Raw genomic sequence first — 72,089 nt, forward strand, 5'->3', positions numbered from 1 at the left:
TTACTTTAGCCTTTTCGGGGGCCTGGGGGTTGTGGGGTCTTAGAGCAACGTTGGATATGGATACTTTTGATTGCAAGTGGTTTGGAGAAAATCCATGGTGGCAAAGGGGAGTTAGGGCCTAGCTGCAGAGCGCGCATGGAGTGATGTGGGAAATATGCAGAAATTTGTCTAAGTGACCATTTTTCAGTTTTTGCTTTTTGGCTGTTTGGGGGGGTTAAACTTGTTTCCGCCTGGGTTGACGGGTCTGGGGGCATTGCTGGGAAGGTCTAATACAGGATAAAAGTGGTTTGAAGCAAATCCATGGTGGCAAAGGGGAGTTAGGGCCTAGCTGCAGAGCTCGCATGGATTGATTTTGGAATGAGGCCAAAATAATTCTAAGTCCCCATTTTTGTATTTTTGCTTTTTGGCTGTTTGGGGGTCTTCTACTTGTTTTCACCTGGGTTGACGGGTCTGGGGCATTGCTGGGAAGGTCTAATAACGAATAAAAGTGTTTTGGAGAAAATCAGAGGTGAAAAAGTTTTTGCGTTTTTGCTCACTTGCTTGTCTTTGGGGTGCTATTTGGGGGGGTCCTGGTGTTTGGGGTGGGTTTTGGGGTCTTGGAGCACTGCTGGCAGTCTAATTTTGATTGCATTTGTTTTTCAGGAAATCCATGGTGGAAAAGTGGAGTTATGACCTAGCTGCACAGCGTGTTTGGACAGAATTGAAAGAAGGCCGAAAATATTCTATTTATGAGATTTTCCATGTTTGCTTTTTGCCTCTTTGGGGGTGTTCTGCTTTTTTGCGGGTGGGTTGGCGGGTCTTGGGGCATTGCTGCGAAGGTCTAATAACGCATAAAAGTGGTTTGGAGAAAATCCATGCTGAAAAGCATTTTGGCACTTTTTTAACTCGGTAGGGTTAGCAGCAGTATTGCCTGTGTTTGGGGGTATTCTAGATTTTTGCAACTGGGTTCTGGGGTCTGGGATCAGAGAGAACCTCCACAGTACCCAGTAGCCGGTAGCCGGGTCGGAATTAGAAGCGGCTGAGAGCACATAGCCATTGTGGCAATAGCTTTGGAACCGCTGCCCGCGGGAGCCCTGATGAAGTCGTGGGCTACTAGCCCTGACAAAACACGTATTGGCTGGGCGTGGTGGATAAAATCTGAGTTGAAGACAAACTTCCATCAAGACTACTTCCACATTGTTTGTCTATTGGTTGTGTTGTTTGATTACCTACAGCATTTACTCTGTAAAAGGCGATGTGTGCACAGATACCTGTTGTAACAGTATGACATTTTGGCATATATCTTTCTGCCGTCTTTGTAAGCCTGTGGGAGTTTCAGGAATTCCACTAGCAGCACTATGGGTGGACTCACTACTACATACATAGTCAGAGAGTACTAAAAAAAGGCCTTTTTAACTTTTTTTCTCTTGTGTTGCAAAAGAAATTACTGGTACGTCAATTTGTGGTAGCCGCCATATTGGCAGCTTACTCAGCTTTCACTAAAGAAATACAGACACAGGCCATGATGATGCAGACTCGCAGTACTTTAAGCAGTACATGCAAGTGGGGATCTGAATGTCTTACTTTTCTATAGGGGTGGCACTGCCACTGGCCATACTTCATCCACTCAGCGTCTGCTCTACTACATCATACACCTCTGCTATCGACGAGGAGGATAAAGAAGATAACATTCAGGCTTCCAAAGTACGTCTATGATTCTTCTTAATGTCTCAAATGTACCAAAATTTCTTTTTGTCAAAAACCAACTAACACCCTTTTCATTATATTTTGGAAACCGCCGTCTTCTTATGTTAAATTGCATTCAACAAAACCATTCTTTACAGTCATAAATATTAAAACTCGCTCGCCCTTTGTTTCACCCTTCTTTAACTTTTCATTCTTCACGTCCCTAAACTACATCTGATATGACTTGGCTTCACAATAAAAATTTGCCAGCTGAGTTGAAGTGAAATAGAGGGGGCCATTGGTTACCAGAGAAGTACCGCCGCTAATGCCGTTAAAAGTCAAGGTTGACTGTCTTCTCCGTGATAGCCCAAAAAGTAGTTCTAAATTAGTAAATGTTCTTGACAGTACAGTGTACTTATACTAGTGTACTGTGTACTACTGTACAGTACATCATACACTCCTTTGCGAGCCTACTCAAAAAAATTTCAATAAGTAAGGAGTATATTAACTTACCACCGTCCGCCGCCGCTGAGTCTTCCCCCCCATCTCCTCCTGTTGGCGCCGCCGCATCCAGAGTGGACCCCTCCGCACTGCTGGCCCCGGCACTGGTGGTCATCTGTGCCGCATCAGATGTTGTGACGTCTAGGAAAAACATGTCATATTTTCAGATACCATACACAACCCCCTATTTTGTCTTGTAATGGAAGAAAATGTTACATAACACATTTTTTATTACTGGGATTGAAAAAAAGTAACAGTTTTGGGGAGGGTGTTAACCTTTTATATGCTTACTCTATTAAATGCTACACTTCTTCTTATGACAACTGATAAATTCTTGCTTAACGTGCACAATTTTTCTCATTACAGAAAGAAGATTCCATTGCCCTTCTGCCTGACGATTCACCAACTACTACTAAGTACTTTAAAGAAGGTGGGGGCTCCCGCACAGTTATTCTAATAATTTCATGTGTCTGTTAACTATTATTAAGTTTGAGCCATACTAATTTCATTCATGGGAATGTTGTTTAAACTTTAACGTCATCTTCATCCATCAGAATACTACGCTATTAAAAATAAAGAAATAAAGTTTTCATTTCTTAATTGAAAATAAAACTTTAAAACTAACAAACACTGTGTGGTTTTTGTTTACGAGTGAGTGAGCGGAATGGTTTGAACTACTGCACTTGGCAGTCATGTTTCAGTGACTCAGATAGGCCGAGACTCGGAGGTAGTCTTCTTCTGTTCTTCTGGGTCGTAAAGTCATTGGTCAGACATTCTAGATAGTCGGTCAGGGGATTGGGGGTTCAACTTCTGTTCGGACTGAGGTATGTCGAAAGTTGAACTGCACCCATCATCAACAATGTCCTATTTATCTTGTCCATACTTCTTTGTGTGCAGGATAGTCCCTGAAACACAAGCGGTATGGGATGTGCTCCTCTCAAATCAAAAAGGCAACTGCTACATTTTACTTTGTGTAAACAATGACATTTTGTTGTTGGAAATTGTCTAAGCATGGATGATTGTTTTTTTGGAAATATTTGATTTCTTTGTACTCAATCTAAAATTATGTCGGAGAAACAAATTAACTTCAATTGCATCTGATCTGGTCAACAAGGAGGATAGTAGTACAGTATTGCAGGATTCGCAGACCGTCTAATCGGAAAGGTATGTAATTCACTAACTACCTCCACAAGAAAAAGGTTCTACTACGACTGCCATCACTCAGCAGCACGAGACGTCGCGTGACAGACACAGTTCGTCATTATGATTGCAGACCACTAACAAATGCCCTATAACTAGTAATAAATAATATACTCAACGTATCAATCCACCACTATCTCTTCAAAGTGGCAGCAGCAGGAGTACCAAAAAGGACTAGACTTGAGTCTACTGTCTCTAGCATTACGCAGTAATGCTCTCAAATGACTAAAAAGTTGCAAACAAGTAAGCATAGTAGAAACGCCAATAACCAGGCGAACACCTGCAATGACAGAAGCTATTTAAACATTAATTTACCTGGAATGCAATCGAATCAGCAGCATTCGTACTCTTCAGGAAAAAAATAGATTAGCAATATAACAGAGCAGAAGGAAAAAAAGTAGTTATTAAATAGCTACTTACCAAGGCCAGGGATCTCCAATCCTAGCAGGTCGAGCATGTCATGCTCCTGGTCAAGGATGTCACTCCACCGGTGCGTTACTTGCTGGTAGGTGCGCCGGACTCCAGACTCCTTATACATGCGCCGGCACACCTTCTCCCACAGCTGGCGACGCTCCCGAAGGCCGTAACCGGAAGCAATCCGCCCACCAGCTGCCACGGTCTTAGGGAGGTGGACTTGGACAAAAACCATCAAGGCGGCCACCTCCACCGCAGAGAAGATCTCCCTGGCCTGGACTTCCTCCCCCCTCAAACGCCCGCAAGGGAGCCGGGTACGGGGTGCTGGGCCCTTTCCCTTGCCCTTGTCGCCTCCCTTAGCCATGGTCCTGGGCACAAGAAGAAGGAAATAAGAGAGAGTGAAAGAAATAAAGTAGGTAATAAAGTAACACAAAAAGTAAAAAAAAAACACAAAATATAGATGTAGGAAATTGAAAAGAGAGATAATAAACAAAAAAAACAAAAAAAAAGTTCAGAAAAACATGGGATTACAAAGATGTAAAATGGATAGAAAGGTAGCATGCCCAGAACCATAGCTAGTGAATGAAAAACAAGAAGGCCGCGCCCATAGAGGACCGCGTGAGGAACTTCGCCCAATATTTCCCCAGAGAGCACGCAAAAACGCCCACGAACACGTAATCGCGTGCCGCATACGACATGAGCATGCAACTAGCGCCCGGAAACCGAAACACGTCACGCAAACAAGATGGCCGCGCCCATACATGACTGCATAAGCAACCTCGAGGTCGGTGCGCTGCAAGCGGTCCGCGAATAAGCAAAAAACGCGCTAACACGCAAAAAAAAAGAAATCCGCAAATTGGCACGAATTTGCGGATTGCAAGTTTGATTTCGCACGAATTCACGCCCTGCGAATCTCGAGAAATGGCAGAAAAACGAATTTTGGAAAACTGAAAGCACTTAGCAGGTGCAAAAATTCAAGCTACTTTGTAACCATTTCCTGTAGTGCTTCCTGAGGGGCCCCTCCAGAGTTCAGTTGCCTACTTGCAACTATTCGCTGACCCTGCTCTGACCCTCAAAGCAGGGTCAGAGAATAGTTACAAGTATAGCACAATGCTCCTGTAAAAAAATTAAACTGCAACAGGAAGCACTTACAGCTAAGGAAGCAGGTGCCAGACTTGAAGCTCAAATTCAGTGAATTCATCTCAGTTGAGGCTGAGAAGGTTTGCTTTGCTTTCCCCCCATAATCAACAGTGGTGAACAAGAGGGTTTTAGTGGTGAACCAGAGGGTGCTGTGATAAACCAGAGGGGGGCAGTAATGATCCAGAGGGTGGATGTGGTAAACCAGAGGGTGGCAGTGATGATCCAGAGGGTGGCAGTGGCAATCCAGAGGGTGGCAGTGATGAACCAGAGGGTGGAAGTGATAATCCAGAGGGTGGCACTGGTGAACCAGAGGGGGGCAGTGATGAACCAGAGGGTGGCAGGGATGAACCAGTGGATGGTAGCGATCGACCAGAGGGTGGCAGTGATCAACCAGAGGGTGGCACTGGTGAACCAGAGGGTGGCAGTGATGAAACAGAGGGTGGCAGGGATGAACCAGAGGATGGCAGTGATCAACCCGAGGGTGGCAGTGATGAACCAGAGCACTGGTGAACCAGAGGGTGGCAGTCATGATCCAGAGGGTGGCAGTGGCAAACCAGAGGGTGGCAGTGATGAACCAGAGGGTGGCAGTGATGATCCAGAGGGTGGCAGTGGCGACCCAGAGGATGGAGGTAATGAACCAGAGGGTGGAAGTGATGAACCAGAGGGTGGCAGTGGTGAACCACAAGATGATGAACCAGAGAATAGCAATGAGGAACCAGAGGATGGCAGTGGGGAACAAGAGGGTGGCAGTGATGATCCAGAGGGTGGCAGTGGCAAACCAGAGGGTGGCATTGGTGAACCAGAGGGTGGCAGTGATGATCCAGAGGGTGGCAGTGGTGAACCAGAGGGTGGCAGTGATGATCCAGAGGGTGGCAGTGGTGAACCAGAGGGTGACAGTAATGAACCAGAGGGTGGCAGTGATGAACCAGAGGGTGGCAGTGATAATCCAGAGGGTGACACTGGTGAAACAGAGGGTGGCAGTGATGAACCAGAGGGTGGCAGGGATGAACCAGAGGATGGCAGTGATCAACAAGAGGGTGGCAGTGATCAACCAGAGGGTGGCACTGGTGAACCAGAGGATGGCAGTGAAGATCCAGGGGGTGGCAGTGGCAAACCAGAGGGTGGCAGTGATGAACCAGAGGGTGTTAGTGATCAACCAGAGGGTGGCAGTCATGAACCAGAGGGTGCTGTGATGAACCAGAGGGTGGCAGTGATGAACCAAAGGGTGGCAGTGATGATCCAGAGGGTGGCATTGGTGAGCCAGAGGGTGGCAGTGATGATCCAGAGGGTGGCAGTGGCGAACCAGAGGGTGGCAGTAATGAACCAGAGGGTGGCAGTGATGAACCAGAGGGTGGCAGTGATAATCCAGAGGGTTGCACTGGTGAACCAGAGGGTGGCAGTGATGAACCAGAGGGTGGCAGGGATGAACCAGAGGATGGCAGTGATCAACGAGAGAGTGGCAGTCGTGAACCAGAGGGTGCTGTGATGAACCAGAGGGTGGCATTGATGAACCAGAGAGTGGCAGTGATGATCCAGAGGGTGGCAGTGGCAAACCAGAGGGTGGCAGTGATGAACCAGAGGGTGGCAGTGATGAACCAGAGGGTGGCAGTGGTGAACCACAAGGTGATGAACCAAAGGATAGCAGTGATGAACCAGAGGGTGGCAGTGGTGAACCAGAGGGTGGCAGTGATGATCCAGAGAGTGGCAGTGGCAAACCAGAGGGTGGCATTGGTGAACCAGAGGGTGGCAGTGATGAACCGGAGGGTGGCTGCGATGAACCACAGGGTCACAAACAGGCTGGACACGTAGAAAGAACATGGTCAGGACCGTTGCGACCACAAAAGTAAGTTTGCGTTCCCAAACTTGTAAAAAACCCTCGCGAACTGGCAAAAACAGCAAATTCGCAAATTTGCACGAATTCGCGAATTTTACGAATTGTGAGTTCGCTTTCACACGAATTCGCGGATCGCGAATTCGCAAATTTCGCCCACGCTTAAATATAACTTGGTAGTACATTAGATTCATATTGCATGTGGCATGCGGTAAATCTTTAATAATCATCATGTGTAAGCATAGCTCAGTTTTGCATCTTATATGAAATATACATGTAACATTAGTGCACACATTACATAAGTGAATTATCACTTTTAGAGTAAACACATTCTTTATATGTGGGGATGATTTCTATTCAATCACCGAAACAATAAATATTGTTTAATGAGTCAAGGCACACAGGTATGATTTCTCAAATTCTACAGTAAATGCTCTTCAATAATGATGTCAAGTGCAACATTTTACATTGATGTCGTTAGACCACATAGGAAACATGTGTCGAGTGCAGGTTTAGGGTATGTATTTCTGACGTGTAATGGTGGGATCACAATTACGCTGTACAAACACCATGTATGTGTTAAACCTCAAGGAATTGGGAATTCTGTGTATTTTATAACTGAAAAAACCTGTTCTACTTGGTAATTCTACATCCATAAGGTTTAAATGAAATTGCTAGACTGGGAAAGGTGTACTGTATGCTAACAATCAAACGCGCATGCAAATTTAACGTCCCTGCGTACCGACCAGCTCATTATCAAGGCCTTGGTGTTTAATACAAGTGAGCATTCTTCATTGAGTCGCAGCCAGGGAGGGCGGGGGTCATGGATCGGGGTTGGCGGGGTGGGGGAGGAGGAAGGGGGATACTAAAAAAACAAAATGTAACCCCTTACCTTATCACTGCATCCCGCTTCTCCGCTTTGTCTCTCCTCCATGGGATTCAGCAGAACAGAAACCATAAAACACACCCAGGCTCAGGGTTGTGATTGGTGAGCACCCAGGCTCCCCTGATCAATCTCAATGCTGCCATGCGCCATTGTGATTGGTCTGAGCACTGTGATTTGACGCTCAGACGGAGACTGGGGGCCTGAGCATGTTCTACATGTAGTCTGCACGGAGCACATGCAAAGTGTAAACGACTGTTTGGCCGGCCCCAAAGGGCCGGCCTAGCATTCATGTGCACTTGAAATGGTAAAACCACTCCTCCCCTACTCGAAGAGCAGAGCAGCCCCGCCGGTCACCAAAAAGCTGGAAATAATAAAATGATAATAACAACAAATAATTATCATTTTATTTTTCCTTTGTCACACAGCTTAAAAGCAGTCGGGCGCACTTTGCACTGAATTTCTAACAGGATCCTGCTGTCTTCACACCTTTCCGGTCAGCAGTGATCCTAACTAGGTGGCTCAAATTACAGACTGTGTAATAGCAGTTATTTCAAATCCCACTTTGATATCATATTAAAAAGATTTTCTGTTTGTCTAGGATTAGTGATTAGTTCATTTATGATTTTTTTGCTGCATCACATATATTGAGCACTGGGAGAGCTAGATGAAGACTCAGCCTCTGACACATATTTGTGTTAGCTTGTGTTTTGAGTAGGCAAAGAGCTGGAACAGTGCTATTTTACCATACTGGAGAGTGGTTTATAGTTGCTTGTCACAGAAACATTCAAGGAATGTGCTGCTTTTGGCTGGAAAAATGGCAGCATATGTTGACATATAAGCAACATGACATAACACAGTAACATGCAAAGCAATCTAACATACCACATCAGAACAAAACAATCAAAACCAGAGCAACTGCAGTTTAACACAGCAGCGTGACATTGCAAAAATGCAGCAGGAACACACAATAGCCCAAACAACAGAATATACCTCCACCATAACAAAATGCAATACATCACATAAGCACAAACATTGAATGGCTTTTCCTCATTGTCAGTGCCTTCTTTTATTGTTTTGCCTGAGGTGCCATGGGGCAGTACCAATGACTGACAGCCTGACCACACCACACTAGAGGAGTGAAACTGTTCTTGTTGGACTTCACACTGAATCAAAGGCAATATCTGCATCTATGGGTATAGTCAGGTCCTGGCAGAGATTTCTGTAGACAACAATCTTTTCTACATATTTTATATAGACTAATATTCAAGGTTGAATGTGCATCTTAAGCAGTGCCTCTACAATATGAAAACAAAAAGTGGGGCCACTAAAATAGACCCAAAGTAGCTTAAGCACTGCACTATATAAACACTATGCCCCATTATACATTCCACTATTTATGATTTCCATTTCTATTCTGGCGGTGTATTAAGGGGGATAAACATACAGGGGCATTATCACAAGGAGCTATCGCGGAATTAACAGCACTTTATCGCAGCCAAAGTCATGATAAATTTACCCCACCATACACAAGCAGGTGCTAACAGCCCACTGCACCACTTTTCTCGCGATAGCAGCTGCAAAAAACATCGCCACGGAGGACCCCCGCAACTATCGCTAATGAGATGCAGAGTAGGCATTCCCGTGACAAAAGCTGAGTCAACATCACACCTCAACATTCACAACGACCAGACAGATCGGCGATAAGAACACAAAACACACAATAAGGCACGTTAGCTGCAGGAATTTTACACCTGCTCTGACCTGGGGTAAAGTCAGACGACAGCCTGCACCACAAAAGGGATTACAGCCCAGGGTGTCATCGGAAGGGCAACAGATGCCATGGAGCAAGTGGGAAGTCTGGAACGCCAGGATGGGCCATCATCGCAGGCTGCACACCCGCTCAGCAGCTCAAGGTGCTGATGACTCAGTGCACCCTAAGTCACCGTCCCGTGGCGGGGTGCCTGTGCTGGCTGCAATGCAGCGTCTGCCACAAACCATGTCCAACCCCAGTCAACGCCATGTGGTTCTAGGCCGGTGCCGGCCTCAAGGCCTCAGTGCCACAAACCCTGTCCAACCCCAGCCAGCGGCACGTAATGCTAGGGCCATGCTGGCCTCGGGTCATCTAGTCCCCTGCGGCAGAGGGGTATGTGACATCATCGGCCCCTTATATTTGCATGGTCACATGGCCTGTGACGCCTGTGCCTGGTGGGTGTGGTGTGCATGCAAACCTGCCCTCAGTGAGTGGCTGTCACATGCTGACAACTAGACCAGTGACCTGCACACCACCAGCAAGTACGCCTGCGATGGACAGCAATGAGGCCCCCACCCGGGAGCATGAGCAGAGTGGTCTGGCCTGCCGTACGCTGGAACAGGGCAGGGCTTGCAAAATGGACTAATGGGCAATGGGTGTGTATCAGTCCATGTCTGGACAAAAAAGTGGCTGGTGCGTGTGTTCCTGTTGTGGTGTCCACCGGACCCGTGACATAATTTGACATGTAGAACCCTCTGACTGGCATCCCTCAGGGAGATCATCATTGACGCAAGGGAAATCACTGTCCCTACATTCATCCCCACATACACCCATGAATAATGAAAGACACTGGACGTTTATTCCATATCCAGTGCTGTTCCTCAGCTGGAGCGGTACAGGGCATTGCTGAAAACACCACACTATATGAGCCTGTGGAGGGTCAGTCAGAGTCCATCTGTGTAAGACAAGTACTGTGCAAGAGCAGGGGTGCAGTCTGCAGTCTTGTAGCCGTGTCATTGGTCATCAAATAGGATATGGCGGTCCATTTGCTGTCCAAGGTGAGTGCATCTGAGTGAATCTGGGGTCAGTGGAAGGTCATGAGGCCATGTGTCGGACACACCAGGAACAGGCCAGGTGGCGGAAATTAATGCTACCGATCCCTCTGATAACAGGCCCATCCATGTCCTCGTCAATGAATATGTGCCCTGCCCCACCTGAGGGTATTGCTGTACCAGCTACGGCACTGTGTGGCACAGTCACCTCAGGTGCCGGAGGTGGTCTATCTGCCACACTGTGTGGCACTGTTGTAGTGTAGTTCCTATTTTCCCTATAGGCCCTGCGCATTGGAATAACATAAACAGCAGTGTAGACGTAGGAGTGCGGTCTTCTAGGTCTCTACTGACTATGTTAAACTTAATTTAGGTTTGCGCCAGCTAGCTCAGAGGTCACTGGAAACTTTCTTGACTGAATAGGAAGTGATCAGCTTCCCTGGCTCAGGCAAGAAGGGATTCAGCTTCCAACAACCGCTTAAACATGACAACTTTGCTCCTCAGAATAAGAGTCAATCTCTAGAGTCGTGTGAAACAATAGACAGATATTTCACTCAGTCAGTTGTGCAGATTTACTTTCACCAGGATGCAGAGAATAGAGAGACGGGCGTTTTTCAATAAAATACATTATTTATTGAGCGGTCTTCCTTCTCATGCAAGAGAAATGAATTGCCACAATTGCAAGACTTGTTATTATAAAAAGTGCGTACAGTAAAATGAGTATTACAAAATAATACAGTAAAAGCATTGATATGGTTTCTTAGCCATAAGCTAGTTAAAATGAATAAAATATGTATACATTCATATATACATTGGCTAACGACCTCAACTGGTGCTTCTAACTATGCCTACCCCAGTGTACCTGACCTAAGCCTAATACAAGGGAGGGAGTAAGTAGTAATTTAAGTTAAGTTGGTTTTGCCAAGAGTTTGCTTCAAGAATTCTCTCTAAGGGTTTAGTCAGCACCGTACCTCTGGCATAGAATGCAGGAGGTCTGGTATCTCCTCTCAGGACCCGATATCCCAGTTACCCGCAATGGTAGGCTGGAAACGCCGGAGCTGGATTTTCTCGGCAGGAGAAAAGACAGCGTCTTTCTCAGCGCGTCAAGGAGGAGGGGCAGCGTCCGTTGGCTTCTCGCATCTGCTGGGCTCTCTGCAAGGTACAGCTGTTCTGCTTCAGTATTCACCACCACCGTGTGCTTGCTTAAGGCAACGTTGGTATATTTATACCTGAAAGGTGCCAAGTTTGACGTACGATTTTGGACATAAGACGTCAATAAAGATGTCACTAAGAACTGGTCGTTCTTACAGTGCTCGCAGGAGTTCTATTACTAATCAAAACAAAGCAAGTGAGGCTTTCCCAGGTTGCTGGGGGGTTTGAGATGTCGAAACAACTCGGTGTGTTATCTAGGAATCTAAGCAAGTGGCTTCTGCTGTGTCATGGACTGTCATGAGCTGCAGAGCCGAGTTACTGAAATATGGCTCTGATCGTTATGGCATTATAGGGATATGTATTGATTCTAGCCGTATAGGGGCATGAGGTCACAATATTGATCGGGGTCCTAGATAAAACACAGCACCGACTCCACGAATTTATGTCCATCAAATTACTAAAAACTAAAGCAATAAGAAGCACGTGTATTCATACCCACCCCAAAATACATTTTGCATTTGAAATGGTGTACTTGAAATACATGTAAATGAATTGGTACTGTACGTTATCAAGCATAGTAATAATTCAAAAATATTGCATATGTAATTATTTGAACGATTCTGCAAAGATTTACACATGAAAAAGTCTCTAAATACAGAAAAGAAAGGCGAGAATATTTCATCACATATAAATACAATTTGCTGTAAAATGTGCTAGAGACTAAGGTAAAATTTTGTCTCTAGATCTACTAAAAATAGAAGCTCTGTTCTTTATGAATAGTTCTACTTTAAGCAAAGGATGAGTGCCAGAAAAAAGGTAAATATTTTGGAAAAATTAATTTCATGGTGAGTGGGGAAAAATAGTTTAAAACGCTTTTCAGTAGCTCTTTGTTTATCAAAAGCTGAAGGCCGAATTCAGAGTTCATGGGAACGCTGTGTGCCGGAATGTTTTTCCAAAACGTTATTGTTTCTGTTCAGGGGAGAACATCATGTCAGACAGGCTCGCAAAGACTTGGTCTATATATATTCAGGTGACAGTTCGACCATGTTCGATAATGCTGAAACTTGGCAGTTGTGAGAATGATTGCTATCATCGATTTTAGGATCAGCAATGCTCACAGAAGGTCATACCTGGGTGATGTTGTTTTCACTTTCTGCTTCACTGCCACCACCTAGTCGTAGTGCAGGAGTCTCAACGAATGCCGTCATCAGGATTGGTAACCGCTGGGGACAACACGATGCGTGAGCCGTTACTGGCAAAGTATCGACGTCCATTGGTATTGCTGATGGTAGTGCAAGACAGGTGTCTAATACGCATTCCTCTCCGCATAGCATACATCGAAGCACAGGTAAGATGCAGGTCTGCCATATAGGTCTGAATGAAAGAAACCAGGTCATATTCAGATCTCGTATCCGGGCTTTCCCAAGGACTTTAGTTATGCGGTCCCGGTAGCGTATTGCTAGGATCGTTTCTTCCATCCGTGCCGGAGTCATGTCTGCGTTTTAGTTTGCCATATCGGAGCAGGAGAGTCAAAAATAAAATACCTGCTACGAGTCCCAAAAGTAGTGGTACAGCGCCAAAAATCGAATGTACAAAATTTGGAAAGATACCCAGGACTGCTTCAAATGGTGTTAACAGTCCCGAAAAAACTGTCTTAAATACATTCAAGATGCCACTGGCATTCGACATATTTAGTATTTGGCTGAGCATTTCTTTGAAATGCACCAGGAAATTTGTTGATAAAAGTGCATGTATCTCTGCCGCCGTCCTTGCATCTTAGAGATCATATGTATCTTTTGATGACGAGATGGGCACTGTTGTCTGCAAAAGTACAGACTTCATTCTGCTTAAAGTATCAATTCGTATAGAAGAGATATTCAAATTAGGCCAAATCAGAGCCACTGAGTCTCCAGGGCCGTTTGGATACAATGCTTGCATACAGCAAGTGACCATGGAACTCACGCTTAAGAGATATGCTTTCCCTGGCACCAAGCCACAACAGCTGTGATCCGTTATTAGAACGTAACTCCCGTTAGAAAGTTGCCTAAAGAATGGCTCTATTTGTGCTGCAGGTGTTTCATGCTGGTGGCATGAAAGGTTGTTTGAAGTACCCTCACAGGGCCCATGTAAGTTAATACCTTAGCACAAAAGTATACCGCTTAGGGAATGTTTACACTCATTACCACTAAGAAATACATTTTTGTTGTTGTTACTATAACATGTGTATGTATAAGGTAATTTCCATGATGACCTAATGTATCCTTTACCCAACTTTTCATACTGGCCTGCCGGTATATACTCAAGGCAATTTTTAAATTGGAAAGTTGTTATCGGAATTGTGATAATGCCGTGTATTATCCATTCAATGACAGCTCTTTCTGACATTGTCAATGGTAATCTCTCAAGTTTTTCGATGCTCAGGATTGTATAGTCTGCTCCTTTCTGTGCCAAACTGATTTGTTTATCAGTAAGGTTAAAGATGGAAAACAATGAGGTTGTGTTGATTAAAAGCCATGGCACATAGCCTAAACGAAGATTTTGCAACGTCCAGCCTAGCTGTACAATAAAACGTAATTGGGACTGACCATGTTGTAACATTAGCAAGTCCTGTTCTATTATATCAAAAGCAGATGATACAATACTGTCCAGTGAATATATTCTGGAGGACAGAGTCATTAACCCATTGTCCACAACAGAAAGTGATTTTTCCAAATTAATACGATAAATTTCTCATATTTTCTCGGCTGTTTCAATTTCAGTTTCTTTCCAAGCCTCGTTGTATGCCGCATACATGATGGCCGCTATGAAACGTTTTTGACCCTGTTTGCGTGGTCCCATAATGAAATCGCGCAAGTCAGCACCATCTTTAAGTAAAGACAAGTGTTGCTTAATTTGTGCCAGTGTGGATGTTTGTAGCCCTTCAAGGCAGAGTTTCCTTACACTGTATGTTGTTACTATCCCTGGATGTTGTCTCTGGGAGTATCTAAGGTCTGGTCTGGACATTTATAACCCCTGTATTTTGTTCAGGAATCTATCTTGACAGATATTTGTGTCTGTAGGCCAGATTAACCACTTTTTCCAATCAGGATGTGTTCTGTTTTCATTTAAAATTTGGGATACGTCTATTTCAATATCTGTGGCTGCATTATCAGGTATTGGCTTTGGAATAGACGGTTTGTTAAGGTCCTTAATCTTAGCTAGGCCAAGACAGGTTGTTTGTTGAATTGTGTCATTCAAGAACATTATTTGCTCTGGGATCATGCAGGCTCTAAATAAAGCTTCTAGGCCTTGTACCTGCCAATATTTTGTACCCCAGATGGTTTTTGTTTCAATGTTATTTTTCCAGAAATCAAAACCAAATGTAATCATTTTTTCATAAAATGCTTCTGAATATATTAATTTAGTATTTGTCAGCATGGTTTTCGTCCCTGTTCTTTCCAACAGTTTATAATAAAATGTTTCTGCATTACTCGTGTTAAACCCTGAGAAGTATTGAAATTTCTCATAGAATGTTTTCGAACTGCCTTTAAGTGAAGTAGCACAATGTTCCCATTGGTTATATTTAAAAACATTTCTAGGTTGGGCAGATTTATGTAAATAGTGGTCTGCGTAATGTGAAAAACAGTACATCTGTTCATAATTAGATGAACCTTGTAAATAGTCATGTTCTGTAAATTTTGCTGACAACACCAAATCTGACATCATATCATTTATACTTTTAAAGTCCCAATCATCAGAGAATGTACTTGGTTTTACAAAGTCACTTAAAGAAACGTTAAACTGGTGAGGATATTTCAAGATCTCGACCGGGCCAAATATTTCATAGTCTGTCTTGTCCCAAACTACCCCACCGGGTATTGGAATGGCTGTGACATTCACTGATGATAGTTCTCTTTTCTTGACGTGATATGATCTGTTAGGTTTCAGAACTAAGTTGATGTTCTGACTTGCTGTGTCCATTGAACTGTATTTTCCCTCAATGAATTTTCCCAAACAAAGTACCATGATGAGCCAAAGCAGGAGGAAAAATACACCTAACCCAATCCAAAATTCTAACCATGGAGAAATAAGATAGGTTTCTTTGAGTTGATGAAAGAGTTCTGTTGCTTTTTCTTTAAAAGTCTTTGTTGTTGGCATTACTTCAAGTCGTTTTGATCTTCAGAAAAGTTGTCGAAGTTGATGAAGTAGCCTGATGCAGTTCTGTCGATTGTTGGAATAGCTTTTCCCATTTGGCTTTCAATAGCACATTCTGATGCTACATCATTGTAGACTGGTATTTCATGACGAACTGTTTCAATTTGTGTTTCAAGAGGCACAAGTTCCATGGCATTTCTGCATAGTCCTTTTTATTCACTGCAGGTTTATCAAATGTGATTAGTCTTTCAGTTTGAACCTCTTGGATACTTGCAAATTTGGGTATTCTGTTACTTCTTGGGAGTCCACTGGGCCTGCTATTGATTATAGGCCACATGATTGTGATTTTACCAGGTCGATTGATACAACTCTGTTCTCCTTTTTACCAGCAAGGGGCGGTAGTACTACTGATCTTGTTCCGTTGATTGCTAAGACAGGTACTGCTTTTCTGTAAGAAGGCCCGAATTCCTTCTTCACCGCTATTTTCTCTCTGACCAGATCCCCAATCATTGGAATCCAGACAGGTCTTGCTGGGACAGGTGGTGTGTCTTCAGTGGTGGTTGGCTGTTGTTTTAACTTTATGTTGCTCACAGCTTTTCTTGTTTCATTTAAGTCCTGTAAAACAGCCAAACGATCTTTGATGTCAAAGTCTTTATTCTTATCTTCTACCACTGAAGCAAGACTATCTAAGTCCTGAACATGCATTCTAGTTCCGAACAATAGTTCGTACGGGCTGAAACCTTTTAGAGAATTTCTTGGCAGATTGTTAAGACTACGTTGGACACTTATTAAATGTTTGACCCACCCATCACCCGAACCTAATACCTTTGCTGTTATAGATTGCTTTATGTCTCGGTTTTTTCTTTCCACTACGCTATTTCCCTCAGGATGAAATGGACAAGAGAATCGCAACCCAATGCCCATGCTGGTCATGGCCTGCTTATAAGCTCGACAGCTAAAAGCAGGACCCTGGTCAGAATGAAGCATGGCAATTGCGTATGTGCCGATAAAGACTCACAAATCTTTTATAACAGTTTTGGCGTCAGCCGAACGCTGGGGCCACATTTTTAAAGTGAATGTAGTCTTAAACAATTAATAGGATGCTGGATTGCATGTGTAGATAGCTCTATGCTACCTGCATACATGGCTATGGCATTACTCCGCTTGACTCGTTACTGCGGTCTCTGTCGCAGTCTGGACAGCTCTTTACAAATTTATAATGGTGCAGGCTCATCCCCGGCCACCAGTATACTGATTGTAATTTGGTCAGAGATTTCTACATCTGTTTGTGCCTTGGACCTTCACCCATGTGTGCGTCTGCTATTAATAACTTTCTCCAATTCGTGTTTGGAATTACCCTATCCCCCACTCCAGGGATTCGAGCAAAAGGAACGGAGTTTGCATCAATTACATATGTATTATTGAGTGGATAGTTCACAGGTAGTGCTGCACAGTTGCCTTTTGAAGACGTTTTTACTGCCAGCATGGTTTCCGCGTCTATGTATTTTTCTGAACGCTTTTTTGTGGCTACGGAAGCCGGTTTAGTTGCTTCTGCTATGGCTGTATTAGCCAATGAATTCCCTGCAACGTGAACGCCATCACGTCGATGACTCAGAGTGTGTATCACGTGGGTCTTTTGTAGTTCTTTGTGTAAAAGAACTACTTGTTTCCAAAGCATCTTATGCTTGATAGTGGCACATGTGTCATCTTTGTAATCATTTTGAACCCAGTTCTGCAAATCATTATTTTAAGAATTGACGCAAAAATGCGAATCGCACACGATTAGTTATGGGAATTCACGTTCGGCATTTTCAAGCGCCATCTTTAAAGATCTGATTTCAGCTCGCTGAGCCGAACATTTTCTCAGTGATTCAGTTTTTGTTATCTTCGGTCTGAATTTACCGCAGAGCCAGTGACCTTTAACAATCGCGCAGGCTGCATTGTAGAATTTATCATCTACATTGTAATGCTGTACAAATCTGTCTGTATAGATTATACAGGAGTACTGTTCTAGAGGGAGAATTTCGATTGGCAGAGGATATTCTTTTTCGTATTTTAAATCATTCAGTTTTTTCATGTGCGGGGCGAAATAGTATTTCACGTCTTCTGCAGCAAGAGAATTTTCCCATTGTATCCATTTCGAATCCAGTGACACTGTAGGCAGGTTTACTGGGCTAAATAGTGCCTCGAAGGCGGATTCTGCTGTGAGAACAGTGATCCTTTTGCCTTGTGCTAGTTCTCGTTCTTATGCTATAGCAGTTTGCACTGCCTTTACAGTATTTTCCATGAGACTGAATGTTTTTTCTGCTTGTGTGTACAAATGGGATTTGTAAGCTATTGGTACCGTTTCTCCATCATTAGAGGTCAGGTACGTGAATCCGCATCTTCCTGGGATGACTCGGATTACAAGGTTGCATGTATTGTCACGTGTTTCTAATTTTGTTTTTGCTAACATGTCTGTTTGCAGTGATATCAAACTTTCCGTGTGTTTTTGAGTCCAGTTGATTGGTTTAAAATCAGGTTTAATTATTTCGTAAAGAGGTTTAATCCTCTCTGCATAGTTTATGATGTAAGTTCTTCCGAAATTCAGGAAGCCTAGAATCGATTGTAAGTTCTTCAGCGTTTTCGGTGCTTGGAGTACAGCGCACTTTTCTAAGACGTTGTCCGCTAGGCTTTTCCCTTCACTTGATAATTCGTATCCTAAAAATAGGACAGTTAGATGGGCAATTCGTGACTTTTTAAAGTTGAATTTGTAACCCTCTGCTGCGAACCCAAGTATTATGGTGTTCACCCTTTTCAAGTGAGTATCCAAGTCGTCGTCTGTGAGATAGATGTCATCGACATAAGATAATGCCTCATCATCATATATTTGTAGTAACTCTGTTACTCTGGCTGAGAATAGTCCTGGGCTGTTCTTGAATCCCTGTGGGAGCCTACAGAAATTTTTCTGTGACCCTATTATTGAGAAAGCGGTTAAGTACCTACTTTCTGGTGCAATATTTTGGCAAAAGAAACCATTAGATATGTATAATGTTGTTTTGTATTTTTTGCGAACTATGTTATTCATTAGTGCAGCACTATGCGAATTCTGTACTGCAAATGTTTTGCAACATGAGTTAAGGTGTCTGTAGTCCAAGACTAGACGATACGAATCGTCCTGTTTGGAGACAGGAAACAAAGGATTGTTCATTTGAGAGGTGCATGTTTCAATTACCCCTTGGTATTCAAGTTGATCTAAAATCTCATTGACCTGTTTTTTAGCTTCTTGCTTAATTGGATACTGCCTTTGTGCAGTCGGTTGACTTTTTAACTGGATTTTGTGAGGAGGAGAGTCCTCATCCCATCCTACATGATTTTTATATAATGCTGGTGCCTGGGCTACTGCCCATTTCCTTGCATATATATATTTAGTGTGAATCGGAATGTGATCTGAGAAGGCAGGCATAATCATTTCTTTGCTATGAGGGCACTCCCTGACAAACTCTGGGGGCCAATCTTTCTCCCCTAACAGGATGTCATAGCCTTTTGAGAGGTTATCCCAAAATAGACCCCATATTCTTCTAGTCTTATCTCCCTCTATACGCAGTGTTATTTCGTATATCTTATGAGGTTCGCTAACTCTGGTGTCTGCAGTTTCTACCTGAATGTATTCATTTGTGTCCACTGTCTCCAGATGACTCATCAGGATCTTGCGAGCTATGCTGATTTCTGCTGCACTGTCTAGCATTGTCTGTGCCCACTCTCCGTTTTTCAGCTGTGTCCTCAGTATTCTCGGCATGTTCAATTACTCTAATACTGGCTACCTTCTTCCTGGGGAATTGTAATTTTTTACTTTGAGCAGGTTCCTTGTCTTTGGGTGTGCTCTTCCCTTGGGTCTGACCATCCTCTTCTTTCAGATTTCTGTGAAAAAGATCGAGAGGGACGTGTATCAATACTTTGATATCTATCAGGCTTTTTCAAGTTATCCCTATTTCTAAGGTTATATCTTTTCTCAGAGTGCTCCCTCTGGGGAGACTGGTATTCTCAATTCGGAGTTCTTTCCCTCCGCCGAAGAGACCTTCCTCTGGACTGGAAAACTTTTTCTTTGGGAGTGGATTGTTTATTTCCATCCCAGCTCTTTTTAGGAGTGTTTAGATTATTTTTAATAAATAATTTGTCAGGATTTTCGAGTAGTTGGGGTTTTACAGGTTTCCCTCCCAAACTATCTCTACCTAATTCTTCATAGCATTTTTCTATAATTCTGGCAAGCTCAATTGGTTGATCTTTTATATCTGTTTCTTTCAATTTCTGGCGGATCGCCACAGATGCTGCTTCTCCTTTTATGTTGGCTAGTAATATAACCGAGATCTGCTTGAAGTCTTTCAGTAATTTCATACCAAGAGTTAAAGCAGGTTCTGGACCGTATTCATTTTGTATTTGTTTTAGCACATCCGGTATTACCGCCATGGACGGAACACCATGTGTTTTTGTGTAAATGGAAGCAAAGACTGTACCCCAAGTGTCACAGTCCTCCATATGTGGTGCGACCCCCAGTGGAAGGCAGATAGTCAGAATTCTGTGTTTCTCAATAGGGGTAGTATTCGGGAATACTGCCTCTATTTGTGTAATTTTCTGTGCTAACCCGAACGGAATTTGTTCCCGTTTTGCGGGAGTTTTTCCCAGACATGAGTGTATGTTCTGTGGTGTAATTTTTTTTTTGTCCCCCTGATGAGGGGTCAGCTGTGGAACATTAACAGCTGTTTGGACTTTTGCAGTCCGCATTACATATTGGACTAACTGTCTATGTATTTTAATCAGTAATTTTAGCTGTACTAAAAGTTCTTCCCTTGACATTTTTTCAATGTCTGGATGTGGTGTGTAGCTAGCTAGAACCGGCCACGTTGCTCCTGGTCTACCTAGTGGACCGAGCCTGGTGAAATGATCATTATGTTTTAGGGCACCTTTAAACCAGAACAGGTGCTCTTGGTATTTTAATGGGATTTCAATCTCCTCGAAAGGAGCGTACTCTTCCGGTGGTTCCTCTATTTTGTAATAGTGAAACTCATGTGTTGTAGCGTTTGCTGCTGGAAAGTTTATCCATGAATAGAATACCTCTGTCTGCCGATATTCGTGTGCCTCTATCACGAAAATGACTGTACCACCTTGTGATGTCAGTCCGTTTTCTATAAGTTTTAAAGTTATCGTTTTTCTTATGTTGACCGGAATGTGGATAGCATTCTGGTCAGTCTGTAGGAGACTCGTGTCTTCCTCCATTAGTTGATTTGCTAGTATAGCAGCATCCCTTTCTTCATCACTCATTTTTTCACTCAGATCAGGTTTTCAAGGAAACAAAGATTAGGTGCACAATATTTTGGAACACTGTATCCTTCAACGTTGACTAAACCAGAAATTTTACATAGGAATCTCTTCCTACTAAGTTCCGGCGGATTTTAACCTTTCACCCACTCCAGACGTCTATTGGAGTATTTACGGGAGAAAGGGTCTGTGTGAAAAAGCACGACTGAGTTACTTTAATGTCTTGCGTTAGTTTTATTGCCTTACCAAACGTTGGGCGCATGTAGTGTAGTTCCTATTTTCCCTATAGGCCCTGCGCATTGGAATAACATAAACAGCAGTGTAGACGTAGGAGTGCGGTCTTCTAGGTCTCTACTGACTATGTTAGACTTAATTTAGGTTTGCGCCAGCTAGCTCACAGGTCACTGGAAACTTTCTTGACTGAATAGGAAGTGATCAGCTTCCCTGGCTCAGACAAGAAGGGATTCAGCTTCCGACAACCACATAAACATGACAACTTTGCTCCTCAGAATAAGAGTCAATCTCTAGAGTCGTGTGAAACAATAGACAGATATTTCACTCAGTCAGTTGTGCAGATTTACTTTCACCAGGATGCAGAAAATAGAGAGACAGGCGTTTTTCAATAAAAGATATTATTTATTGAGCAGTCTTCCTTCTCATGCAAGAGAAATGAATTGCCACAATTGCAAGACTTGTTATTATAAAAAGTGCGTACAGTAAAATGAGTATTACGAAATAATACTGTAAAAGTATTGATATGGTTTCTTAGCCATAAGCTAGTTAAAATGAATAAAATATATATACATTCATATATACATTGGCTAACGACCCCAACTGGTGCTTCTAACTACGCCTACCCCAGTGTACCTGACCTAAGCCTAATACAAGGGAGGGAGTAAGTAGTAATTTAAGTTAAGTTGGTTTTGCCAAGAGTTTGCTTCAAGAATTCTCTCTAAGGGTTTAGTCAGCACCGTACCTCTGGAATAGAATGCAGGAGGTCTGGTATCTCCTCTCAGGACCCGATATCCCAGTTACCCGCAAGGGTAGGCTGGAAACGCCGGAGCTGGATTTTCTCGACAGGAGAAAAGACCGCGTCTTTCTCAGCGCGTCAAGGAGGAGGGGCAGCGTCCATTGGCTTCTCGCATCTGCTGGGCTCTCTGCAAGGGACAGCTGTTCTGCTCCAGTATTCACCACCACCGTGTGCTTGCTTAAGGCAACGTTGGTATATTTATACCTGAAAGGTGCTGAGTTTTACGTAAGATTTTGGACATAAGATTTCAATAAAGATGTCACTAAGAACTGGTCGTTCTTACAGTGCTCGCAGGAGTTCTATTACTAATCAAAACAAAGCAAGCAGGGCTTTCCCAGGTTGCTGGGGGGTTTGAGATGTCGAAAGAACTTGCTGTGTTATCTAGGAATCTAAGGAAGTGGCTTCTGCTGTGTCATGGACTGTCATGAGCTGCAGAGACGAGTTACTGAAATATGGCTCTGATCATTATGCCATTATATGGATATGTATTGATTCTATCCGTATAGGGGCATGAGGTCACAATATTGATCGGGGTCCTAGATAGAACACAACACTGCCACCTCGGAGGCCGGAGGGGGATCGTCTGTCACACTGTGTGCCACTGACACTTCAGGGGCTGGAGGTGGATTGTTGTCCGCACTGTGTGCCACTGACACATCAGGTGCGAGAGTGGTTCGGCCTGCCGCACAGGGAGGCATATCCACACCTGGGGTAGAGATGTGGATGGTGTGGGGCAGCAGCATTCAACATCACCACAACTTGTGGCAGCAATGCCATGATGAGGATCTGCAGGGCATGGTAGATCCCTGCTACATTCTGCTGATGTTCATTGGTGGCTGCCATCCTTTCCGCCTCTATCCGCACCCTGTCCTCCATGAGCCTCCGCATGTCTGCAAGCTCACGGCTGGTATCGATGGAGCACCTCTGAGCGGACAGGTGTACTTCTCTCCACATCATGACTCCAGCGATGTCAGTTAGGGCTCGTTGGAGACCATGGAGTGGGGCTACACACCCAAGGATGGCGTCAAGTTTGATAGCCATGAGGTCGAACCCCACCCGCACCTCCTCTGCGGTCTCCCCCGGACCTCCAGCACACGGAGTTGGAAGGCCATGTGTTGGTCCTGTGGATCTTTGGGGGGTGCCAGGGCTGTGGGTGCCTCCTGCTGGGTGCTTTGGGTAGTGGGTGGGGTCTCCTCAATGTACCTGGCCTTCCTTGATCCTGGAGGTGAGTTTTGGATGAGGTCAATGATTTCTTGGATGGCTTGTGTGTCGGTGCTGGTGTTCTCCTCCTCGTCATCAGTGACGAGTGGCTGGGACTGCTCTGCAGGAGGTGTTGATGGTGCCCATGCGATGTGAAGGGGAGGTGGTGTATTACAAAATGTCCACATGTATGTAGCCGCATGGTAAATGTTGACATTCAGACAGCATGGCATTGTGCTTTGTGACAGTCTGTAGATCTGGGTGAGGACCCAGAGTTATTGTGGGTGTGCACTGTGGTGTGCTTGGTTATGTATGTGGGCCATTGTGCCCATCTCCACCCGTCCCCCCAGTACCGGGTGGTCACTTACCTTGTTGCGGTTGTGTTATGTGCTGTCGAGCAGTGTCCAATCCCTGACTCTGGCCACAGTCTCCACACTGATGACTGATGACACCAACTCCTCCATGTCATCCAGCTCGAGCTGTGGCGATACGCCCCCACCTCCAGTCTGCGTTTTTGCCTTCCATTTGGCGGAGATTTTCACTTTGGTCCACCGCTTGATGTCATTCCATCACCTCTTGACCTCGTCCATTGTCCTCTTGTGCTCCCCGAGGGCATTCACCTTGTCCATGATGTCCGGCCATGTTCCATTTTTAGTGCCCAATGACACGTTGGAAGTGACGAACAGTTGTTGATGGTGTTCCATCACCTCGCTGACGGAATGAACTTCAACTTCCTCTTCTTCTTGTTCGTGCCCTTCCCTGTCCCCGAGGTCCCGGGCTGGTCGTCCGGCGTGTGTGAGGGGTTGTGCTCATCCTCTGACCTGCTCCAGCAGCCTCCATGGTGCTGGGTGTTGGTCACTTTGTGTTTGCATTTTTTCTTCTACTTTTATGTTGATTTTATCACACTTTTTTGTAAATATACCCCACAGTGTGTTACGGGGATGAGAACTCTATACCCTATGACAGTGCTCCTGCTGCATCGCATGACAGCACAACACAGAACGCGAGCTATCGACACATACGCACAGATTACTGAGTAATCTATGCTAAAATAATCCATATTTACACTGTGAGCAGTAAGACTAGAAGGGGTGAACCTCAGATTTTCCAACAATCACACTGGCATATAACATTAAAATATATTATACGACTACCAGGATGCATGAGAAGGGCTTAGGGGGCAGTGGAAAGGGAGAGGAATGCTGATTGGTGGGGGTACTAAGTGAGGGAAAACACAATATTTAGTATGCCAACATATTTTTTGAACACTTTCAAAACAGAGAGAGAGAGAGAGAGAGAGTGTGTGTGTGTGTTTTTGTCTGTGAGTGTGCAAAGTTTCTTGTGAAAACTGACAGACACCTCATCATACCCTGCTCAAAGTATCTTTGCCGGACTATTTACCTAAAAATAAATGTATTAGTGGGGTGTAACACCCCAAACGCCCCCCAAACGCAGTGCTTAACTTATAAAATAAATGCCAAGACCCTGACGAGGAGGCCACTGCAGCGTGCACAATCCCTTTGCCCCATCATCTCTGCCAATGGTGGTACCAAAACAACTACTAACCATCTCTCTCGCCTGCAGTGTGACAATTCAGATTATTCCAGGTTGCCAAAAAGTGTTAGTATTTTTGGTGTTTATTGTATTCATTAACAACTTCTGTTCTGCTCATATCTAAATACGATGAGCAAAGAAACCAATGTGAATTGCCCACACCTCAATTATTGAAATGTATTTAGAAAAAGAAATGTAACGCCACCATTGAATGATATTTCTTTTGAATGGGTTGTTGCTGTCAATGAATCTCATTTCGTATTGTGCCATGTAGAGCACTGCCATTTCTGGGGCATAAGGACACCCCATGGCAGTGCCCTTCACTTGCATGTAAAATTGGTCATCAAATACAAAATAATTTTTCTTGAGGGCGATTTCAGCCAGCTTTAGAATAAAACATGTAGGTACCCTATGAGGACGCTCTCGCATCTCTAGGTACAGCTCGATCACTTCCAGGGCCTCTTCCTGGGGAATTTGCGTGTATAAGGACGTGACGCCCATTGTTGCCATCATTTGTGTCTGGGGGTCGAATGATGTTCCTTCAACTTTAACTGGGAAATCAGTAGTATCTCTCAGAAATAATTTAACGTTTCTGATAAAAGGTTTCAAGAAAAAATCGACATATTTAGATATGGGTTCCAAGCAGGAATCTACACCGGAGACTATAGGCCTTCCAGGAGAATTAAACCACAGAGGTGCCGTCCCCCATGTCCACCACCTAAAATTTAAGGAGCCTGATATTCACAGGTTCTTTTCCTTACAATCTTATCGATTAGAGGCACTTATTCGAGTATTAGGTTTTCACTAAAGGTCCATTGTTGTTTTATGTTTCAATCACAGACAACTGATAAAGCCCTGATGAGGGTTCGAAAATGTGTCATTGGAACCTGAAACACGTCGGCATTCTGCAGGAGCCAAGTGTTTCATTAAGTGTTTCTGTAAAAAAGAAAAATACAGTTCTTGCTCTTGCTTTCACTGAGCTTTAGTGGTCACGAAATAGGAAATTCATTTGTAAATATTAATGAACTGATGTGTCAATATGTTGTGTTCTGTGTTTCCATTTGCCATATTGATTGTTTTCCTTTTGTATTTTGTATAAGTCGTTGAGTTAATTGTTATGATTGTCAGAGTGTATCTTTTCTGACTTTAAAAGAACTTTCATAAAAAAGCAGAAGAATATGAGTAATGGGTATAAATAAAATTACCTGCTCAAGTGTCATTGATTTACACTTGCCTTTTTCTAAATAAATTTCAATAATTGAGGTGTGGGCAATTCACATTGGTTTCTTAGTATTACGGTCCAGCCCCCCCTCAGTCCCGCTACGGACCTGACTCCTTCTGTTGCCTCTTTAAATACGATGAGCAGCACTACCATGTGGCAGACTGTCACAAGAGTGGTGATGACAATTAAGTGCCGGTGCCGAGGACTAAAATCTAATTAAGAGCTGTGCTGAGTACCGGCTCAAATTAAGCACTGCTGAAACTACATCATTTTTGGGTGAAATTGTTACTGTGTATCATTAGGCCATCCATCGTTTGCTCTCAGCCTTCTGCTGTTCTTGCAAAGAGAAAAATAAAAGATTTTTGTATAAGCGATACAAATATTTTGAAGATATTTTGACTACGCAAGAGAGATTCCATATTACTGTTTCTTGGGTATTGTCAACGTTTAACTGGTTTCAGGCATGTTTCTCCAACAATCTCGTACAAATGTAGTATGTGTCGATGTTTTTAGAAGGCATAGGTAATATAATGCAACAATTAAGTTGTAATTTTTGGCATGTAGCCGAGGAGTATCCCTGAAGATTCTTTATCAGTCTTAGTTGCAGGATGGTATTGAAGTACAAGAGCCCCACCAGGAGCAGCCCGCCTGCTGCTCATTCCACACCCCGCCTGTCACACCTCAGCACACAGGCACCCAAACATTCCATGCGTCTCCATCACTCCAACATTCCACTCAGAACACTCACACTGGCTCAGCAGCTGGGTGCCAATATAACAGGGAAGATACCTAAATACCTAAGCAGGCTATAACACACTCGTGTAATATTGGTTACAAAACGTACTCCACACATTTTTAGGTTTTGCCTGCAAGTGCTCACGTAGTGAGCATGCGCTAAAAAACCTTTTGAGTTCTATGTCGGATCGATGACCCACCTCTGTCTCTCATTGGCTAGCTCCATAAATGGAGGCTAGCCATTGGGAGACAGAGGCTGTCAATCACGCTTTCCCCTGAAAACGCGATCTGGGGGCGTTTCTCTGACTTTTTTTAAGCTCCGCCCCTTCGTCCTAGGCCGCGCTGTGATTGGGTGCCGGCCCGGGACACCCCTGTGACGTCATTCCCGGGCCGCGCTGTGATTGGCTGTCGGCCCGGGACCTGACTTGTTTTAGCTGTCCCTAAGCAGCGCTCGTGCTCACCTAATGGCTGCTTTTTCTCTCTCATTATTATTCACTGCTGTCTATGTAGACTTTAGTCCCTCTCCCCCATGCAGTGCAAGTTGTAAATTCCCCGCTCCCCTCCCATGCCTAAGCAAGCAGAACAGATGCGACTTCGCTGCGCCACTCGCGCTGATCCATTGTGTTACCAGCTTTAGTTTGACTGTCGGCATCCCTTATTTACTTTGCTATTGTTTTAATGATCATTTTTTACATTCAATTTTTTTTAAATGTACAGTTTCACCAGTGCCGAGACCCGAACCGGGTACCCCAGGTCTAAAGTCAGCAGCTCTGAAGTTTATGCCAACGCCGCTCTATTGCTGGGCATAGGTGTCAGTTTATTTATCTGCGACTTTCTTGAAGCAAGCTGCCGTCAGCAAAGCCTGCTTCCAGGAGCTGTCCTCGTCTCCATTGTGACGCTATCACCAATCCATTCAAGCCAAGCTGCAGCTTCCTGAGAGGCCCTGGGGGGCCGGGCCATCCGGTAAAAAAACGGAACTCACACTTAGATTCTTGGTGCTTTTACAAAATGTTTGTACAGATCTATACTGCTTTGAAAGCAAACGTGCTCAAGCCATTTCTTTCTGGGTTTCGAAGATGCCAGTGTTTTAGAGAATGTGATTGAAAACTATATGTTAACTATTGCTTATTGTTTTCGCTCATAAAAGATGTGAAATTTAAGGCTTTTTGAGAGAACATTTGAGAGGGGCAGATTCAACCCTTCTACAGCAGATCGGTGACATTTTGCAACTACTTACAAAATAGAATTATGATCCGTGATTTACCTTCTATTTAACATTTAAGCATCATTCAACAAATAATATGCAAATTACATAAACTGATATCCCATGTTAGTAAAACTATGTCTGGTCGCGAAGAATAGTTTGAAGTTTAGCAAATATGCCATTGTGTGCACAGAGTGTTTGTTTCTTTCTCTTAGCTTGAGGTATTTGCCGCTTCCCATTAATTACTGCAACTGAATTTCACGTTCAAACGTAGTTTTTATTAGTACGCAGGTACACTTGTTTGAATGAAAATTTGGTATTGCTCATGTATTTTATTATGAAACATACGCGTCGCATAGCACTTACAAAAGGTACATCTAGTCCAGTCTTGTTTGTTGCATTCTGGGACATGTAGTTTTTTAATGTAACTAAATGGCCGCGCAAGGTTACTTGCCTCCACTGACCCTTCTCTCCATTCCCCAGGCCTCCTCTCAGTTACACTTATGGACTTTTCCAGCTTCCCCCTCGACGCAAAAGGTCTGAGGCTTTAGGGCTCCGACAACAACAACATTTATTCCTCATGCAACCATCAGAACTCGCAGCTTTGGGACATACAAGACTTTTACACTATTGTTTTTGCTGCTCCTTCTGAAACCCCGGACTCCAATTCGATCCACGTCTGGGTGGGTAGCCGCATGGAGAGTGGGAGGGTTGTCGCTGTTTTTGCACTAAAACTTAGAATCCAAGCCGCGGTGCACCTTTAAGGTGTATGCGACACATTGTACACAAGGCTTCCATGCTGTTTTTAGGTTGTTTGCGCTATGAAATCGGTGCCCCTCAGTGTGCTGCCGTTTCAAAATTTCATTTTGCTCATCCTTTTTTTTTACACTTCCTAAGTCCCCTCTGTCCTTTCGTTTTGTTTGTAGATTTTTCGTTAACTACAAGGTTTGTTGATATAAGTCACTCACAATGCAGCGTTAATAAAAAGCTCTGCTAATGTATGTTTCATTAAAAAACATGAAAGCCAGGTTGGAACTCCCCAAAAAACAGAACTAATAAACAATATCATTTGCAACGCCAATAGCTTTAACTTTTAATGATGCAAAACCGATTGCATTTCAAATGCTTGTTTAGTATTCTGAATAAAATTCGAAAACAATGTTTATAAAAGACTGCCTTATTTTACAGCTCTTATGCTTTTATTGGCTAATAGTGATACTGGGCCATTTGCTGATGCTTCAAATACTAATACGTACAAATATCTGAACTTGGGGTTCGGATCATGACCTTCAGCTAATGACCTAAAATCCCATACACATGTACCACTCACAATGCTGAACATACTGTAAAATGAATTCTCGTCTCTGAAGATTAGCTTTTCACTCATAACACCAATTTTTCACGTGTATGCTTCCACCACCATTACCATGCCAGGGAATTTAGCTAAAAGATCTTGTTTGCTGATAGAATGTGAGGGGCCAGGGTTTCTTACCGCCATATTCATGAAAATCGGCATTTGCGATTCTGAAATAGCGAAAAATAGCGAATCGCTATTCAGAAATCGCAAATCCGAATTCATGAATAATTGCGATTAAAAAAAGCGTTTCGCATGCAATCGCAAAATCCGATAGCGATCCGATTGAAATTGCGATTAATCGCAGATTAATCGCTATTTCCGCCTACCCGCGCCTGGACTGCGATCTCGCAAATAGCGATATCGCTATTTGCGATATCGCTATTTGCGAGATCGCAAACTCGCGAGATCGGGAAAACGGGAAGTCGCATTTCGAGCCCAGTGATGACATCACAACCAGGAAGCTGCCGGTTCCCACCACCATTTTGCACATTGAGGCACAGAGACAGGGAGCACATTGGAAAGCTGCAGCACATCTTGGCAAGTAAACTGATCCACAGATCCACAACCCATACCATGGCTGAGGAAGCTGCACCTGGGACCAGCAGCTCGTCTGGGAGAAAGAGAAAACTCAAATTCTCTGAGCAAGAGCTGGAACACCTAATCGAGGGGGTTGTGGCCAACCACGACCAACTGTTTGGCGCTAACTCACGGAGGGTGCCAGAAATGGAGAAGCGGCGTATATGGCAGGGGATAGCCTCAGCAGTGAACTCGGTGGGAGTGGCGGCCAGGTCCCTGGAAGAACTCAAAAAGCGGTGGTACGACCTCCGAGGCCGTGCCAAGGAGAAGGTGGCGGAGCGCCTTGGGGAGTCCTCGGGCACAGGAGGAGGAGGACCAACGGTACCACCAAACACCGCCATGGAGGACCAGGTTGAGAACACCCTGGAGAGGGAGGCCTGTGTGGGTTTCACTACACTGGACTCATCCTGCCCCACACAAGACACACAAGGTAAGTGGCATGCGACTGCGACCCTGCCCCCTATGGATGTCCATGACCAAATAGGCTCCCCCAATGTCCCATAGGCATGCCATAGTTGCACATCAAGGAATGTCCTGAAGCATTGTGGGAGATGTAGTCTGGCCACAATGTTGTAGTACCACAATGCAGCCGGTCAGGTCCCAATGCACACATAGCCACTTCCATTCAGGGAATGTCACCCAGCATGCATGTAGCAACTGCACGTCTGCCAGATGCATGCAACTAATGGTCCACCACTTACCCCCACAGGTGGCGATACCAGTGACAGTGACAGGCTGGAGATCGACGAGGGCGTCCCGGAGGTGGAGGTGCCAACACCTACCCAGGCACCAGCCCCTGCCGCTGCATCTGCACCAGCAGCAACTACCACCAGCAGCGTCCCCCCTGCAACTGGTGCAGCGCCCACATCCGCTGGCATGGCAGCCCCCATTGTGCCTCCTGCCACCACTGCTCCTCCCAGAGCCGCAGCCAGGGCAGTCACTCCTGTGCCCTCTGCATCAACTGCTACTGCCACACCAGCAGGCACACCCCCTGCGACTAGCTCACCTGCAACACCGGCGGCATTACCCCCAGCAGCTGTCGCCTCAACATCCGGGGCTGCGCCACTGTCCACTCAGCGGCCACCCTCACAATCAGGCCAGCAGGGCAGGCGTGGCAGGTCACGCCAGCGCTCCACAGCAGCTACCAGGCAGGCCAATGCTGATGGACTGGCGCGGCTCAGCATCGAGAGACGGATGCTGCGCATACACCAGCGACAGGCTCAGCAGCAGGGAGCTATTCAGCTCCAACTACACAATATTGGCCGCAACGTGGCATCTGTTGCTGCCCACATTGAAGGCATGAGGGCCGACCTGGCCGGTGTGGGAGATGGAATGGCCCGCATTGCTGCAGCCGTGGAGGCCAACACCCGTGCCATGTATAGAATGCGCGGTGGGCAACGCCGGCACCACCGCCAACTGTTGACCCAGCTTGGCACTTACAGCAGGGCAAGCTATGTGTCGGCAAATGCGACATCTCTTTTGGCGCGGCGCTGTCTGACCCAGCAGCACACTATCATCCAGTGCAGTGTGGACATGACGAGGGTGCTGGAGACCCTCACCACGGCCGTCGTGGCTCTTCACCCTCCACCTATTCCATCTGTTGTGGGGGGTGATGATGCGAGTGAGGGGGCGTCCAGCCTGAGCTCACAATCTGCCTCACAGGCCCCACTACCCACCCGCAGCACCAGGACCCCCCCATTGCCTGAAGCCCCGGAGGAGGAAGCCCCTCAGAGGCATTATGGAGGAACACGCACTAGGCACACCTAGAGAACTGTACCTCACCAATGGCACAGGCTGAGGTCAAGCCTGCCATGCACAGCAGTATGGCGTAATACTGTTTGTTGGACTAATTTGGCACAGAACCTTATATTTCATTTTGTGAATTTAACAAGTACTTTTTGTGAGAAGTTGGCCCGATATGCAGCGTTCGCTATTCTAGCGACCGCTATGTATCGTTCCAACGACCCTTATGATGATTGGTTGTAAGTCAACCTATAGACCAGCTATCCTAGTAGCGTGGATACGAGCAGTCTAAGGCTAAAGACTCGAGAGGGCGTGTTAAGCCAGCTGTTTACCACACATGTACCCCTTGAACACCCAGTGAAAGGACACCACACAAGTGTTATGAAAATAAACAGGTTATTTATTAAGATTCACAACAGCCCTGTACTCTTTATGAGGACAGGGTACTAAGCACAAACCAAATCTCTTAGGAAAATACTTTCAAGTGCACAATTAAAACAAGTGTCCGAGGACACGGAAAGTTTAGTGGTCTCGGGCGGACCCGATAAGGCAAGTCGGAAGCGAGGGACTCAGGACCCTAGAGTAAGGAGGCTATGCAGGCACCGAAATGCCGAAGTTACCTAGCCACGAGGGCTGCGGCTGCACAAGTCTTACAGGCGTCGGGGGTCTCCGCTGACGAGCCAGGAGCCGGAAGAAAAGGAGTTGCTGGCCGGCGACCAGTGATGAATAGTTCGTAGAGATCCAAGCCTGGATCAGAGGTCGGTGACACCTGAAAGCAGAGGGGACCAAGTTCGTACTACTGGCCAGTAGTCAGAGGGTACCAGGAGGGCACCGGTTGGCCGTCACCTCGACCAGGTGAGTGGGCGACGCTAGGCTCTGCAGTCTCACGGACCAGGAGGCGTTGTCGGCGACCAGGATGGAGGTGCGAGCTGTCCCACGAAGGATGATGCTGTCGGCGTCGCTGGGCCCAGGATTGGGGCAACAAGCCTTGGCAGATCTCAGGGCCACGTGGTAGGCCTAAGATGGCGTCTTGAATGGACCAGGAGGGTCCGGGTTGCTCCTCTCGGAAAAGGGAGCAAGGGCCGGTCTGGAGCAACCAGACCAGCAGCGTTGGTTGTTGGATGTCGTCAAGGAAGGACACAAGCCAGCGGCTAATGACCAGACAACGTGCTGAGCAGCGAGCAGAAGGGCCCCATGCAGATCGTGGAGATGCTGGGAGACTGCACTTCGGTGCTGGAGCGGCTCATGGTCGGGGCTTCTCGGACCCCAGAGCACTCACCAGAGAATTGCTTCGATGGTCGTGCTGGTTAAGAAAGCGTGCAGGTTTTGCTGATTGCCGGTCCCTTAAGGTCTCGTCGCACCCACAGATCACAGCTGAGCTGATGACGTGGGTAGAGGTCAGAGGTGCCAGGGAAGCCGGTTCTCGTCGAGCTGGGCCGTCGGATCCTTGAGGAAGGACTTACAGCAAACCGCAGAGTTCTTAGATGGTGCCCGCTGATGCAGGGTGACTACTCCTTAGTCACAAGGGAGAAATCTTGAGAAGAGTCTCGAATGTCCTTTCGTAGAAAGTAGTTCTTGATTCAAAGATGATCTAATTTGGAAGGGTCCCCGCTCCTGCCTTTATTCTAAAGAAAGGGGTGGGTACATGACTAGGTCCTGCCCTAAGGGTGGGACCAGGAAGGGGGGTAGTTACACCCCTCTCCTCTGCCGGACTTTCCCCAGGCCAGGGCTGGCGCCCCTGGAACTGGTTCTGACCGGCAGATGCGTAGTGAGCACCGGGGTGCCACTCCGCAGTCACCTTCTCGCAGAAGCCCTACCTACCCAGAATACACAAACCCTGTCTGGGACGGTGCGAACACCGCCCTCGACAGGAAACCCTTTGTCCGAGCGCCCCTCGCTGGAAGGACTCCCAGCAGCAGGAGGTCAGACTCGTGTCTGTGGTGGCAGCATCCATTTTGTGGAGCTGAGGCTTTAGTTAACTTTAACTGGGGTTCACAGTTACGTACATGTCGTGTCCCTCTAGAAGGGCGGAATGCTAACCTCGTTGCCAGAATTGGTGAGAGGGCAGCATCCCGATTCATATGACACCTTACTCGACATGCCTCGATAACGCGATACCGAAGTTACCGATGTGGTACGCGTTATCATGGAACAGCCATTGGGTCTTGATTCCGCAAGCTGCAACCGAGCTCGGCTCGGGCCAGAACCTAGTTCACACGAGCCCACGCACTCTGCCTTCAGGATTGTCAAGGCCTGCCATAGGAGTGACTGATAGGAACTCGGGTGTCCATGTATGGTTAGATATAGAGCTACTATACCTATAGCAAAGGGTGATTACACGACTTTGCCCCAGCTGTCATGCAGCCAGTTGTGTCAAATTTAGGAGGCCAGCCAGGGGTGGCATAATACATGCTGCAGCCCCTGGCGGCCCTGGGTGCACCTATGCCCTGTGTTACGGGGTCTGATAAGGTGGCCCAGCACCGATTGGTAATGCACCTAGGGTACATATCGTAATTTAGAAAGAGAACAGCCAGGCTGTGGGTCTGATTAGCAGGCCCACAGCCAGAGAAAGTCGTAAACCAGTGAAACAAAAGCAAAAAATCTGGGCGATCATCGGATTGCAGACCCTACTCTCCTACACTTTTATTTTGCAATTTGGCACAGAACCTTATATTTCATTTTGTGAATTTAACAAATACATTTATTTTCCTACACACATTAGCGTTGTGTCATCATTACATTTTGCATGCATTGTTGATTTGTGGGGTGATGGAAGTGGTTGTACTAGAAACTGTTCACTGTGATGTGGTTGCGACGTCTGTGCCCTTCTGCTGGGTTCTCCCCTTGTGCATGGCGCGCATGTGCAGGTGGCCGGTTGTCCCCCTCAGATTCACAGCCAGAGATGTCAACAGGTATCCGGCGCTTGGTTGCAATGTTATGTAGTATTGCGCAGACAGCCACTATGCGGCAGCACTTTGCAGGACTGTAATACATGGCCCCACCTGTCTTGTGCAGTATGCGGAACCTGCTCTTGAGCAGGCCAAATGTCCTTTCTATGCAATTCCTTGTCCGTATGTGTGCAATATTGTAGCGCCGTTGCTGGGGTGTTGCAGGGTTGAGGTATGGGGTCAGGAGGTATTCACGGAGGGCGTAGCCACTGTCACCTGAATGAGAGGAGCAGATGGTGATTGCCTGTGCTGCGCTGTTACATCTTTGCAATGTGACTTTTCATTCAAAGTGTACTTACCAAGTAGGTGTCCTTCCCCAAACTCTCCCCTGACCAGTCGTGTGTGGAGTCCGCTGTGCCGGAAAATGAAGGAGTCATGGGTACTCCCTGGGTACCGTGCGACGATGTCAGTGATGTATGTCTTGGCATTGCAGACCATCTGGATGTTGAGGGAGTGGTAGCACTTTCTATTGCGGAACATATACTCCATGCCAGCTGGTGGGCAGATGGCGACGTGGGTACAGTCTATACATCCGAGCACATGCGGAAAATGGGCTACATTGTAGAATTGTAGCTTTGTCATGTCCAATTCCTGTTGGCTGGCGGGGAATTTGATGTGACGGTGTAGCTGGGTGAGCATGGCGTCAACAAAAGGGTTGAGGCAGCGTGACATGGTGGGCTGGGATATTCCCCCAGCAGCCGCTACTACCCCCTGGAAACTTCCGGAGGCCAGGAGGTGCAGGCTACACAATACCTGCACATGTGTAGGCACAGCATTGGTACGGCTTGTTGGGTGCTGCTTCAGGGGGCCAAGGTCCTGTATTAGCTGCATTATCATTTCCCCATTCAGCCTGTATTTGGCATATATCTGCTCCCTGGTTTGGCCCAGCAAGGTGACCCGCTGGCGGAATATCCTGTCCTGGATCCTGCGTCTCCTCCGTGCTAATCGCTGTAGCCTGCGACGCCTCACCACCATGTACATTCCTGGCATTGTGGGACTCCTAATGCTGCTGCTGCTGATGGTCCTTATGTGTGATTGGTCAGGCCAGTACCTGTTGGTGATAGGTCAACGGTTTTTTGAAAGTTTTTTTTCCATGGCTTTCATGGTTACCACCTGCTTTGAGTTGTCCTTATTTTGCACGGTGCAAATTGCGATTTTTGGGTTTTTCGCTAATTGCGATTTTTCTTGAATACCGATAGCGATTATTTTGCGATTTCGCTATTATTATCGCAGAATCCGTGGTGTGTCGCTATTTCGGATTCGCTAATGCTCAGCGGCTGGGATTCTGCGAATTTATTAGCGATTTCGCAAATATGTGTTAGCGAATTCGCTATTTTGTTGTTGAATGCCGATAACGGAAATTGCGCCCGCTTTTGCGATTTCGCAGCGATTGCGGGCGCAATTTCACTTCATGAATCAGGCTGTTTGTTCTTTAAGAAATCTAATGCAGAATATTTTTCTGGTCATCTACATTAGAAAATGTATGCAGATGGCCATCAAGGACTTTGTGTTTTGAGAAAATTATGTGGATGCTGCTGTGCCTAGAAGAGTGTTGGAATCAAACAGGACCGCATGCCAGAGAGCAGCCTACCAACTAACTGATAGAGATGAAAAGCAAAGAGCTAAAGCATTATCTGTAATCAACCACAAAGTGAAAAGAGCTGGGAGAGGTAAATGATTTATCAGACAAGCCACACATTCGCACTCTTGTAGCAGCTGTGCATGAAAGCATGTGGTTGCCTCCCGGCTGGAGACTTTCACGCAGAAAGAAGTGTTCCGACAGTGGTCACGTACAATGTTAATCTTGGGCTAATGCTTGCATTTGGCAGGAGGGCCCGTCTTTGTTGCCAGGCACATTTGTGACAAAATGCAACACTTATTCTATTTCAAGAACCTTGCAGTAGGGTAACCAGATGTCAGTGCTGGGCTTCCAAGGCAAGTATGACGCACCTTAGGGGCGGCCAGACATGCTCATAAGTACTGACTAATTATAGTTTTTTAGTTAACTGTAGTGGTCTGCGAGATTCAGCCTCCCAGAAAATTATGAAGTGAGACCGGTACGTTCTCTATAAGATGCCTATGTTTTGGAATAGGTTTTTCGAGGCGCACTGGGCTCTTTTAAATGGAAGAACACCATTACAAGCAGTCAAAACACTAACAGGGGGGAAAATTCCGTTGTGGTACTCCACTCTGTATACAGTTTCCTACAGAAATCTGAATATTTTCAGTTTCAAAGAAAGCAGAGGATAATGGCAATACATTGCAATGAGACTAGGCACTGGCAAAACAAAATATAATGGCCAAGAAGCTTGAAACAAGGGATTAATGAGAATGCATAGATTGGATGCAGTTACAGTAGACAATCTGCAATTCAAAGACATGCTTTTCGATAACAGCCAGTGTTGAAAAAGCAAAAAAGCATAATATATCAAAATGGAAGGATTAAAGGCTCAGGGGACCTCGTAATATACAAGCTTCAAAATGTACCTCAACAGCACACATGTTAGACCTCAATTTCATGAGAAAATGTTTCCCCTATGTAAGTCACTTCCCCGTACATCAAACATTTCATAAATACAGTCAATAAAATAAAAGGGTTTCCACAGTAACTGAGTTCAAGATCAGTGAAATAATGAAAGAGCTTTATTACAAATTTCAAAAAGGCAGGCGATGCAGAGTCAGTATCATAAAGGCTCTCAGTAAATAGGGCAATACAGAGCAATGCAAAATCAAAAATGTGCTTAAGTCCCAAATGGGCAGCAAAATTGGAAAGAAGCATCGAGCATCCCTAGTAGAGCAGGAAAGTCTTTGGCTCGCCCCTCAAAAAACTACGGGCCCGGTTCACAAAGGTAAACTGAGACGAAAGTCTAACTCTATGGCTTTTGGTATTCACAAAGGGCACTTCTGAGTAGTAAAAGTTAGACTTTTGCCTCAATGAAACTTAAGTTTTAGTCTTAAGTAAACTGAGACAAAAGTCTAACTTCACAACTTGTAAGTGCCCTTTGTGAATTGCGAAAGTCGTAAAGTTAGACAAAAGTCTAACTTCACAACTTGTAAGTGCCCTTTGTGAATAGTGAAAGTCGTAAAGTTAGACAAAAGTCTAACTTCACAACTTGTAAGTGCCCTTTGTGAATAGTGAAAGTCGTAAAGTTAGACAAAAGTCTAACTTCACAACTTGTAAGTGCCCTTTGTGAACTGTGAAAGTCGTAAAGTTAGACAAAAGTCTAACTTCACAACTTGTAAGTGCCTTTTGTGAATAGCGAGTCGTAAAGTTAGACAAAAGTCTAACTTCACAACTTGTAAGTGCCCTTTGTGAATTGTGAAAGTCGTAAAGTTAGACAAAAGTCTAACTTCACAACTTGTAAGTGCCCTTTGTGAATAGCGAAAGTCGTAAAGTTAGACAAAAGTCTAACTTCACAACTTGTAAGTGCCCTTTGTGAATTGTGAAAGTCGTAAAGTTAGACAAAAGTCTAGCTTCACAACTTGTAAGTGCCCTTTGTGAATTGTGAAAGTCGTAAAGTTAGACAAAAGTCTAACTTCACAACTTGTAAGTGCCCTTTGTGAATAGCGAAAGTCGTAAAGTTAGTTTTGGTCTCAGTTTACCTTTGTGAATCAGGCCTAAGAATCTTTTTTTGTATATGAAATGAACATAACTGAAAAATGACTATGATGTATAATATATTTAGCAAATCAGAGCACGGTTTCATAAAGCATCATATTTCCTTAGTGCCAAGCACTATCCCACTACGATGGATCTGCCCCCTTATTGCTAATGTACTCAGGAGATGCTAGAATGAACTAGATACATAAACAACAGCATGTTATATGAAAGAATAGTGCATAGTGACCCAGCAGAAAGACCTTGAAGAAATAGTTGCAGTTTTGTGACTGAAAAAGTTCATCTAAAAGAGCATGAACAATGGAACTTGAATTAAATAATATTATACTTGGCTACTTGCTGAAATAATGACAGTCAGTAAGATGTGCAGGAGAAAGACAATGGTGACATTCATTTTGAAGATCATGGTGGCTAGGCCCAAATCGACGTCTTCATGACAAGAGTCAATAAAATTAACTTCTACACAGAATAGGAGAAATCGTTTAACAAACAATAGTAACATATTAGTGTGTACTTGTGTAATTAAGTGTTAACATACATCTCCTGATTGGGAGAAATTGGTTTGTGGTTGAGGAAGATGAAACCCTCCTCAAGCAACAGCCACAATCCTTGTCAGGATGACCCATGAAAAGACACTAAATTAACCTGTGCTCAACCATGTGGTAGTTTGGCACAAAAAAGACAGGTTTAACTTATAGGCAATGTGTAAAGTATTTATGCAACACTTCAAATAGCAATAAAGTGATAACACAACACATGAAAAATCCCACAACTATTTAGAAAAATAGACCAAATGTTCATCAATTATTCAATACCAAAATGTCAAAAGTCCAATCAGTTGAACCTGATATATGCAATTTGAAAGATTTAAGCTAAGCATAGCACCAAAAGGCACAAAACACTGCGCGCAGTATTTCTGGTTGAGTGAGACCAGGTGAAAGTCACGCATTCAGACCAACCATAATGGAGCATGGGCTGCATACAGGGACCATGTTAGTCAAATTTAAAAGTTACCTTCTAAAGTCCAGTGCCAATACATCTGTTTGCAGGGGAGGAGACTGTGAGACAGAGGGAGAGCGCTGCAGATGGTCGTCGCTGTAGCACAAAGTGCAGGCCAGGTTTCACGGACAGTCATTGCTGTAGTGAGAAGCAGGGGCAGCATTAGGCATGTGCAAGCTGTGCACCTGCACAGAGCCACCAAACCCCAGGGGCCACCACACCAATATATATCCTTAATATAATAATCCTCTGAGGATGGATACATATTTGCGTGGCGGACCCTGGCAGGAATTTGTCGGCCTCCGGCTCTGTTCCACTTCCAAACACCCTGACCCATCTTCTTCACTGGCCTCCATGCTCCGCCACGCCCAGACCCCCTCTTCCAGGGCCCCCACCTACGCTCCCTGCTCAGGGCCATCATGAGCCTAGAGTCGCCCCTGTGAGAAGATCCTGTTTGGGGTCGCCTACGGTCCTTGCTGGAGATCCACGTTGGTGGTCACAGCAGGCTGTCAATGCTGTAACGGGAAGTAGAAATATTGCATTGCAGGTCCTCGCTGGTGGTCCCTGTAGCTTGATGAGTCCGGTCCACTGGAGCTTCATGTTAACCGTTGGCATGCACCACAAGATCTTGGCGAGAACCGACCTATTCACATTTGTTAATAACATCAGGATTTTCCCTTTTCTTCAAGGACAATGATGCCGCCCCAATGGCCCAGGACCTGTGGGGCACTTCTTGGAGATCAGAAAATCACTCCAGCAGAGGCCAGCAGTCCTCCAGCAGGTCTAGATGCAGGTTCAAGTCCAGGCAGCAGGTCAGCAGGGAGGCCTCTGGAGCTTGTATGTCCCTGTGGCTCTAACAGGAGATCAGTCAGCTGCCCCTTTAAGTCACTTCAGCCTGGTGTAAAGGGCGCAGGTTCAGTCTTTCTTCCCAGCAAACTGGGCAGACCTCAAGCATCGGGGAATCAGGGGGTATTTCTTCTGTAGTATACTGTCAGATCTCACGGCGGGGTCTAGACGCGAACCCTGCCTTGAGGCGCAAATATGTACCTAAAAACTACATTTCCCATGTTTCCAGGGTCCGCGCGCGCGACGCCCGTGGTGATGACGTCACACGCGCAGAGAACATTACCGGCGAAGGAACAGAAGCGCCCGCCGTTGATTCTGGTTGTGTGCGGTAAGACTACGAGAGTTACCAGCGTATCCTTTTGTGATTATCCTCTGAGCCGGCTGGTGAGTACTTTAGAAGCGTTCCGCTTCTGTCTGGGGGTGGCGTCGGTTGGCGCTTCCCATTCCTGTGGAGTCCTCGGCTGAGGCTCTTGTTTTCACTTTCGTGTGGGATGCCGTTGTACTTAGCGGCATCTTCAGTGTTTGCAGTTGTGAGGAATATTCGAGTGAGCACTTTATTTCAGTGAACTGCCATTGTATGCTCAGGTGTTTACCTGGCTTCCTAACTCACATTGCGATTGTTCTTGTCACTCGTATCCACCTTGTCTACATCCTCTTCAAAGGGGAATATCGGAATTACCTGCATTGAGACTCTGTATTCCAAAAAGTGCCTAATTAACTTTGGGGAATACTGGCAAACTGAAGACGTGATTAGTCTTGCTTGGCTTCTGTGTATATCTCGCTTCAGGATCCAGGACTATTGTTTGCTCCTTGTGTGCAGTATCGAGTGTTGCCTGGTGATGTAACCGGGCAATACAAATACGGGGTATAAGACAATAACAATTGTCTTCTTTTCTTTACTTTTGACAACAGGGGCTTATGCGCTTCGCCTGGCAGGCTAACTTCCATACTGACCCCTGTTGAAGCCCTATTTTGACATTCATGTTGGTATGTACTTTATACTGTTGTGTTTAATTTACTAGAACCTTGCTGAGGGAAGAAACTGACCATAGGGTTCTTGTATTCTAGAAATATCTTCAAGTACAACTTTTCTGATTGCCAGGCAAAGCCAACCAATTATTCCTTTCCAGGTATACAGCATTCACTTCACACTAGGGTGGGGATACAGGTTACTACTAAGTGAATTGTATATGAGTCTGTGCTTGTCTCATGGTGCCTTGTTCTCGTTTCAGCTTCCCTTCCCCGCTGCTCCCTTCCTACCCTTCCTGATTATCCCTCGCTCGATCATTCCTGTGTGTCTGTTCACATTCAGACCCAGGGGCTGTCGAGAGGTGGACCCCATAGAGCATCGTGAGATCCTGAGGACCCTTGGACCTGACAGAATCAACGGCCCAAGAAATTTAGTCCTCCCGATTTCACGATACAATGTCCACTATGGATGATATTTTGGCAGCCCTGGCGCTGGTCCAAACAGAGTTGCAAGCATCTAGGACAGAGACTGCTGCATTGCAGGCTCAAGTGGATAGGTTGAGTCGTAACCCTTTCAGTGCTGGTACTCAGCAGGCCTCTTCTGTCGTAGTGGAAGTTCCCGCCCCGATCCCCCTGGCCCCTCCAGAACGTTTCCATGGGGATAGCGGTAAAGTGCAGGTTTTTCTTACGCAAGTGTTATTGCATTTTTCCTGCAAGCCCAAGGTATTTAATACCAATCACGCCAGGGTAGCTTTTCTCATCTCGTACTTAGCGGGAGATGCTGCACAATGGGCAGTACCTTCGGGTTTTAGTTTGCGCGGTACAAGATGCAAAATAAATAAATAAATAAATAAATACCATTAGTGAAAAGAGATGATCCATTGTTAAGGGACTGGGAGGCTTTTCGGGCTGATTTTGAGAAGACTTTCAATCGCAGGTCAGCTACACTAACAGCAGACAGGGAGTTGCTAGGTCTGAAACAGGGTAATAGAGATTTGATAACCTACCTCAACGATTTTAGAAGGCTTATCGCGGAAACGGATTGGCCTGAAGAAAAAAGACATGCCATTTTCTATAATGGTCTCACAGAGGAAATGAAGGATGTACTTGCTCAGATTGATCCTCAGCCCAGTACCTGTGAAGACATGATCAGCCTAGTCTTGAGGCTAGATCATCGCCTGAGTGATCGTAAGGGTGACAACCGAAGAAAGGATCAGGTAACCCCAAGATTTGAGAATCCCAGAGGGCCAGAGGGGGCAAGCCAATCCAAACCTGAACCCATGGAAATAGGAGCCCTGAGGTCTCCGTTAACTACGGAAGAAAGGGAGTATAGACGAAAGAAAGGCTTGTGTCTATATTGTGGTCGGAAGGGACACTTCATTCGGGAATGCCCTAACAGGAACAAAACAAGAACAGAGTACAAGAAGGTGTCTGTGGTGTCAGCGGAACCAGAGTCGGGAAACGAGAAAGCTTGAAGGTGGAGGAAGGGAGTCCTTCAAGTACGTTCATCATCCCTTCATTGGACGGAGTTGAGAGACGAGACGGTCTACATTTTTTTGTGGATGTTCGGTTGGATGTACAAGGGAAGACACTAACGATAAGAGCTATGTTGGATTCGGGAGCAACCGGGTGTTTTATGGATCATGCCAAGGCCATCGGGTTAGGACTAGCTCTAGTAGAAAAAGAGATTCCCGAAGCAGTGTATGCCGTGGATGGCAGAAAATTTGATTCAGGTCCTATCCGACTGCAAACCAGGGAGCTTGGTATGACAATGGTTGCTGAACATCAGGAAATATTGTATTTTAATATCATTCATGCACCTCAGTACGGAATGATTCTGGGTCTTCCATGGTTGCGTAGACACAACCCCACCATAGATTGGGAAAATCAAACCTTACACTTCACGTCGGATTACTGTCAACAAAACTGTTACCCTGTGCAATCAGGACCTGCGTCTGGTTTAGCTAGTATACATCACATAGCTACCGCGGCTGAACAGGATGTAGAACTTCCATTTGAGTATCGAGAATTGGCGGAGGTATTCAGCGAAAGGAAGGCAGAAACATTACCACCACACCGGTCTTACGACTGCCAAATTGATCTGATTCCAGGGGCTAAGATCCCAGCGGGGCGAGTGTATGCACTTACTGAGCCGGAAACCATACATCTCCGTGAATACTTAGATAAGCTCTTGAAAATCGGCTTTATCAGAGAATCCAAATCCCCAGCAGCCTCCCCGTTGTTCTTCATCCCGAAAGCTAATGGAGAACTCCGTGCTTGTGCAGACTATAGGGCTCTAAACGCCATTACAGTCAAGAATAAATATCCCCTTCCCCTCATCAACGTGTTGTTGGAACAAGTTAAAGATGCAGTTGTTGTTACGAGACTGGATCTCAAGGGGGCGTATCACCTGGTTCGGATGCGTTCAGGCGATGAATGGAAGACGGCCATCAAGACCCGTTTTGGGCTTTACGAGTACTTGGTGATGCCCTTCGGGCTCTGTAATGCGCCAGCCGCCTTCCAGTTTTTCCTAGATGATGTACTCAAAAACTATCTAGATCGTTTCGTTGTTGTGTACATTGACGACATCCTGATCTATTCCAACAGCACAGAACAACATGTAGAACATGTGAAGGCTGTATTGAGAACATTATTGGAACACCATCTCTACTGCAAACTCAGCAAGTGTGAGTTTAACTCTACATCGGTGGAGTTCCTAGGGGTGGTGCTCACACCTCATGGTCAGGAAATGTCTGAAAGAAAGATCCTAGCAGTAAAGAACTGGCCCATACCCAAGTCTGTAAGGGACATTCAATGTTTCATCGGGTTTGCGAACTTTTATGGTCGGTTCATTGAAAACTTCTCAGCAATGGCCTCCCCAATGACAAGGTTATTAAGGAAGAAGGTGCCATTTGAATGGACGGATGATGCTCAGAAAGGTTTCGATGACCTAAAGAAGGCTTTTGTTTCTGCTCCTGTGCTGGTGCACGCTGATCCCAGTAGACCTTTTATCGTAGAAGCGGATGCTTCTGACTCTGCGGTAGGAGCTGTATTGTCCCAACGTCATTCTGATACCGGGCAGTTACATCCTGTAGCTTACCTCTCTCGCACCCTGAATTCGGCGGAGCAGAATTACGTAATTGCTGAAAAAGAGTTGTTGGCAATAAGAACCGCTTTTCTGGAATGGAGACATCACTTAATGGGAGCAAGACATGTAGTAACTGTGTTTACCGATCACCGTAATCTGCAATACATGGCTGCTGCACGCCATCTAACACCTAGACAAATGCGTTGGATGATGCATTTTGCGGACTTCGACTTCATTGTCACATACCGACCAGGAAAGGATAACAGAAAGGCGGACGCATTATCAAGGCAATTCGCCAAGACGGAACAGATCGACGCAAGGGAGGAGTCCATAATCGACCCAAAGAAGGTGATCGGCGTCACCTGTACCCAGATGTTCCTAAGAAGTGTTATTAGAAACATCCAGAATGACGAATGGAAGAAATGGTTGGGTGAACACAACGAGTGGAAGATGGTTCAGGGTCTTCCGATGAGACAGAGACAGCTGTTGTTGCCCATTCAAGCCTTAAGAAAGCAAGTGTTTCAGTGGTGCCATAGTGCGCCGTATGCGGGCCATAACGGAATCAGTAAGACTCTGGAACGAATACTAAGACAGTTCTGGTGGCCTAACATTAGGAAAGACGTGGCTGAGTGGGTGGCTGAGTGTCCTATATGTAGTCAAATGAAGGTACAACACTCCAGACAGGCAGGATTGCTACTGCCACTTCCCACTCCTGAGTTGCCTTGGGAAAACATTTCCATGGATTTTGTGGTGGGCATGCCGAAAGATCAGGGGTGCACTGCCATTTTGGTGGTGGTTGACTATTTAACCAAAATGGCTCATTTCATCGCCTGTAAACAGGTTCCTTCAGCTAGCGTGTTAGCCAGACTTATTCTCACCAACATAGTAAGGCTACATGGGTTACCCCGTGTGATAATCTCAGATAGAGGCAGTCAGTTCACCGCCAGGTTTTGGAAGACATGGTGCAAAGCCTTAGGAATAACATCTAGTACCTCTACGAGCTTCCATCCTCAGACCGATGGGCAAACTGAAAGGGTCAATCAAACACTGAAGCAGTACCTGAGATACTATGTTGAGGTCACTAAGGAAGATTGGGTAGACAGATTATGGCTAGCTGAAATAGCCTATAACAGTGCAGTACATGGTTCCACCCAAACCGCTCCGTTTTTTAGCACCTATGGTTTCCATCCTAATTTCCTGCCTTTTCACCATCCTGCATCAGCCACCCCTGTCCCTGAAGTACATGAAAGACTACAAATCATTCGTAAGACATGGCAGCATGTCAAGAGTCAGTTACGCCAGACCAAGGCGAGGTACAAGGCCTATTAGGACAAGCACAGACAAGCAGGGCCAGTATACAAGGTGGGTGATTACGTCTGGTTGTCCACCAAAAACATACGCTTTAAGCGTTATAGTGTGTTCAATCCTAAATATATAGGCCCGTACAAGATTATCAAGCTAATCAATCCTGTGGTGGTTAAGCTGGCTCTGCCATCTTCCTTACGCATTCATCCTGCCTTTCACGTGTCTTTGGTGAAACCCACGCGAATGCACAGAAAACTGGTTCCTGCTGAGGTTGTCGCGGATAACGAAGAAGACTATGAGGTGAGAGGAATTGTGGACTCTAAGATATACCGCACTAGATTGTGGTATTTGGTGGCTTGGAAGGGTTATGGTAATGAAGAAAACTCCTGGGAACCTGCATCCAATGTCCATGCACCCAAGTTTGTGAGGATGTTCCATCAACGCTTCCCGACCAAACCCTGCCTCTGTCAGTGTTCTTCGGGAGAGGGATGTACTGTCAGATCTCACGGCGGGGTCTAGACGCGAACCCTGCCTTGAGGCGCAAATATGTACCTAAAAACTACATTTCCCATGTTTCCAGGGTCCGCGCGCGCGACGCCCGTGGTGATGACGTCACACGCGCAGAGAACATTACCGGCGAAGGAACAGAAGCGCCCGCCGTTGATTCTGGTTGTGTGCGGTAAGACTACGAGAGTTACCAGCGTATCCTTTTGTGATTATCCTCTGAGCCGGCTGGTGAGTACTTTAGAAGCGTTCCGCTTCTGTCTGGGGGTGGCGTCGGTTGGCGCTTCCCATTCCTGTGGAGTCCTCGGCTGAGGCTCTTGTTTTCACTTTCGTGTGGGATGCCGTTGTACTTAGCGGCATCTTCAGTGTTTGCAGTTGTGAGGAATATTCGAGTGAGCACTTTATTTCAGTGAACTGCCATTGTATGCTCAGGTGTTTACCTGGCTTCCTAACTCACATTGCGATTGTTCTTGTCACTCGTATCCACCTTGTCTACATCCTCTTCAAAGGGGAATATCGGAATTACCTGCATTGAGACTCTGTATTCCAAAAAGTGCCTAATTAACTTTGGGGAATACTGGCAAACTGAAGACGTGATTAGTCTTGCTTGGCTTCTGTGTATATCTCGCTTCAGGATCCAGGACTATTGTTTGCTCCTTGTGTGCAGTATCGAGTGTTGCCTGGTGATGTAACCGGGCAATACAAATACGGGGTATAAGACAATAACAATTGTCTTCTTTTCTTTACTTTTGACAACAGGGGCTTATGCGCTTCGCCTGGCAGGCTAACTTCCATACTGACCCCTGTTGAAGCCCTATTTTGACATTCATGTTGGTATGTACTTTATACTGTTGTGTTTAATTTACTAGAACCTTGCTGAGGGAAGAAACTGACCATAGGGTTCTTGTATTCTAGAAATATCTTCAAGTACAACTTTTCTGATTGCCAGGCAAAGCCAACCAATTATTCCTTTCCAGGTATACAGCATTCACTTCACACTAGGGTGGGGATACAGGTTACTACTAAGTGAATTGTATATAAGTCTGTGCTTGTCTCATGGTGCCTTGTTCTCGTTTCAGCTTCCCTTCCCCGCTGCTCCCTTCCTACCCTTCCTGATTATCCCTCGCTCGATCATTCCTGTGTGTCTGTTCACATTCAGACCCAGGGGCTGTCGAGAGGTGGACCCCATAGAGCATTGTGAGATCCTGAGGACCCTTGGACCTGACATATACACAGGTCCAGAAGTGTACCGAAGAGTGGGTTTTCAGGTGCACATTTTTTACTTAGTGCCACTTTGATTGTCTTCCTACAAAGGTGTCTAGAAAGACCTGCCTCCGTGCCAGGTCATAGTCTGTCTAGGGGCACAATAGGCTGGTTGAATTCCTTTCTGTGTGAGCTGTGCCAGTGCCTTTGAAGTGCAAGTGTGATAGTTGGCAGCCCCGCCTCCTAACATGTCATAGATCGCCATTCCTGCCAACACCGAGACCCTCCTTTGTGATACTGTCTGGGAGGAATACACAAAGGTCAACGATCAACTACACCTACCTATGTGAAGCAGGATACAGCCTGCAGGCATCAAAGATGGCCCACTTTGTAAAAGTGAAATTTTCAGAATTGTGACTTAAAAACCAACTTTACTGTTAAAGATCATTGTAAATTACAATTCCTCAAACACCAAATATGATATTCTTACCTGCTCCCACACATTAAATGTAATAAGGTAACCCAATATTATCCTATGAGATAGGTAGGCCTTGCAAAAGTAAAAAACACATTTGAGAGTTTTTCACTACCAGCACATGTAATACCTAAAAGGACATGTCCAGCTTTTAAATACAGCATACCCTGCCCTTTGGTCTGTTTAGGGCCTTCTCTAAGAGTGACTTATATGTATTAAAAAGGAAGGTTTAGGCCTGGCAAATGGATTATTTTTCCAGATTGAAACAGCAGTTTAAAACCGTGCATAGGCTCCAATGGCAGGCCTGAGACATGTTTTAAGTAGCTACTTAATTGGGTGGAATGATACATTCCCCATGCCCACTAGAATAATTATATTTACTGGCACTGGGTATATGGAATACTACTTTACTAGTAAATCAAATATGTCAATCAGGTGTAGGCCAATTTTTCCATGTTTTAGAGAGTGAACGAATGCAATTTAGCCCTGGTTAGCAGTGGTAAAGTCCTAAGGCCAACAAAATCATATTTATAAAAACAGTAAGGGACAGGCAAAATGTTTGGGGGAAGACCACCCTAAGGCTCTCAGAACCAACGCAAAGAATGTCATGAAACTCCTTTGTGACCAAAGCTTTCCAAAGTCCTGGGCCGCTTCAAAAACATATTGGCTGTCTTTATAGAACGTCACATTCAAGTCTTCTGTAAGACAATAAGCTCTCATAAATGCAAACAATTGCACCACTTCTGCTGAGGTTACATTTGACAGATATGATGCTTCAAGATTTCAGAATTGAAACATACTTCATAGGTAGCTTTCAGTGCATCATGATGGTCTCTTGAATATGAACCATCAACAAGCAAAATCAGGTCAGCCATTTCAAGGAGTATATCTTTAATGCTTGGCCCTGCCTTGGAACATACCTCCATTTTGCACATTACCACTGCTGCTGCTATTTTTTATATTGACTGTTAGATTTTAAATTGTGAATTAGCTTAATAAATTTTACTAGATAACGCTCTTGATTTTATTTTAAAACCAATTGAGTTGGGGGACTGACCGGTGACGGTATTGTAGAGGGGGTACTGCCGGTCACGGTCATTTCATAAAAGGTGATACGGGACCGCCATCTTCGGGATCTCGGAAGGCAGCGCTCTAGTTGATGGCCCGGGAAACACTTAAAAGGAGTATTGGTGCGAGGGTGCAGCGGGTGCGCCGCTGGCGCGCCAAAGGCGCGCCCAAGGCAAGCCTGTCTACACCCGTCTGCGTTCAGCCCGCGCCAGGACCCCTGCCCATTCACCATCGGGTAAATCAGCGACACTAACGTATTCCAGAAATAGGTTAGTACAGTTAAATACATTGGGCAGGAAACCAGATTGTGTATGCTTTTCCTTAGATGAAAGAGCACGGATAGAATTTACTAACTGCCCTCAATTTAACATTGCTCTTCCCGTGCCATTGTTCACTAAAAGTACTGGAGGATCACTAGAACGGGCATGTACTATGAGTGATAGTTCGCAAGAAGTAAAAGGGCTTTTACTCAATCCCCGTTCACTAGTTAAACACAGTATCGAATGTGCCACCCTGATAGAGGACCTGGGAGTGAAAGTGGCCTTTATCACTGAAGCCTGGACGGATGCAGCCTTGGGACCAGACATGATCAAGGCCTCGCCCCCAGGTTTTCTCTGTCATACTGTGAATAGGCAGGATAAGAAAGGAGGGGGGCTGGTAGTCATCTATCACGACTCCATTAATGCTACATTTGAAACGGTTAGAAGAGGGGGGGCAAAGCTTTGGCCTTCGCTCTCTCCCTTTCACAACAGGTGAAATTCAGAGGGGTCCTGGTGTATAGACCACCGGGCCCTAGGAAGTCTTTTATAGATTTGATCAGTAACCTTATGGAGGAAGACATAAGCGACAGATCCTTTACCATAATGGGTGATTTTAATTTTCACCTGGAGACTACTTCAGGCTCAGATACTATGGAGCTGTTAGAACTTATGAATGGGTTGGACCTAACACAGTTAGTTGCAGGGGCCACCCATACTGCTGGGCATAGGTTGGCTGGGATTTTTTCAAACTATGCACATATGTCGGTCTTAGAGGTGCGACCTGTAGCCTGGTCAGACCACGCAACAATAATATTTAAGGTTGTTTTGCCCGACAGTCAGAAACATGAAAAGCCTCTAACGAGGATTAGACACATTTGGACGTGGAATAGTATTGACTGTAAAGACTTGTCAGATCTTCTGGAGCCTAGTTTGCCCTCTCTAATCTGTGATGTGGAAGAGGCCACAACTAGATTTATTTCCTGGGTCATTAATGCTTTTGATAAGCTTGCGCCAAAGAAATCCGTATACCCTAGAAGGGTCTACCCTTCCGCCCCAAGGTATACTCCTAAATTAAAAACTCAGAAAGGTATTTGCAAGCATCTCGATCGGGACTGGAGGAAGGAGTATAAGGTGGAGCGTTCAACACTATATCTCATAATATTCTGCTCGAACGGCTTGCTAAAATTAGTCTTGTGAGTACGGCACTGGCCTGGCTAAGAAGTTTCCTATCCAACCGGTTTCAATCGGTTAGTATGGGTACATTTCGTTCGGTGGAAACTGAGATTACTAAGGGGGTGCCACAGGGCTCTTGCTTGAACCCAACTCTTCTTAACATCTATGTGGCCCCCCCTAGCGAAAATCTTGAGAGAGTTCGGTTTCATCTCTGTATCATACGCGGATGATACCCAGCTCCTGTTTCCTTTTAAAACTCTAACCGACGAAGTGAAAACTTCTTTTTCCAAAGGCATGAAGGCGGTAGCAAATTGGATGGCTTCTAATTGCTTACACTGCAATGTGGGCAAAACGGAAGTTGTACTCTTTGGGGAAGCAAAGATCTTATGGACCCCAGACTGGTGGCCGCAAGACCTTGGCCCAGTCCCAGACCCCAAAATGGTTGTGAAAAATCTAGGAGTTCGCTTGGATTGTGAACTCTCTTTTAAGCAACATTGTAACATCATTGTGGGTTCCTGCTTCCATGTCATCGGCATGTTGCGAAAGGTCTTCCCCCTGTTGCTAGATTATACCAGAAAAACTTTGGTGCAAGCTCTGATACTTAGTCGTATCGACTATTGCAATGGCCTCCTGTTATCGGCCAACGATGGAGTACTAGCCAAACTCCAGATGATTCAAAACACCGCGGCTAGGCTAGTTTTAAATGCCCCCCCTAGAACACCATCTAAACCTCTCCTGGAGAAATTGCATTGGCTCTCAGTCCGTAACAGGGTAAAATTCAAGACCTGTTGTTTAATACACAAGAGCTTAAATGGACTAGGGCAATTGCACTGGAGAGATAAATTCATTCCATATAATCAGGCTCGGTCTCTTAGGTCCAGTAACCAACTTCTCTTGAGGGTTCCGGCTGTGAGAAAGACCAGACTGTGTGGTAAGGCCTTATCCGTAGTTGGGCCGACTCTATGGAATAAGTTACCCCTTGAGCTGAGGCAATGTTCGGAACATCTGAGCTTCAGAAAGAAGCTCAAAACATTGTTGTTTCAGAACTAAATTACTATCCATAGACTGTCTGACTATGCTTCTGGTGTTTTTGGGCGCAGAGATACTCTGATAAAGAGTCGATTCAAGCGCGTTATAAACCCGCAAATAAACAAAATAAATAAATAAATGCAAACGGAATCGGACAAGGACAAATTACAGACTCCCATGAAACCTACTAGCAGTGAAATTCATAACACTACACAACAAATTATTTATTTATTTATTTGGGCATTTATTAAGCGCCTGGTTACGCCACTGGCGTGTCCCCGCGCTGTGATAAGTGAAGTGGCTGCCCCCCCCTCCCACAGAAGGCTACCTGCTGAAAAGGTATGTTTTGAGTTTCTTCCTGAACAGGACTTCAGAGGGTTCTAGTCGCAGTTCCAAAGGAAGAGCATTCCAGCGCCTGGGAGTGAGGTATCTAAAGGATCTGCCTCCCATACGCACCTTCGATACTCTAGGGACTTTTAACAACCCAGTCTGCGAGGACCGTAGACTGCGTGTGGGCTCACAGCGAGTTACCAGACTCTGGAGCGGTGCAGGTGTTTTACCGCTCAAGATTCGGTGGCATGTAGCAAGGGCCTTAAACTCCACTCTCCTCTCAATTGGAAGCCAATGGAGGGCCCGCAAAGCTGGTTTGGCAGATGACCTCCTCGGGAGCCTTAGTACAAGCCGCGCTGCAGCATTTTGAAGAACCTGCAGGCGGCCCATGACCTTGCCTGTGGCCCCCAGATAAAGCAGATTCCCATAGTCAAGTCGGGAGGTGACGAGGGCGTGCACCAGCGTCCTTCGAGCAGAAATAGGGAGCAGATCTAACACTTTCCTTAAGGCTCTCAGGACACCAAAGCATACCCCCGCCACCCGACCGACCTGGGGACCAAAGGCAAGGTCCTTGTCCAGCCACACGGCAAGGTTCCTGGCCTCACGGCAGGGAACAGGGACCTCGCCAAAACAGGGCGGCCACCACGCCGACGACCAGGCAGACGGCCCACCCCCCACCACGAGCACCTCACTCTTGCTACCGTTCAGTTTTAAACAGTTTGTGGACATTCAGGCAGCAAGATCTTGCATGCAGTTCCTGAAGATGTCCTCTGCAAGGCCGGGTGCACGCGATAGGGAGATGACCAACTGCGTGTCATCGGCGTAGGACACCAGACGAAGACCGTATCCCTACACGATGGCCGCCAGGGGGGAGACGTAGATATTAAATAGGGTTGGGCTCAGAGACGAGCCCTGAGGCACGCCCTGGCCCAACTCAATCTCCCTCGAGTAGCATTCACCCAATCTGACTCGAAAACACCTGTCAGACAGGAAGGACTTGATCCAGCCAAGCGCCGCTCCTGTAACCCCACCTTCATTCAGACACTGTAGCAAGGTGGAGTGTGCTACAGTGTCGAACGCTGCGCTTAGGTCGAGTAAGATCAAAGCCATAGTTTGGCCCTCGTCCACACCCTGTCGTAGCGCTTCAACCGCCACGAGAAGTGCAGATTCCGTCGAATGACGGGGGCGGAAGCCAAATTGCGAGTCGTGGAGAAGCGAAGCCGCCTCCTCGAACTGCATAAGCTGTACATTGGCTATTTTTTCTGCCACCTTTGCCAAGTAGGGCAAGAGGGAGATAGGGCGGAGGTTGTCCAGTTTTTCAAAACTGACCTTGGCCTTCTTCTGCAGAGGAAGTACCACTGCTTGCTTCCAGGCATTCGGGACAACCTGGGACTTAAAGGAGGTGTCCAATAAGTAGCGAACATAGGGCTCAAGTACTGGCAAGCTGCCCTTCAACCGACTAGGGGTGGTTGGGTCTCTTGGGGAGCCGGATTTTATCGAACCACAGATACGGAGAAGTTCCTCAGTAGGGGGAGTGACGAAAGTGGTTAATCGTTGTTCCCATTTAGTTTTAGTGGCTTCCGGATGTCTTGGACCGTTATCTACCCTCTGGGGAAAGGAATTATAGATGTTAGTAACCTTGTTTGCAAAGAACTCAGCAATGCGGTCACAGCCCTCCGTCGTGCAGAGTTTCTTAGGCACCGCGGCGGGTTTCCCTACCGCAATGGACTTATAGATAGAGAAGAGTTCCTTGGTGGACTGCTCAGCTTCTTCTATCTTATTGCAGTAGTACAATGATTTACCCTTCCTTATCAATTTGTGGTAGTTGCGCCTGCAGTCTGTGTATTCTGTTTTGGCAAGGGTTGAGTAGGCAATCCTCCATTGCCTTTCAGCACGTTTACATGCTGCTTTGGCCGTCCGCATGTCCTCGTTGTACCAAGGAGCCGATCTCTGTGCTCGGCCCCCCATTTTAGCCACACCAAGTGGTGCCACCCGGTCCAGGGCTTCCGTAATTCGTTGGTCTAGATTAGAATTAATTTCATCTACCCCTTCACCTCCAGGATGACCCTTCTCAGTTAGCGATTTACAAAAGGGGGTGGTGATGTTAGTGCCAGATTGAACTCGGCTTGGGAGAACGCTGCCCATCTCCGCCTAGGGTGTTTGTCAGCGGGGGGGTCGCTGGGCCGTGGTCCCTGCATTTCGATGGTGAAAGGGACGAGGAGATGATCAGACCATGGGATGGGGATCGGAATTTGGGCATCCACTTGGTTCCAGTTTGCGAAAACCGGGTCAAGAAGGTGGCCCAGCTTGTGGGTAGGGTGCTGTACCTTCTGTTCAAACTGTAAACTTGCCATTGTATGACCGAAATCGCTCGCCACCCTATCCGTAGGGGTATCTAAATGCAAATTAAGGTCACCTAAGACAAGGTATTTATCCGTGCGTAATGCGGCCTCTGTGACGCCTTCCACTAACTTCTCAATAAAGGTTGCAGTGGAGCCCGGCGGGCGATAAATTAGAAGGCCTTTCAGGGTGAAATAGCCATTTATTGAGATGGAAAACGCACCTGCTTCGCTATCATCAATCAAGATGCGTTCTAGCTGACATTGGTAGTCTTGTCTAGCAACTATGGCTATGCCACCCCCTCTCCCCCGTATTCTGTCTAGTCTTTGCAGACAGTAACCCTCTGGGATGGCTTCAATGATCTCCGGCATGGAGTCCTGGTCTAACCAAGTCTCCGTGAGGAAAAGCAGATCCCATTGCTTTCCACTGAGGAGGTCGTGAATGGCCTCTGATTTGAGCCTTCTCTGTAGTGAAGGTAAAGTTACAGTGGCTACAGCCCACGTTGTTTCCAGCCTCTATACTGTGTGAGCAGGGTCCACAAAGCTCACTGCGGAGGAGAAGAAGTTCATCTCTACTCCAACTAGTACGATGTAAAAAAGGGGCAGGGGGTATGGCCCTGGGCCGCTGTCGGCCGCGGACGGGCGCAGACGGGCTTAACTCAGGCGCAACTCCGGCGCGCCTTCGTCGCGCCCGCTGCGCTCGTCCGCTGCGCTGCCTACAGCACATCCGCCTTATATCCCCCCCAGCGTCCCAACAACTAGAGCGCTGCTGTTTCCTGCCGGAAGTGTCTGGCTCGGACCCTCCACGCCCTCTGCTCAAACGGTGCTAGTCACCGGCGTCAGACCGAGGCGGGAGGGAGGGGCGAGTCCAGCACTCCGTTGCTAGGCAGCAGCACCTGTTTGTCCGCTTTGAGAGGCTCTGCCGAGCAAAATGCGGAAGTCACAGAAATCTCGCTGTGCGAAGCAGCTTACACGAAGCCAGGTGAGGAGAGTAAGGTTGTGAAGGTTTAAAAAGTTTAAAAAGCGCTCACGCGCTATAACAGCATGCGAGTGAATACGCTAGTAAATACGCTAGTGCGCTTCAGTAAAAAGCGGTAGGGACACTGCCACTGCCCACTTACCAAACTGTACAAATAGAACAAAATCCTGACGAATTTCAAATTACAGACCAAGATATAATGATAGGAGAGCAACTTCTTGGGATAATACAGCAAGAAACTCCAAAAGAAATGCAAAATTGCAATACAACATCTGAGACAGAGGTAAAGGCTAATGATGTTCACTCTCCTACAAATAATCCTTACCTAAACTCTCTGGAAATTAATCTACAACACCAGGAACACAGGATGGAACAAACATTACCAAGGATTCCCATTGAAGTCTATGTTGAAATTAATAAAAGGTTGTGCTTAGCCCCTGAGGAAACTGAAAAACAACTGAACCACCATAGGGCTAAACACGAGAGTATCAACAATAAAGATATGGTCAATGGAGATAAGCCGTTTGGGGAAGACGAAGACGGGAATAAAGAAAGTAACGATACAGCTACAAAAATTATTGATAATCACATGGTGGATTATAAAATCACCCGGGACATCAAACATGCTAAGTATGAGGCGGCTCAAAACACAGAATCGGGAACAAAACAGAATGAAGTAGGGATAACATGGGATATTTTTTACCAAACTTCAACCCTCACGCTAGTAGCTCTTCAATACCAATCAAATAAAATGGACATCCAAATTCACCTCCTAAAAATGATGGCAAATACTGTAGTGGGAATCTATAACAAACTTGCCCAACTTAATGGTCTGATAATTGGAGCACAGACAGAAAATGAAAAAACAACTATGGAATGTATCTACGTACCCATTATGGATAAACTAGCAGTACTACCTGAAGTTTTAACTAGCATAATAGAAGATACTAAAAGAGATATCCAAAACAGTAAGGAGAAAGCTATTGTGGATAACACTACTATTAAGGAAAAGAATAAAAACGAAACTAGGAAGGGCTCCGAAAGCTCTATAGGCACAGTAACAAAATCATTAACTAAGCACCAAAAAATAATGAAAGTACATGGCGAAATAGTAAATCTACCAGCCCTGCAACTATCGGAACATCTTGAAGATGAATTAGTAAATCTACCAACGCTGCAAGTATCAGAACATCCTGGAGATGAAACTATATGTAAAGAAATGCAAGGTGATCAGACCCACAATGATAACGATATAGATGGCTTTACTGCGATGTCAAAACGTCAAAGGAAAAAACTACGCAAAGCAATAAAATATAAAAAATAGAAACTAGGGGCAGATTTATGTTAACTGGCGCATCCCCAGGGATGCACCAGTTAACGTGCGCCACAGTGCACCACAGCTCCGTCACCCATGGTGCGCCGCATTTATAATGCGGCGCACCATGGTGCAAAAATGGCACAGATGCGTGACGCATCTGTGCCGGAAATGTGGCGCATTGCTGGAGTTGCGTCGCAAGCGCGATGCAGCTCCAGCAAGGCTCGGGGGTACACCATCTGCACAATGCTGCGTCAAGACCTACGCCTGCTTCAAGTAGGCGCAGGGTTTTGACGCAGCATTGCCCTGAAAGTGACTGAGTGAAATCTCATAGATTTTACTCAGCCACTTTCAGGAGGCATTCCTGCGCAGTAACGCCCCCCCATGCGCAGGAACGCCTCCTTATGGCGCAGTGCTTTACAACGTGACGCATCTCCTAGATGCGTCACGTTGTAAATAGGACGCAATTGCGGCGCAAAGAGGCGCAACGGCCTCATAAATGTGCCCCTAGGTGTCATAATAAAGACAGATGATGACCGGATACCAACAACTATAATTGCCACGCAGAATGGTGGAAACAAGTAATTTCCTATTTTTGAACAAAAACCAACAACTGGGCCAAGCCCAACAAAGTGCCCCAAATTAAATGGAACACAATCTCCAATAAGGAACGCTAGTGGAGTGGTAGAAGGGCGAGTGGCCAATAGGACCACAGATAACCCACCACAGGTAGCCAAACAGGAGGCAAAGCAACAGGAAGAAGAAAGAGTGTTAATTAAATCTAGTCTTAAAAAAACGAATGAAAAAAGCCCTATCAAAATAACCCAAATAACTATTCCTCACCAAAAACAAAGTACTAATGAAGTAATAAAAAAAGACTGGGAACTGACAGCAAGGGAGGTGGGGAATGGGCCTACAAAAATGCCTGAACGGGACCTTCTGCCGATTAAAAGCAGGGAAGGGGTAAAAACAATTAGCTACAAATCTAAGCAAAGCAAAAAAAGTGAGGTCCCTAATTACCAAATTCCTACGATCAATGAAAAACGTATATTCACACCGGAATTTCAGTCTAGAGGCAGGCACGATATACTAAACCGTGGGAACTTAGTCAGATTATTCAAATCAATGGCACCACTAACTAATATTGTAAGTGAGGATATTGTCTCCATTGAGTTTATGGAGGGGAAACACAGCGGTCAGACTCCAACACTAATAACATTAATATCACCAATAGTAGCTGAACAGATTCTGAATGAGCAAATGACATTCAAAACCTGGGGCATAGCAAAAACCAAACAAATCCCAGAGGTATACCCTACTCCTTTTATTGGGGATGAAACAAAATTAAAACACGAAAAAGTAGATACACAGATCGTTTCAGTCCTAAAAAATGCACTTGGCAGATCCCCTACAAAAAAAGTATGGACCCCTCCGCAAATGTTATGTTATGTTATGTTACTGTTTGTTTTATAGAGCGCTCAGCTGCTCCAAAGAGCGTCCCGATGCTAAAGATCATCACACCTAATACCAGCAGCAAACAAACAGCCATAACGGAAAAGCCCTGTAGACAGGAACCTAGAATTAAACGAAAAATGGATAAACATGGCATTACACAGTAACAGAAAACAATGAGATGATAGATCAAAGCAAGTAGCTGTTAAATGTAATGAGAAGGAATTAATAACAATGTGCTCATGGAACCTTAATAGATTGGGAGGTAAGATCGATAACACCCATATAGATTCTATAGTGGGACCATGTCAGATTAATATACTGCAAGAAACATGGAAAAACCAATCCATTTTTGTTACATGGATATGCAGGCTACAATGAAAATGCAAAGAAAAAGCAAAGGTTTGGGCAAGCAAGTGGGGGCCAGGCAATATTTATTTCGAACATCATACAGGCACACCATGAGCAAGTGGAAGTAGGTAGTATGAACATCCTAATAGTTAAACTGAACTATAATATAAATAACCAAAAATCTAAATCTTTATATTTGATTAATGTATATATCCTGCCAACACAAATAAGTAGGGAGAAAACTTGTGCAACTTTGAACAATTTCATAATTAATAAAATGTTGGAGGATCCAATAGCAGATTTTCTGATTACTGGGGATTTTAATCTTAACCTAATGTCTACCCACACAAGAGATGATATAACGCAATCGCTAAACCAACAATGGTTAATTCCCCAGCAGGACTTAGGGGAAGAGACTAATCCCACTACGAACAGAATGGGTATACAATTTGCCAATGACATGGAAGCGATGGGACTTCGAATTCTTAACAGCAGATTTAAAACGGAGGTGCCACCAGCATATAGTTACTTTGGGTATAACGCAAAGTCCAGAATTGATTATACTATGACTTCAATATATATGTTTCATAACATTACCTTGTATCACTTAAAGAAAGTAAAGGAAAGTGATCATGCCCAGCAGATAATTACAATGAATATCAGAACGATTACAAATAAAGCTTACCAGACTATCCAGGGGAGCATTGGAACAACTAACTATAAAAAACTGTTCTGGAATCTTGGAAATAAAGAAGAAATGAATGATCAGGTGGAAATTCTTTTGGAAGCATGCTTTAAAGACACAACATCAGAAACAGTGATAGAGCAATGGGAAAACTTCACTGGGATGCTGATCAAAACGCAAAATCAAACACAAACAAAAAAGAACTCAAAGCGGAAAGAAGCAAATTGGGATGAAGAAAACTACATAAATCTTCCATACACAATAAAGAAAATGAAAAAATGCCGAAATAGGATTATTAGGTTAACAAAGAAACCTGGGGTAAAAGCAGAAACCCTGGGCAAGCTGAAACTATTGAATCAAAATCTGAAGAAATTAATATGGAGCGAAAAAAATCAAGCAAAACAGGCAATTTGGGCAAAAGTATTCCACGCTAGCAAGCAAAAGAATCCAAGAGAATTCTGGAAAATTGTCTACGGACTTGCTAGACCAAGTAGGCATGTGGTCTCATCACCATTAACTGAGCAGGAATGGGAGATTTTTCTGAGGAAACATCTAAACCAGGACAATACACGGTCATGGGTAGCGGAAATGCAACCCACATGCAATAACGATACTTACACGGAAACCTCTTCTCATGGCAATGATACAAATAGACATAGAAGAGATAATAAAATTAATACAAAAACAGAAGGACAGTGCTCTTGGACCAAATGGGATACCGTTTGCACTTTATAAGGAAAATCCAGAACTATGGGCAACTTATTTAGAGAAACTATATGGAGAAGTCTTTCTAAATGGAACCATACCCAAGTCATGGTGAGGATCCTTAATCACCCCAATTTTCAAAAAAGGTAACTGGGCGCTTGCAGAAAACTACAGGTTGATTTCTCTGCAAGACACGGATGCCAAGTTGTTTGCCAGAATTTTGTTGACTAATCTCACCAAATGGGTCGGGGAAAGAAAGATACTGCCTCTGAACCAAACAGGTTTCATACAAGGCTTGGGGTCAGCAACAAAAATACTGGTTCTAGGTTTGCTTATGGATCAATCAATCAGAGCTAAGCAACCCCTGTACCTATGTTTTATAGACTTTAATCTGCATTTGACTGTGTCAAAAGAAATGTACTATGGAAAAAACTTGAGGAAATGAAAATCCCAGCGTCCCTATTGAAGTTGATTTGTCTCTTATACACTAAGACATGGGTTAGGGAGAGGATGGGGGGATGGACAAACGCTATCTAAGGAGATTCCAGCAAACGAAGGCCTAAAACAAGGATGTGATTCAGCCCCCATCCTCTTTAATCTGTTTTTGGCAGACCTAACTGGAATACTGGACGAGGTAAATGCTCCCCCCCCCAAAATTAGCTGATAAGCTCCTCACTAATTTGTTGTATGCAGACTGCTAAGCCACACTAAAGTGGGACTACAGCGCCTAATCAGTCGGACTCACATGTACGCAAAGGATAACGGGACGGTGATAAACGAGACAAAAACTAAGATCATGGTAGTCACCAAAAATAACAAGATAAGATACAAAAGTAAATGGTTCAATGACAAATCCCAACTAGAACAAGTAGAGGTATATAAATACTTGGGTGTGTTATTCGATGGGAAGGGTAATTACCAGCTACAAAAAAAGGACATTCAAAGGAAGACTAATGCATTAACTGCAGTGTTCAGAATTGTACAGAAGTCACTTTCCAGCCTAACGTATGGCCCTCTCCTGAGTATTATAGGAGCAAGACTCCTACCAACTATCACATATGGTAGTGAAGCTGCAATGGGTAAGGATACTGAAACTCTGAACAAAGCTATGACAAGAGCATATCGGGCCCTATTTCATCTCCCAGTGAATGCGTCTTCGGCACAAATAAGGTTGGAGTTCGGACTAACAAATCAACAGTATGCAAGGCAAGGTCACTTCATAAAAATCTGGAATCGAATAAAAAATGACCACGAAAATTAGATATTGCAGCTAATATGGAGGGAAATAAATAACAACACAAACTCAACTGCATGGCACTATCTTAAGGAAGCAATAAGGGAGTTTGCAGTCACGTCCATTTGGGAAAAAAATATAACCAGAGCATCATTTAAGAAAATAATGAATAAAACTGCAAACCAACTATCCATTGTAAACGTTAAAGCTGTTCTTACAAAGAGAAAACATGCCTTGACAATAATAAATGGTTATAAAAAAAGGAAAGTCAACAATATCTAGAAACACCCTGGACGGAAAAAAATAAACAGGTGCTCCTTGAAGCAAGATTTGGAATATTGCCAGGCCTGTGTCACCTTCCACCGTGGGCGAGAGTGGAAACCCAAACGTTATGCAGACTGTGTAATAATGGTGAGGAGAATATTCTCCATCTATTATGTATTTGCCCGGAGCTCATACAGGAGAAAAGAACTTTGCTCAAGCTCCAATTTAAGGTATGCGGCATAAGGACATGCAGGCAGGCCCTGATTAGGTGCCTACATTTGAACTACATAATCTTGACCGCTACCTTTGTAAAGTTTTTATTGACAGTTAAAAGGAAATTAGGAAAATGATTACTTAGAATATGTATTTTACTAAGAAACCAAACGAATTTATATGGTGTAATGTTATTTTAAGTGTTTTATACTTGAACATAGTTTTTTTTACTGTTTTTTCGTTTTAGATGTGTAATATTGTAAGATTTTAAATAATCAACACAATAAATTACTTACTTAGTTACTTACTTACTAAGAAACCCGACTGAGATACAACATCACCACCCTCCACGCACTCAACAACGGCTGACCAGCCGCCTGCTACCAAGCCACTCCCAAGCGCACCCACTGACCCTTCTCCTGCCAAACCTGCAAATTCACCTGCGTCCGAACCTACATCCCACCACCCAGACCAGGCAACAACAACAACCACCTCAAGTGCATCCTACTCAACACCCACTCCGTCCACAAGCACACCGTCGAACTCTGGGACCTCCTCGATACAACAGCACCAGACGTCACCTTCCTCACAGAAACCTGGATGAACGCTTCCTCAGCCCCCGACATCGCCATAGCCATCCCAGATGGATACAAGATTACCGGAAAGGACCGCGTCAACCAAACCGGAGGAGGAATTGCCATCATCTACAGGAAAACCATCAACGTCACGACCAACTCTCCGAAGAAGCCCTCACCACCGCCAAACACCTACACTCCAGATCCACATCGACCCCAAGACCACCTTCAGAGGAACCCTTGTCTACAGACCCTCGTACACAATACAGTGAAGCTATCACCGACTTCATCGGCCTGCATGCCCTCGCCTCATCAGACTACATCCTCCTAGGGGACCTGAACTTCCACCTGGAGAACAACAATGACAACAACATCACCACCCTGCTCGCCAACCTCTCCAACCTCGGACTCAAGCAACTTGTGAACACACCCACCCACTATGCCGGCCACACCGATTTCTAATGAAATTCATAGACTTCATTGGTTGCCAGTGAAGCAACGAGTGCAATTTCAGTCCCTTTGTCTAGTTTTTAAATTGCTTCACAATCAGGGACCACTCTACCTGCGGGAACAATTTCAATGGTACACCCCTACTAGACTGCTACGTTCATCGGCTCAAAAACTGGTTAAAGTTCCACTCGTAAAAAGAGCACGCTGGGGTGAGAAACATTTTGTGGTAGGTGTTGCAAAGGCGTGGAACCAGCTCCCTTTGCATCTGAGGAACAGCACTGACTTGATGTTATTCAGGAAAATGCTCTAGACCTGGTTGTTTTAGTTTTCTTCCTCCATTTTTTTGCATCAGGACAGCAGTTAGCGCCAGGACACCCTTTTAATTAAGATTTTCTTAGCTCTCAATGTGACTTGCTCATGTCTGGTCAGACGACTATTTGTCATGAGCTAAATCCAAGTAGGAGTCAGCAAATCTCAACAGAATTTGTGAACAAACAGAACTCATGTATGTCGTCTTACAATTCCTTTGCTCAATTGCAATGCAAACAGCTGCAATCATTGTCATACAGCCAGAAAGGCTTACAGCTATTAAATCCAGCATAGCTGACATATATACCACGCATCTCATAACTTCTCCATGCTTCTGTGAAAGCACAGAAACAGCACACTCGCCTCTCTCATGGAAATAAAGAAAAACCTTTGTGTTATTATCAGGTATTATGAGGGTGGATGCATTGCACACATGATCCTGCAACACTTGAAGGGCCTCTTAAATGGCACTGGAAATTTAATATCACTGTGGGTTAGTCTTACTCAAGGCTTTACAATCATGGAAACGTTTGGAATCCCCTGATGACAGTAGCTAACAACTCCCAGAAACTTCCTCACCTTCCTCTGGGTAGTAGAAGGACTCTTTATCAAAATTGTAGCACTACAATCTTTTGATACTTTACTTGCTTCTTTTTCAATATGATGTTCAAGATAATTCACTTCTGTTTTGCAGTTCTGCTTCTTTGTTTGGGGAAACCTTGTGACCATTGTAAACTAAATTATTTAAGAGGGCAATTGTGTCAAATTTAGAAAAAATTTTGTCTTCGATGTCACCAATGTGTCATCTATATATTGTACCGGGATTGTGTAACAGAGCAACTGCACATTTTCCAAATCTTTCTATGAAATGTGACTAAAAATGGAAGGACTTACAGTATACAATTCAACAGCAAACAGGGCATTTATTTTGGAATTGGATCACAAAATGATACAGGCTGTCTTTTGCAGAGGAATTAAAAAGAACATTTGGCATAAGTCAATGACTTTATACCATTCTATCAAGCACTTCCCAAAGACATCCATGTTCAATCAGTTTTTCAATGATAGCTTCATTTCTTCATCTGCCACTTTTGAAAGTTTGTACTTTTTGATTCTAGTAAAAACTGCATTTGGATTTACAATTATCCTGAGGGGCTTTGCAGTTTTAAAAAACCCCATCTCTTTACAACATATATCCCATACCCCTTATTTGACAATATGTTTTAAATCCAGATGCAAATCATCTGTAGATAAAACTGAAAACAGCTGAACTCTTGAATCTTGTGCCTTAATTATAAATATATAATCTTTATCTTGGGATTCAACTGTGATACCATCCAGTGTATAATAATCACACAGTTCATTTTTAAATGCAAGTTCCTGCCTAAAAAATTGACAGGACTGAATCACATTTTATGAACTGATGAATATTCTTCATTAATCCTATTTTAACATGGACCGCTGACGTAACCTCGTTAATATTCTGTTTATAACTGAAACCTACAATTTGAACTTCACATCCTGAGAGGGATAGGATTGCAACTTCCACAGAATGAATTGTAGAGGGGGTATGCCTCGTATCTATCGACAAAGCACCAGGGTGGCCATTTACTTCCCTGTCAATGTATGGCCCACTTCACTCTGCCTTTAGGTCTAGAACTGTAGCATGAAACCAAACCTCCTCCCTTCTTCTGCACCGTCATTGAGAAATATATTTTGGAGACAAATTAGGAAAATCATGGCTCAGATTCAATGGATTTTCCAGCTAGACTGCAGCATTTGACATACTCATATGAATTTGCCCTTGAAGTTGCATATTTTGCACAGGAGCTATTTGGGTTGGATCTAATGACTGCGTCTCCACTTGATTCACATATATTTTGCCTACATTCCCTCTTTCAATGGCCAATTCCAGCCCAGAAATGCAAGCAGCGCTCTTTTTTAGCATATCAATATTTACATTAATTGTAGAATTTTTCACAACCCTTCTTCTACGTCCTTGCATCATCTAAATTCCCATCTTCGTACTGTTCCTTGAAGTCCTCATGTTCACTCTGATTTTGTCAGATGGCACAAAACCCAAATCCAACTCCATCAATGTATTCCTGCTGGTTCTCTGAAACTGCTTTGTACGGGTAACCATCAGCTTCCCCTTGATATTATTCTGCTTAGCAACAAACCAATCACTACTGTGCTTAACTTTCTATGGGTATTTAATCTATGCCCTTAGTTTGCCAGCACATCACACTCTGTTGAAATTTAAACTGAGCTCTGGAGGCAAACCTATCTATTGAGAAAGGCTGTTTGATTGTAATCTCATTCACAAAGAAGTTGCTTTGCGATTGGGTATTCAGGTGAAAAGTTGCGCTGTCATTGGCTATTTGCTGGCAAAGCCACACTGTGATTGCTTGACCTTTCATATAGCCGCTCTGGGGTTGGTTGTCCACTAGTGTGTTCTGCGTGGGTTTTGGATTACTTTAAGTGAAAATAATGAGTGCAATGTGGTAAAAGCCTAACAGTACTAACATACCTGCTATGGAGGGATAGAAATTGTTAGAACCGGCTGTCTCTAGTTGGCAGAGGTATGCACTTCTGACAAATAGGGACACTCCTTTTCTAGTCAGGGCAAGGGGATCACACCCTTCGATAACCCCTGCTCACCCCCTTGGTAGCTTGGCAGAGCAGAACAGGCTTATCTCAGAGGCTGTGTGTTAAGCAATTATGACCACATACAGTAATACAGTGAATACGCTACAAATGGACACGACACAGTAGTATTATAAAAATAAGTATTTTTATATAAGGCTTAGCACAAGACCAAATAACGACAAAACTGTACACAATCGGGATAAATACTCTGGGAAGGGAAAAGGGATAGTTCAAAGGTAGTTTTCTTCTTTAGCACAAAAAGTCTTTAGTATCAAGCAATCTTCTTCTTGGCAATACAGTTCTTAGCAACAGGGTAACCCACACGGGGGCTGCACGACGTGCAGGCAAAGTTAATCCAAGGGTGCGGCGTCGACCGCGAGGAGCGCTACGTCGAGCCCGGAGTCACACGGACCCCCAACAACACAGTACCTTGGAAGATGAAGCACACGATGGTCAGCGGCGTCGAACGATCCGGCGTCGCGCCTTCGGTGTCAAGCGGGCCTCAGCAGGCGTCGTCGATGATGCGGTTGCACAGAGTGAGCAGCGCTCACGGCGTCGGTGGGCACACGGTTGATGCGATCAGCAGCGGTGCAGACACGAGGTCCTCTGGAGCTAGAGCCGTACTCCCACTCACTGGCGTTGCTGCTGGCGTCGGTCGGGCCCGGCGTCCGGTCGTCGTGGTTGCTGGTTCTCTCAGAGGCGCTGGATTCACACTTCCAGCAAATAGCACTTTAGCAGATGAAGTCCTTTAGCCGTGTGACTTCAGCAGGAGACTGGCACTCTTCCAGTCCTTGGAGATTTTCTTAGCAAGCGTGAGAGTACACACACAGTTCCTCTCTCCTGGTTCCTTGGCAAAAATAAAGAAGCACTGCAGGATTCCCCCAACAACAGCACACTGGCAGAAGGGGTAGGCAGTCCTTAGATCAGCAGGCCTCTTGTCCTTGGTTACAGGGTTCCTTGTCAGAAGTGATCTGATTTCCTAGTTCAGGGGTCCTTCTCTTATACCCCTTTTCGTCTTTGATCCCTTTGTCTATGCCGGGGATTTCCCAACATCCTGGGTCTGTGGTGGGTGGAGCTAGGCAGTAGCACCTGGCCTATTCATCGAGCAGGCCTGGGTCCTCAGACGCCCAGCAGGAGGTGGAGCCAGCATTGATACTGGCAGGAGCAGAGCTATCGCCCTCCTGGCAGGAGGTGGGGCTAGGATCGTCCATGGCAGGCACAGAGCCATCAGCCGTTTGGCAGGAGGTGGAGCCAGCATTGTATCAGGCAAGGCAGGCTATCAACAACTACTCTCCCCCTACTCTCAACTCAAATGTCCCACTCATCCCATACTGCCTCATCCAGACCTGTGGAGCCACCCAGCTCCTGTCACCCACACGCCAGACCAGCAGAAACCAGATATGATTAGACAAGAAAATAGACACTTTCTAAAAGTACTATTTTCGAACCCAGAGTCCAAAAACCATCCACACCAACGGATGCGTAATTAAACCCCGAGTTCAGGGATACCAAACTCGACATTGCACCATGTTCCCCGAGCCAGCTAGGATCATAGCGTTAACAATCCCGGCGGCCCATTCTATCCAACGGAGAGCAGGCTACCTCGCAATAGTGAAGCACGAAGATGGCGGCACTTCACTATCAGGACATGCCAACTTGGTCAGGCGTGTCCTACCTTAGACGTACAATGCACCCTGCCCGTGGGCTTACCATAGGGGTGACTAACATGAAGTCAAGGGAAGGTTGGAGGGGCTGGCAAGTAGGTATACCTGCGCAGCCTGCGTGACAGTACAAGACTGCACGTGGGTCTCGCAATGACCGACCCGTAGACATTCTTTTACGAGGCCGCTCCTGTGGGTGGCACAACACGTGCTGCAAGCCCATGAGCGGCATTTGTATTTACAAGCCCCGGCACTCCTGGTGCACTAGACTAGGGACTGACAGTAAACCAAAACAGGCCAAACATGGATACAATAGATACATCAATTTAACATCGGGAGCACTTGCGCTATGGCACTGATCAGCAGTGACACGGCGCCCAAAGCATATACCAGCAAAACATTGTAAAACAGTAGAGGCAAACAGAAAAAATGGAGGAGAGACTCAAGCCAATGATGTCAGGTCTAACACGTGTCCCCTCCAGCTGAAATGTGGGGAGAACTACCCTTGACCTAGGGAGTCCTCAGCACTAAGGCGGAAAAATCTGGACAGACCATCAGCATTGGCGTGATCTGTACCAGGGCGGTGTTCCACCGTAAAGTCCATCCCCTGTAGGGAAATGGACCACCTCAACAGTTTTGGATTCTCACCCCTCATCTGCATCAACCATCTGAGGGGCCTGTGGTCTGTCTGAACCCGGAAGTGAGTCCCAAACAGGTAGGGTCTTAGCTTCTTCAGCGCCCAGACCACAGCAAATGCTTCTCTCTCTATCGCACTCCACCTCGTTTCCCTGGGAAGTAACCTCCTACTGATGAAGGCTACAGGCAAGTCTCGGCCCTCTTCATTCACCTGAGCTAGAACAGCCCCCACGCCATGCTCTGAAGCGTCCGTCTGGACAATAAATTCTTTCGAAAAGTCGGGTGCCTGGAGAATGGGTGCTGTACACATTGCAGTTTTCAGGGTGTCAAAGGCCGTTTGACAGGCATCAGTCCAGATCACATTTCGCGGCTGCTTCCTGGAAGTCAGCGCAGTCAAGGGGTGCACAATGTTACCGTAATCCTTGACAAACCTCCTGTAGTAACCCGTGAGACCTAAGAAGGCTCTCACCTGAGTTTGGGTTTTGGGCGGTGCCCAAGCCAGGATGGTATCAATCTTGGGTTGCAGGGGGGCCACCTTACCACTCCCTACTTGGTGCCCCAAGTACACCACAGAACCCTGCCCAATCTGGCACTTACTGGCTTTGATTGTGAGGCCTGCTCCGCGCAGGGCCAACAACACTTCCTGGAGGTGGCGCAAGTGTTCCTCCCAGCTGGCGCTGAACACTGCGATGTCGTCCAGGTAGGCGGCACTGAAATCCTCCAGTCCAGCCAAGACCTGGTTGACCAACCTCTGGAAGGTGGCAGGGGCATTCTTAATCCCAAAGGGCATCACCCGGAACTGGTATAGCCCATCTGGTGTGGAGAATGCTGACCTCTCTTTTGCCCCATCAGTCAAGGCGATCTGCTAGTACCCAGACGTTAAATCGAACGTACTAAGGTACCGGGCAGCCCCCAACCGATCTATGAGCTCATCAGCTCTGGGGATGGGGTGCGCGTCAGTCTTTGTGACCTAATTGAGCCCTCGGTAATCCACGCAGAACCGGAGTTCTGGTGAAGCACCAGGCGCTCCAGCCTTCGGGACCAAGACCACTGGGCTGGCCCAAGGACTGCTAGAGGACTCAATCACCCCTAACGCGAACATTTTGGAGACCTCCTCCTTAATGTACGCTCTGACCTTGTCAGTCACCCTGTAAGCCTTGTGCTTCACAGGAGGGCTGTCTCCGGTGTCAACGTCATGGACACACCAATGAGTGACACCCGGAACCAAGGAAAACAGATCCGGGAATTGGCCCAGCAGCTGGCGACAATCCTGTTTCTGTTCAAGAGTCAGTGTGTCAGAGAGGACCACACCATCCACTGACCCGTCTTGCTCTTTAGCACACAGGAGGTCAGGAAGAGGCTCACTCTCCTCCTCCATTCCAGTACCAGGGCGGTGTTCCACCGTAAAGTCCATCCCCTGTAGGGAAATGGACCACCTCAACAGTTTTGGATTCTCACCCCTCATCTGCATCAACCATCTGAGGGGCCTGTGGTCTGTCTGAACCCGGAAGTGAGTCCCAAACAGGTAGGGTCTTAGCTTCTTCAGCGCCCAGACCACAGCAAATGCTTCTCTCTCTATCGCACTCCACCTCGTTTCCCTGGGAAGTAACCTCCTACTGTTTAAGGCTACAGGCAAGTCTCGGCCCTCTTCATTCACCTGAGCTAGAACAGCCCCCACGCCATGCTCTGAAGCGTCCGTCTGGACAATAAATTCTTTCAAAAAGTCGGGTGCCTGGAGAATGGGTGCTGTACACATTGCAGTTTTCAGGGTGTCAAAGGCCGTTTGACAGGCATCAGTCCAGATCACATTTCGCGGCTGCTTCCTGGAAGTCAGCGCAGTCAAGGGGTGCACAATGTTACCGTAATCCTTGACAAACCTCCTGTAGTAACCCGTGAGACCTAAGAAGGCTCTCACCTGAGTTTGGGTTTTGGGCGGTGCCCAAGCCAGGATGGTATCAATCTTGGGTTGCAGGGGGGCCACCTTACCGCTCCCTACTTGGTGCCCCAAGTACACCACAGAACCCTGCCCAATCTGGCACTTACTGGCTTTGATTGTGAGGCCTGCTCCGCGCAGGGCCAACAACACTTCCTGGAGGTGGCGCAAGTGTTCCTCCCAGCTGGCGCTGAACACTGCGATGTCGTCCAGGTAGGCGGCACTGAAATCCTCCAGTCCAGCCAAGACCTGGTTGACCAACCTCTGGAAGGTGGCAGGGGCATTCTTAATCCCAAAGGGCATCACCCGGAACTGGTATAGCCCATCTGGTGTGGAGAATGCTGACCTCTCTTTTGCCCCATCAGTCAAGGCGATCTGCCAGTACCCAGACGTTAAATCGAACGTACTAAGGTACCGGGCAGCCCCCAACCGATCTATGAGCTCATCAGCTCTGGGGATGGGGTGCGCGTCAGTCTTTGTGACCGAATTGAGCCCTCGGTAATCCACGCAGAACCGGAGTTCTGGTGAAGCACCAGGCGCTGCAGCCTTCGGGACCAAGACCACTGGGCTGGCCCAAGGACTGCTAGAGGACTCAATCACCCCTAACGCGAACATTTTGGAGACCTCCTCCTTAATGTACGCTCTGACCTTGTCAGTCACCCTGTAAGCCTTGTGCTTCACAGGAGGGCTGTCTCCGGTGTCAACGTCATGGACACACCAATGAGTGACACCCGGAACCAAGGAAAACAGATCCGGGAATCGTCCCAGCAGCTGGCGACAATCCTGTTTCTGTTCAAGAGTCAGTGTGTCAGAGAGGACCACACCATCCACTGACCCGTCTTGCTCTTTAGCACACAGGAGGTCAGGAAGAGGCTCACTCTCCTCCTCCATTCCATCATCTGTAGCTAGGAGCATGCCCACTTCGGACCTTTCTAAGTGGGGCTTTAAACGGTTGACATGCAGGACCCGCAATGGGTTCCTGGGAGATTTCAAGTCCACCAGGTAGGTGACATCGCTTTTCTTCTCCACAACCTTAAACGGTCCAGTCCACCTGTCCTTGAGCGCACAAGGTTCCACAGGGGACATGACCCACACTTCCTGACCAGGCTGAAGCTCTACCAGAGTGGCATTCCGGTCGTACCAACGCTTCATCTCCTCCTGGCTGGCCTCCAGATTTGCCTGAGCAAGTTCTCTGAAGCGCCGAGTCTGGTTCCGAAAGGCCAGCATGTAGCTATATACATCCTGGGGAGGTTTCCTGGGAGATTGCTCCCAGCCTTCCTTGACCAGACTCAAAGGTCCTCTTACCGGGTGACCGTATAAGAGCTCAAAGGGGCTGAACCCTAGAGCCTTTTGCGGCACCTCACGGTAAGCAAACAACAGGCATGGCAAGAGGACGTCCCATTTCCGCCTCATTGGTTCTTCAAGACCCATAATCATGCCTTTCAGGGTCCGGTTGAATCTCTCAACCAGCCCGTTTCCTTGAGGGTGGTAAGGAGTGGTGAACTTGTAGGTTACCCCACACTCCTTCCACAGAGACTTCATATAGTTCGAAATGAAGTTGGTGCCTCGGTCCGACACCACCTCTCTGGGGAACCCCATCCGGGAGAAAACACCCATCAGTGCCCGTCCCACCACGGGGGCCGTCACTGTTCTGAGAGGGATGGCTTCCGGGTACCTCGTGGCATGGTCCACCAAGACCAGGATGAACCTGTTGCCCAGGGCTGTCTTGGGGTCCAGGGGCCCGACAATGTCAATACCCACCCGGTCAAAGGGGGTGTTGACCACTGGAAAAGGTTGGAGAGGAGCCTTCTGCTTCCTTCCGCTTTTCCCACTTGCCTGGCAAGTGCGACAAGTCTTACAATGGATGTCTACATCCCTTCGCATCTGAGGCCAATAAAAATGGGTGACAAGCCTGTCATAGGTCTTGTCCTGCCCCAGATGTCCAGCTAACGGTACGTCATGAGCCAGACCCAGTAGGAAGGCTCTGAAGCGCTGGGGTACCACCAGCACACGGGCTGACCCAGGCTCAGCAGCCTTAGGCTCGCTATACAGGAGGTCGTTCTCCCAGTACACAAAATGTGATCCTGACTGATCACCTGAGGATTGGGCTGAGGCCTGCTGCCTCATGCCCACAAGAGAAGGGCACTCCTTCTGTTCCGCACAGAATTCCTCCCTGGAGGGACCACCATCCTGCTGCCAATGGGTCAGCTCGGGCAGATCTCCCAGTTCGGCAATTTGTTCCCCTGTGGGCTCCAGGGCATCCCCCTCAGGGTCTACCTCCTCCTGGACCGCGGGAACTACGGGGCCGGTTTCCCGCGCCTCCTGCCTCTTCTCTTCACAGCTGGGTCCTGGGCCGTACTTTCAGGCTCTGGGACCCCATCAACACCCTTACTCGCTGTCATGGATCGAGTGGTTGCACACACCCACTCTGGCACACCCAACATTTTCAAGTGCGCCGCTCTCTCCACCTTAGCCCAAGGGGAGTCTTCTAAATCATTGCCCAGGAGACAATCGACAGACAGCAACTTGAAGAGTACCTGAAACTCCCCCCCATTCAAAGGAAACCTGAGCCACCTCACACTCTTTCTGGGAGTTATCGGTAGCTATCACGGGGTAGAATGCGTGGGGAACCACCTGCTCTCGGGACACTAAGTGACACTTGACAGCTGTCACACTTGCTCCGGTGTCTCTGAGAGCTTCCACTCTATGGCCATTAATGGTCACCCACTGCCTATATTTACTAGTGTTACTAGGCAGAGGGGATGGAGGGACCATTTGCATGTCTCCTAGCGAGACCAGGGACATTTCTGCGGGACCCCTCCCACCATGGACAACCATTTCCTCCCCTCCCAAGGCTACACTCGCCAACTGACGAGGGGGTGCAC

This window comes from Lissotriton vulgaris, unplaced genomic scaffold (assembly GCF_964263255.1).
Source record: "Lissotriton vulgaris unplaced genomic scaffold, aLisVul1.2 SCAFFOLD_500, whole genome shotgun sequence".
Taxonomy (NCBI): Eukaryota; Metazoa; Chordata; class Amphibia; order Caudata; family Salamandridae; genus Lissotriton; species Lissotriton vulgaris.